The sequence below is a fragment of the Natrix helvetica genome (assembly GCF_964273705.1).
Source record: "Natrix helvetica genome assembly, chromosome: Z".
NCBI classification, from domain to species: Eukaryota; Metazoa; Chordata; class Lepidosauria; order Squamata; family Natricidae; genus Natrix; species Natrix helvetica.
Genome location: NC_138554.1, coordinates 7,780,765 through 7,852,639, shown reverse-complemented (window position 1 = coordinate 7,852,639; position 71,875 = coordinate 7,780,765). Strand labels below are relative to the sequence as shown.

At 41.4% G+C, this 71,875-nt stretch overlaps 9 protein-coding genes across 9 annotated transcripts in view; all 9 read left to right on the top strand.

Annotated features, from left to right (window-relative positions):
- Positions 1 to 4,528: 4,528 nt before the first annotated feature.
- On the top strand, positions 4,529 to 5,482 carry LOC309401235 (olfactory receptor 6C3-like; the record flags this gene model as incomplete). Its single annotated transcript, XM_081970304.1, has 1 exon — positions 4,529 to 5,482. The coding sequence occupies one exon, from the start codon at positions 4,529 to 4,531 to the stop codon at positions 5,480 to 5,482; it is 954 nt and encodes a 317-aa protein (XP_081826430.1).
- Positions 5,483 to 10,637: 5,155 nt separating this feature from the next.
- Positions 10,638 to 11,591, top strand: LOC309401234 (olfactory receptor 6C1-like; the record flags this gene model as incomplete). Its single annotated transcript, XM_081970303.1, has 1 exon — positions 10,638 to 11,591. The coding sequence occupies one exon, from the start codon at positions 10,638 to 10,640 to the stop codon at positions 11,589 to 11,591; it is 954 nt and encodes a 317-aa protein (XP_081826429.1).
- A 5,882-nt stretch (positions 11,592 to 17,473) lies between these two features.
- Positions 17,474 to 18,427, top strand: LOC309401233 (olfactory receptor 6C3-like; the record flags this gene model as incomplete). The annotated part of the gene is made up of 1 exon (XM_081970302.1): positions 17,474 to 18,427. The coding sequence occupies one exon, from the start codon at positions 17,474 to 17,476 to the stop codon at positions 18,425 to 18,427; it is 954 nt and encodes a 317-aa protein (XP_081826428.1).
- Positions 18,428 to 23,776: 5,349 nt separating this feature from the next.
- Positions 23,777 to 24,730, top strand: LOC309401232 (olfactory receptor 6C3-like; the record flags this gene model as incomplete). The annotated part of the gene is made up of 1 exon (XM_081970301.1): positions 23,777 to 24,730. One exon carries the CDS (start codon positions 23,777 to 23,779, stop codon positions 24,728 to 24,730), a length of 954 nt encoding a protein of 317 aa, XP_081826427.1.
- A 5,147-nt stretch (positions 24,731 to 29,877) lies between these two features.
- LOC309401231 (olfactory receptor 6C1-like) lies at positions 29,878 to 30,831 on the top strand (the record flags this gene model as incomplete). Its single annotated transcript, XM_081970300.1, has 1 exon — positions 29,878 to 30,831. One exon carries the CDS (start codon positions 29,878 to 29,880, stop codon positions 30,829 to 30,831), a length of 954 nt encoding a protein of 317 aa, XP_081826426.1.
- A 5,918-nt stretch (positions 30,832 to 36,749) lies between these two features.
- LOC309401230 (olfactory receptor 6C3-like) lies at positions 36,750 to 37,703 on the top strand (the record flags this gene model as incomplete). Its single annotated transcript, XM_081970299.1, has 1 exon — positions 36,750 to 37,703. The coding sequence occupies one exon, from the start codon at positions 36,750 to 36,752 to the stop codon at positions 37,701 to 37,703; it is 954 nt and encodes a 317-aa protein (XP_081826425.1).
- Positions 37,704 to 43,068: 5,365 nt separating this feature from the next.
- On the top strand, positions 43,069 to 44,022 carry LOC309401229 (olfactory receptor 6C3-like; the record flags this gene model as incomplete). The annotated part of the gene is made up of 1 exon (XM_081970298.1): positions 43,069 to 44,022. The coding sequence occupies one exon, from the start codon at positions 43,069 to 43,071 to the stop codon at positions 44,020 to 44,022; it is 954 nt and encodes a 317-aa protein (XP_081826424.1).
- Positions 44,023 to 49,185: 5,163 nt separating this feature from the next.
- Positions 49,186 to 50,139, top strand: LOC309401228 (olfactory receptor 6C3-like; the record flags this gene model as incomplete). The annotated part of the gene is made up of 1 exon (XM_081970297.1): positions 49,186 to 50,139. The coding sequence occupies one exon, from the start codon at positions 49,186 to 49,188 to the stop codon at positions 50,137 to 50,139; it is 954 nt and encodes a 317-aa protein (XP_081826423.1).
- Positions 50,140 to 71,451: 21,312 nt separating this feature from the next.
- LOC309401227 (olfactory receptor 6E1-like) overlaps positions 71,452 to 71,875 on the top strand; it is a gene marked incomplete at both ends in the record, with an annotated part of 939 nt that continues 515 nt past the window's right edge. The window contains one exon of the mRNA XM_081970296.1: positions 71,452 to 71,875. This exon is cut by the window's right edge and continues 515 nt beyond it. Coding sequence (XP_081826422.1) covers positions 71,452 to 71,875 — 424 coding nt within the window.

Here is a 71,875-nt window from a genome sequence, read left to right as displayed (position 1 = left end):
TCAAAGTTGGGTTTTCACCAGCTGGGCCAATACAACATCCCAACTAAATATATTCTTTGAGGAAACTCGAGGCCTCAGTGTTTTGATTGCTTTGGGGTTGTTACTTGGACCCCTGACACATGATCTGGATAACTGAGGATCTCCATAATAATAATAATAATAATAATAATAATAATAATAATAATAATAATAATAATAATAATAATAATAATAATAATAATAATAATAATAAGTTTGAATTTATTAGCCGCTCCCTTTCCAAGTAGGACTCGGGGCGGCGTACAATGGGGCATATAAAACACATAAAATATATAAAACACATAGGCGTACATACAGAACATACATACAGATACACAAACACGGACTCGGAGGAGGTAAACAATTTACATCATATAAACAGTTAAAAGACCCGCATTAAAATACCCCAATTATAAAAACCCAATATAGAATTAAAATTTAACGTTTAAAATACAATTTAAAAACAGTTAGGAGGAATAAGAATAATTACGATTGAGCCAGGCCAGATAATTGAAAGAGGTGGGTCTTCAGCTGTACACGGAAGGAGCGGAGATCGGAAGTAATCCTGATGTCACGGGGGAGGTCATTCCACAGGGCTGGGCCCACCACAGAGAAGGCTCTGCTCCTGGGTGTCGCCCCCCGGCACTGTTTGGCGGACGGCACCCGGAGAAGTCCCTCTCTGTGTGAGCGAATTGGTCGTAGGGATGTGTGGGGCAGGATGCGATCCTGCATATAACTAGGCCCTGTGCCATGAAGCGCTTTAAAGATCATAATCAAAACCTTGAAACGCACTCGGTAGACCACAGGAAGCCAGTGCAGCTCGCGCAGGAGAGGTGTTACAGGGGAGTACCTCGTCCTCCCCATAATCACCCGCGCGGCCGCGTTCTGGACCAACTGTAGTCTCCGAGTGCATCTCAAGGGAAGCCCCATTTAGAGAGTATTGCAGTAATCCAGGCGAGACGTCACTAGCGCATGGGTGACTGTGCGTAGGGCATCCCGGTCCAATAAGGGGCGCAATTGGCGCATCAGGCGGACCTGATGGAACGCCCCCCTTGCCACGGCTGTTACATGGTTATCCATGGACAGCCGGGCATCCAGGAGGACGCCCAAATTGCGCACCTGTTCCATGGGGGCTAGTTGGACGCCCCCAATGGCCAGAGATGGAAACACCTGGTTGAACCGGGAGGCCGGAAGCCACAGCCACTCCGTCTTGGAAGGGTTGAGTTTTAGTCGGTTGCCATCCATCCAGACCCGTACGGCCTCCAGACACCGGGACATTATTTCGACGGCCTCATTGGGGTGGTTCGGGGTGGAAATGTATAGCTGAGTATCATCAGCATACAGATGATATCCCACCCCAAAACCACGGATGATCTCGCCCAGCGGTTTCATATATGTGTTGAACAGGAGAGGCGAGAGTACCGATCCCTGTGGCACTCCACATGTGAGTGGCCTCCGGGTCGAACTCTGCTCCCCTGTCAACACACGTTGCGTCCGATCAGAGAGGTAGGAGCCAAACCACCGTAAGACGGTGCCCCTGACTCCCAGCCCCTCTAGCCGGTGCAACAGGATACCATGGTCGATGGTATCGAACGCCGCCGAGAGATCTAATAGGACCAGGATAGAGGAACAACCCCTATCTCTGGCCCTCCAGAGATCATCAACCAATGCGACCAAGGCCGTCTCTGTGCTGTGCCCGGGTCGGAAGCCGGACTGGCGTGGGTCTAGATAATCATTTTCCTCCAGGTGGCGTGGGAACTGCTGTGCTACCACACTCTCTACAACCTTCGCTAAAAAAGGAAGGTTGGAGACTGGACGATAATTGACTAGGTCCGTTGGGTCCAGGGAAGGCTTCTTGAGCAGGGGCCTCACCACCGCCTCTTTCAAGGCGGCCGGTAGAGAACCCTCACCCAACGAGGCGTTCACCAGGCCCAGGAGCCAGTCGCGCGTAACCTCCCAGGATGCCAGTACAAGCCAGGAGGGACACGGGTCCAATAAACATGTGGTAGGTCGCAGACGTCCACGCAACCTGTCCAAATCCTCGATGGCAACCGAGTCAAACTCCTCCCAAAGCGGTCCCTCAAGACTCGCAACGGGCGTCTCTACTGAATCACTGAAAGGGGTCCATCCCATCCGGATTTGAGCGACTTTGTCCTGTAGATAATTCCCAAACTCCTCTGCTCTGCCCTGTAGTGGGGCTTCCCGTGGTCTCTCAAACAAGAGGGAACGGGTCACCCGAAACAGGGCAGCAGGGCGGTTATCTGCAGACGCAATAAGAGTGGCACAATGTTGACGTTTGGCCGCTCTTAATGCCACAAGGTACGTCTTCAAATATGCTCGTACCTGTGCTCGGTCAAATTCGGAACGGGAGGATCTCCAACGACTCTCTAGGCGTCTCTTGTGGTGTTTCATCACCCTTAGCTCCTCGGTAAACCAAGGTGCCAGGGTGGTTCGTCGCCGCAGGAGAGGCCGCAAAGGCGCCACCCGGTCTAGGGCCGCGGTAGTCGCACTATTCCATGCGTCTACCAGGTCCTCCACTCGGGGGCGGGTCAGGTCCACAGTAGGTGGCCCAAGTTCCGTCTGGAACCTATCCGGTTCCATCAGGCGCTTGGGGCGGAACCATCTAATACCTTCCAGTTCCGCCTCCATAGACCTCTCTTGGGTTAGGTGAAAGGAGCCTTCAGGCAGGGGTGGGCTTCAAACATTTCACCAATGGATTCTCTGCCGGGTTGCTGGGTGGGCGTGGCCATGGTGTGTTTGGCCTAGTCATCCTCCTTCAGCAAGGTGGGGGGCATTTTGACTTTCTCCAGGCCCTGGAGGCTTTCCTTGAGTCTCTGGGAGGGTGAAAACTGTCTCCCCTGTGCCCCGGAGGCCCTCAAGAGGCTGGAATTGGGCCCATTTCCGGCCATCCAGAACTTCCAGGAGGTCCGTCTTGACCCCTCCCTGAGTTTCCGTGCGGGCACTGCACTTACCTCACATCCAAAATGGGTTGTGTGAGATTCCTGGGAGGGGCAGAGTGGGGTGGGAGGGGGCAGAGTGGGCGGGGCCAGCCAGGGGTGGGATTTGGAGGTTCTCCAAACCAGCCATAAAATCAGCTACGGGTGATCCCAAACCTGGGTGGTTATAGTAGTGGAGAAGTAACTCAAGAGACTGCTTCCCCCTTCCCTAAGAATGCCTAACAGAATCCATTAGGGACCTCAATGTAGCATTCTCTCCATTGCTTAAAGCAAATGCATCTTTTTCTCAGCTTCTCCTGGATGCCTTCTGCAGGTCTCAAGAAGAAAGCATTTCTTTGATGGAATCACACCTGCTGCCTTCATATCAACACACACATTCACATTTTCTTTTGTGCATGTCAACTGAACAACACTAGCATTTAGCAGTTGTTGTTTTTTTTAAATAAAGGTTTCAACTGATGTTTGGTGAAGAAAAACTTATGGACACCAGGATTCTAAAATCCACATCGTTCCATATTTCTCTATTTTAGTACTCCAAGACTGAAGAGATATAAAATGTGAGTATGTCTTCCAATATCCTAGAAGGGCAAAGATGTCTTAGCTTAGGAGGCCAATCAATTGCATGAACTCTTTTAGAAATAGGAATAGGAAAGTTCTTTATTGGCCAGGGGTAATTGGACACATTAGGAATTTGTCTCCGATGTGTAAGCTCTCAGTGTACATACCAGCAACGAAGTGGGAAGTCACAGGTCATAAATCATAAGATATAAACAACAAGTGATAAAGGATGAGATACCAATGCTAGAAGGTAGGAGGAAAGATGAAGAGATGAGAAAAAGGAGAAGATGATTAAACAGTCAGTTGTCTGAAATGGTGTAGGATCTCCTGCTTAAGCCTAGAGTTGGACGGAAGGAGCTTGAAAACAATGCAGCTCTACTACATAAGTAATAAAAATATGACTACATATGTAATTTTTTTAAAAAAACACATGTGTAATCTAGAAGTAAAAGTCCTAGATTCTCCTTTAAGTATATAAAGTCTTCCATAAGATTTTACTATAAGATTTGAAATATAACCATGCCCTTTCAGTGGTGCAGGATAAAAATCACATTTTGAAGGTGTTGGAAGCTGAAGTAGAAATAATTCCAAGTAACATTTTTTTTCTGGTGGATTTGTTTAATTTGATTCATATAACTCCATTTGAAATGTTGCAATTCATTATTGAAATGCACTTTTCTGAATTTTGTAAAGCTCTTAGGTGCATTTTAGGCCTTCTAAAATCATTAAGTGGTTTAATTATTATTATTATTATTTTTGCTATGCCATGTTATAGATTATTAGCTCCCCCAGAAAGGGAAGTTTTATTTTGTGGAACCAGAGATGGAAAAGTCATTTTCAGGACACTGTTAATCTAAATAAATTGCATCACATCCAACTTCTACACGTAGAGTAGCCTTTTCAAGGCAGGAGTGCAGTTATTCAGCTGAATATTCATACTTAGTGGAATCATTGTTTTCCTCTATTGAATTCCTGATCAGAGTTCTATCGTAACCATGAAAAGTAACGAATCGAGAATCAACGAGTTCATACTTCTTGGCTTCACAGATAGTCGGAGGCTACAGCTCCTGTTTTTTGTCATTCTTCTATTTGCCTACTTCTCCACAATTACTGGAAATGCTGTGATTATCGTTTTGGCTAATATAGACTACCGACTACAGACCCCGATGTATTTCTTCCTCTGGAATTTTTCCCTTTTGGAAATTGGATTTACCACTGCTGTCATTCCCCAAACTTTGTCCCATCTTTTGACGGGCCACAAAAACATTCCTTATGTTGGTTGCATGATACAGTCTTTCATGTATTTTCATCTGGGTACCACAGAGTTCTTCCTCTTGGCTGTCATGTCCTACGATCGATACCTGGCCATCTGTAACCCCTTACGCTACCCATCCATCATGCAAAAGAGTTTATGCACCTTGCTGGTTTTCTGTTGCTGGATTGGAAGCTTCCTCATCATCATCAGTCCTTTTGTGATCTTCCTACAGTTTCCAATGTGCGACTCAAACATCCTGGACCATTTCTTCTGTGACAACACACCATTGATCCAACTCCTATGTGGGGACACGGGATTTCTTCAACTCTTTGGATTCGTCACCGCTGTGATTTCTTTGCTGGGGACATTGAGCATTTCAACGGCTTCCTACATCAACATAATTAAAACCATCTTGACTATCCCATCTGCTACAGGGAGAAAGAAAGCTTTTTCCACCTGTGCTTCTCACTTCATTGTGGTGTCCATCACTTACGGGAGCTGCATCTTCCTTTATGTCAGCCCATCCCAGGCAAGCAAAGTGGAGTTTGGCAAAATCGTGGCCATTCTCAACACGATTGTTTCCCCTTTACTGAATCCTTTCATCTACAGCTTGAGAAACCAACCAGTTCAGGGAGCCTTTAAAGATCTGTTGAAACAGGTTGTAGTCTTTATTAAAGGTCCAAGGAAAACCTGAGCACACTGTTCCTTGTGGACTTGGTATATCTTGACCTCTTGTTCAAAGAGATGAAAAAATATACAGTTATTTGGTGCTTTGGAGTAGCATTTCCTATGGCCAGAACTCCATGGTTGACCCTGTTAATTTTGTGGAATATCACTTGAAGTTATACAGCACTGAGGGGTCTGAAAATATGAGGTCTTTCTGTTAAATTAGTATCATCTAATAAGCGTCATATGGTGGTTTTGTATCTCTTTCTTTTCCCCTAAATCCTAAGAGTAGAGAGAGATTTTTCAAAGTTGGGAGTAGAGGAAAGAGAATTTACTTGGGACACCAGAATCTTTTAGAATCGTGAGTTGTAGAGATAGAAGTGACTTTGGAGGTCTTTTAGTCCAACCCTCTGCTCAAGGCAAGTGATCTTATCCCATTCCAGTCAAAAGGTTGTCCAGTCTATTCATGAAAACCTCTACTGATGGAGCACCCAAAACTCAGAGAGCCAGTTTATTCCAAATGCCACTAGTTTTTACTGTCAGAAAACTTCACCTTATTTCTACGTTGGCCTTTTTGCTTTAACAAGCTTCCTCTTTTCCTTGGTCCATCCCATAAACGTCACATTGATAGTTCCAAATTTATTTTTCAAGAATGTTTCCACTCACGATGGCTCTCTCTATGTTGCCTTCCCATGCAGCTGTCGCAGAATCAATGCTCCTTGGCATTTAATTGCCCCACTATTACATTCACACCGATAACAACTTCCCAAAGATCTTGGGTTCCACGATTGAAGGTGGGAATTGGCCACCATTCCTAACCGCCATTGGGCTCAGCCCCGCATCCTCAGGGTGAGTGTATAAAAAAGGAATTGGTGAGTTTGTGAAATCAAGACTTGGATGGACACAGTCAAGTTTGCGTTGGGAAGAGGTGGGATGAAATGTTAATGAAGAGAACACGGTTGGACAAATCTGAACCCCTCAATAGCCATTCGGAAGGAGGCTAAATTTACTGAGATGTAAAAAAAAAAAGATGTTGAGACTCAAGAAAGAGTACAGTGAAGAGCAACAAATGGGATTAGGGAGGTCAAGAATGGGTGTTGCATTTGGGCATGTTTAGTTTCAGGAAAAGAAGGACCAGGAGTGACATGATAGCTGTCTTCCAATATCTCAGGGGCCCCTACCAAGAAGTGGGGGCTGACTTATTCTTCAAATCACCTGAAGGCCATACAAGAAGCAATGGATGGAAACGAATCAAGGAGACAACTCACCCACAAGTAAGGAAAAATTTCCATGACAGTTAGAACAATTAATCAGTGGAGCAACTTGCCTCCAGAAGTTGTGAACGTTCCAACACTGGAAGTTTTTAAGAAGAGATTGGACAACCATTTGTCTTAAATGGGGTAAGGTTTCCTGCCTGAGAAGGAGGTTGGACTAGAAGACCTCCAATCTCCCTTCCAACTCTTTTATTCTAGTATATGAGGAGATGGGTTCTCACCCAAGAATCCATCTTTGGAAGTTCTCTGAATAAGAAATTACATGTTCTATGTTTGACTTGCATCTGGCTGTCCATTAAATCCAAATGTATAAAATTGCCCTAATTTACATGAGGTGGCTATTGAGCTTATTATTTGACCCCATCTCCCTCTGTGCTTCCTGCTCCCCCTCTGCCTATCTTATTAATTCATATTACCATTCTTATATCTATTTTTTTAACATGTTGCTATTGTTATATCTCTAGCTACTTTTACTGTTATAAGCCACTTAGAGTAGCAGCATAGGCAACAAATAAATTTAACAAACAAATAGATACGTAATTCCACAAATGGTGTCCGTTAATGCAAACTTATAAACAATTCTTGTGCCTTGTTTCAGTAGCTGTATGTATATGCACAAGCAGACACATACACAGACAATAAAATAATCCTTCTATATAGTTGTCTTAAATCATTTCGTGATGGAATGGGTAAAAATGGAGCCTGGACTTCAGTCCTATAAATAGATATATGTGGGCTTATATAAAACTCTCCTTCTACGTAGGCTGGCTGGCTGGCTGGATAGATAGATAGATAGATAGATAGATAGATAGATAGATAGATAGATAGATAGATAGATAGATAGATAGATAGATAGATAGATGGATAGCTGGATGGATGGATGGATGGATGGATGGACAGATAGCTGGATGGATGGATGGATGGATGGACAGATAGCTGGATGGATGGATGGATGGATGGATGGATGGATGGATGGATAATAGAAAATAGATGAGGGATAGATAATTGGTGATGGGTAAATGGAAGATGGATAGTTGATCAGATGCTAGACGATAGAAAATAGAAAATAGATAAATGATAGATAATTGGTGCTAGATAGAAAATAGATAAAAAAAGATAATTGGTGATGGATGGATAGGTGATCGATAGTTGATCAGATACTAGATGATAGAAAATAGATAAATGATTGATAGAAGACAAATATTGAGAGAGAGAGAGAGAGAGAGAGAGAGAGAGAGAGAGAGAGAGAGAGAGAGAGAGTCAGACAGATAGTTAGAAAGAGAGACAGACAGACAGACCAGCTGGCAGACAAGAGATGTGGAGGGATAGATAATTAATTAAAAAAAACTTTGGTTTTTTTGCCAACTTTGGTGACAATTTTGTGTTCATTTCCCCATTTGGGTTTCACATTACTCAAATGCTTCATATCTGTCCGCTGATGAGATTTTTCTCCACTGATGGTGAAAATGGAAGGATTTACTATATATTCCTGGCAGTCATCTGGTTATTAGCTCTCTGTCTGAGAGTCCTTGAGGCCTCTTGGCTGTGCTAATGACCAGATGTCTCCAAAGGATATAAATGACCATTCTCCACCCTTCAGTCAGAACTGAAGAAGCTTCTTAGATGAAAAGTGAAACCTCTTCAAGTCAAACCAAGAAAAACCAGTTGCCCTTTGGAAAAAAGGACCCGGGAGACAACCATGATAGACCTGAAGCCATTTTGTCGACATCTTTAGGGCTTCCACAGTGAGGCCGGGTGGAGCTGTGGGAACATTAGTTGTGAGGTAGAGATAGCTGGGGGATGGGTAGCCAATATTCCATTCTTTCTCATGGGTGCCAAGGATGCTCGACCAGGTGTTGGAAGGGCATGGAACATTGCCAACTGGAGTTGGGACGGTGACCTGATTTGATGGACCTATGACCTGAAGGGCAGGGGCTTTGGACTTTGACTTGGCCATGGTGTGTGTGGCCTAGTCAACCTCCTTCACCAAGGTGGGGGGCATTTTGACTTTCTCCAGGTTCCAGAGGCTTTCCTCGAGCCTCTGGGAGGGTGAAAACTGTCTCCCCTAGGCCCCGGAGGCCCTCGAGAGGCTGGAATTGGGCCCATTTCTGGCCTTCCAGAACTTCCAGGAGGCCCGTCTTGCCCCCTCCCTGATTTTCCACGCAGGCGCTGCACTCACCTCACATCCAAAATGGGCTGCGTGAGATTCCTGGGAGGGGCAGAGTGGGGTGGGAGGGGCAGGGTGGGCGGGGCCAGCCAGTTGTGGAATTTGGAGGTTCTCAAAACTAGCCATAAAATTAGCTACGGGTGATCCCAAACCTGGGTGGACCTCTAGCAGTCCACCCCTGGTCTTTAGGAGAACTAAGGCAGAGCCTATGTTGTTTGATTTCAGGCTATTCCCCAATTTTGAAATTGTTCAATGAATAAGAATTACCACTCAAGAAGGGACATTAGGATTTGCTCATTATCTATAGGTGGAAGTTCTCAAAAAGTTTCTCTCTGGATTCTATAGCCTTGAGGTGATTATAGTAGTGGAGAAGTAACTCAAGAGACTGCTTCCCCCTTCCCTAAGAATGCCTAACAGAATCCATTAGGGACCTCAATGTAGCATTCTCTCCATTGCTTAAAGCAAATGCATCTTTTTCTCAGCTTCTCCTGGATGCCTTCTGCAGGTCTCAAGAAGAAAGCATTTCTTTGATGGAATCACACCTGCTGCCTTCATATCACCACACACATTCACCTTTTCTTTTGTGCATGTCAACTGAACAACACTAGCATTTTGCAGTTGTTGTTTTTTTAAATAAAGGTTTCAACTGATGTTTGGTGAAGAAAATCCCATGGACACCAGGATTCTAAAACCCCCATCATTCCATATCTCTCTATTTTAGTACTCCAAGACTGAAGAGATATAAAATGTGAGTATGTCTTCCAATTTCCTAGAAGGGCAAAGATGTCTTAGCTTAGGAGGCCAATCAATTGCGTGAACTCTTTTAGAAATAGGAATAGGAAAGTTCTTTATTGGCCAGGGGTAATTGGACACATTAGGAATTTGTCTCCGATGTGTAAGCTCTCGGTGTACATACCAGCAACGAAGTGGGAAGTCACAGGTCATAAATCATAAGATATAAACAACAAGTGATAAAGGATGAGATACCAATGCTAGAAGGTAGGAGGAAAGATGAAGAGATGAGAAAAAGGGGAAGATGATTAAACAGTCAGTTGTCTGAAATGGTGTAGGATCTCCTGCTTAAGCCTAGAGTTGGACGGAAGGATCTTGAAAACAATGCAGCTCTACTACATAAGTGATAAAAATATGACTACAAGTGTAAATTTAAAAAAAAAAACATATGTGTAATCTAGAAGTAAAAGTTCTAGATTCTCTTTAAAATATATAAAGTATTCCATAAGATTTTACTATAAGATTTGAAATATAACCATGCCCTTTCAGTAGTGCAGGATAAAAATTACATTTTGAAGGTGTTGGAAGCTGAAGTAGAAATAATTCCAATTAACATTTTTTTTCTGGTGGATTTGTTTAATTTGGTTCATATAACTCCATTTGAAATGTTGCATTTCATTATTGAAATGCACTTGTCTGAATTTTGTAAAGCTGTTAGGTGCATTTTACGGCTTCTAAAATCATTAAGTGTTTTAATTCTTATTATTATTTTTGCTATGCCATGTTATAGATTATTAGCTCCCCCAGAAAGGGAAGAATTACGTTGTGGAAGCAGAGATGGAAAAGTCATTTTCAGGACACTGTTAATCTAAATAAATTGCATCACATCCAACTTCTACACGTAGAGTAGCCTTTTCAAGGCAGGAGTGCAGTTATTCAGCTGAATATTCATACTAAGTGGAATCATTGTTTTTCTCTATTGAATTCCTGATCAGAGTTCTATCGTAACCATGAAAAGTAACGAATCGAGGATCAACGAGTTCATACTTCTTGGATTCACAGATAGTCGGAGGCTGCAGCTCCTAATTTTTGTCATTCTTCTATTTGCCTACTTTTCCACAATTACTGGAAATGCTGTGATTATCATCTTGGCTAATATAGACTACCGGCTACAGACCCCTATGTATTTCTTCCTCTGGAATTTTTCCGTTTTGGAAATTGGATTTACCACTGCTGTCATTCCCCAAACTTTGTCCCATCTTTTGACGGGCCACAAAAACATTCCTTATGTTGGTTGCATGATACAGTCTTTCATGTATTTTCATCTGGGTACCACAGAGTTCTTCCTCTTGGCTGTCATGTCCTACGATCGATACCTGGCCATCTGTAACTCCTTACGCTACCCATCCATCATGCAAAAGAATTTATGCACCTTGCTGATTTTCTGTTGCTGGATTGGAGGCTTCCTACTCATCATCGGTTTCTTTGTGATCCTCCTACAAATTCCAATGTGCGACTCAAACATCCTGGACCATTTCTTCTGTGACTACACACCATTGATCCCACTCCTATGTGGGGACATGGGATTTCTTCAACTTTTTGTGTTCGTCAGCGCTGTATTTTCTTTGCTGGGGACTTTGAGCATTTCAGTGGCTTCCTACATCAACATAATTAAAACCATCTTGACTATCCCATCTGCTACAGGGAGAAAGAAAGCTTTTTCCACCTGTGCCTCTCACTTCATTGTGGTGTCCATCACTTATGGGAGCTGCATCTTCCTTTATGTCAGCCCATCCCAGGCAAGCAAAGTGGAGTTTGGCAAAATCGTGGCCATTCTCAACACGATTGTTTCCCCTTTGCTCAATCCTTTCATCTACAGCTTGAGAAACCAACCAGTTCAGGCAGCCTTCAAAGATCTGATGAAACAGGTTGTAGTCTTTATTAAAGGTCCAAGGAATACCTGAACACAGGGTTCCTACTGGACTTGGTATATCTTGATCTCTTGTTCAAAGAGATGAAAAAATATACAGTTATTTGGTGCTTTGGAGTAGCATTTCCTACGGCCAAAGCTCTATGGTTGACCCTGTTAATTTTGTGGAATATCCATTGACGTTGTCCAGCACTGAGGGGTCTGAAAAAATGAGGTCTTTGTGTTAAATTAGTATCATCTAATAAGCGTCATATCGTGGTTTTGTATCTCTTTCTTTTCCCCTAAATCCTAAGAGTAGAGAGAGATTTTTCAAAGTTGGGAGTTGAGGAAAGAGAATTTACTTGGGACGCCAGAATGTTTTAGAATTGTGAGTTGTAGAGATAGAAGTGACTTTGGAGGTCTTTTAGTCCAACCCTCTGCTCAAGGCAAGAGATCTTATTCCATTCCAGTCAAAAGGTTGTCCAGTTTATTGATGGAAACCTCAACTGATGGAGCACCAAAACTCCGAGAGGCAGTTTATTCCAAATGCCACTAGTTTTTACTATCAGAAAACTTCACCTTATTTCTAGGTTGGCCTTTTTGTTTTAACAAGCTTCCTCTTTTCCATGGTCCATCCCATAAATGTCACATTGATAGGTCCAAATTTATTTTTCAAGAATGTTTCCACTCAAGATGGCTCTGTCTAGGTTGCCTTCCCATGCAGCTGTTGCAGAATCAATGCTCCTTGGCATTTAATCGCCCCACTATTACATTCACACCGATAACAACTTCCCAAAGATCTTGGGTTCCACGATTGAAGGTGGGAATTGGCCACCATTCCAAACCGCCGTTGGGCTCAGCCCTGCATCCTAAGGGTGAGTGTATAAAAAAGGAATTGGTGAGTTTGTGAAATCAAGACTAGGATGGACACAGTCATGTTTGCGTTGGGAAGAGGTGGGATGAAATGTTAATGAAGAGAACACGGTTGGACAAATCTGAACCCCTCAATAGCCATTCGGAAAAAGGCTAAATTTACTGAGATGTAAAAAAAAAAGGTGTTGAGACTCAAGAAAGAGTACAGTGAAGAGCAACAAATGGGATTAGGGAGGTCAAGAATGGGTGTTGCATTTGGGCATGTTTAGTTTCAGGAAAAGAAGGACCAGGAGTGACATGATAGCCGTCTTCCAATATCTCAGGGGCCCCTACCAAGAAGTGGGGGCTGACTTATTCTTCAAATCACCTGAAAGCCATACAAGAAGCAATGGATGGAAACGAATCAAGGAGACAACTAACCCAGAAGTAAGGAGAAATTTCCATGACAGTTAGAACAATTAATCAGTGGAACCACTTGCCTCCAGAAGTTGTGAATGCTCCAACACTGGAAGTTTTTAAGAACAGATTGGACAACCATTTGTCTGAAATGGTGTAAGGTTTCCTGTCTAAGAAGGAGGTTGGACTAGAACCTCGGCATCGCATCCTCCCACATACATCCCTGCGGCCAATTCGCTCGCACAGGGAGGGCCTTCTCCTAGTGCAGTCCACGAGGCAATGCCAACGGGCGACACCGAGGAGTAGGGCCTTCTCTGTGATGGGCCCAACCCTCTGGAATGACCTCCCCCCCGACATTAGAACCACTACTGACCTCCACTCCTTCCTCAGAAATTGAAGACACACCTGTTCCGACTGGCTGGTCTGGCATAATTTATAACGTCCACCTCCTGGCATACACATTCTTACTGGCTTTTAGAGGGATAGTTTTTAAATTTTTTGATATGACATTGGGATTTTAAATTTTGTACATTTCGATTTATTTATTTAGCTGTACAGTTTGGCATATTTTATCCTCCTCTTATATATGTATTTATATATGTATTTATGTAGTTATTACTATGTTTTAATTTGTTGTATCTGGATACGGACTGTACACCGCCCCGAGTCCCTTTCGGGAGAGGGGGCAGTATATAAACGCTAATAAATAAATAAATAATAATAAATAGAAAATCTCCAATCTCCCTTCCAACTCTGTTATTCTAGGATATTAGGAGATGGGTTCTCACCCAAGAATCCCTCTTTGGAAGTTCTCTGATTAAGAAATCACATGTTCTATGTTTGACTTGCATCTGGCTGTCCATTAAATCCAAATGTAGGAAATTGGCCTAATTTACTTGAGGTGGCTATTGAACTTATTATTTGACCCCATCTCCCCCTGTGCTTCCTGCTCCCCCTCTGCCTATCTCTTTAATTCATATCGCCGTTCTTATATTGTTATTGTTATTGTTTTGTCATGTTGCTATTGTTATATCTGTAGCTACGTTTACTGTTATAAGCCACTTAGAGTAGCAACATAGGCAACAAATAAATTTAACAAACAAATAAATACGTAATTCCACAAATGGTGTCCGTTAATGCAAACCTATAAACAATTCTTGTGCCTTGTTTCAGTAACTGTACGTACATGCACAAGCACACACATACACAGACAATAAAATAATCCTTCTATATAGTTGCCTTAAATCACTTTGTGATGGAATGGGTAAAAATGGAGCCTGGACTTCAGTCCTATAAATAGATATATGTGGGTTTATATAGAACTCTCCTTCTACGTAGGATAGCTAGGTTGGATGGATGGATGGATGGATAGATAGATAGATAGATGGATGGATGGATGGATGGATGGATGGATAGATAGATAGATAGCTGGATGGATGGATGGATGGATAATAGAAAATAGATGGGGGATAGATAATTGGTGATGGATGGATGGATGATGGATAGTTGATCAGATGCTAGATGATAGAAAATAGAAAATAGATAAATGATAGAAAATTGGTAATGGATGGGTGAATGGATGATCGATAGTTGATCAGATGCCAGATGATAGAAAATAGAAAGTAGATAAATGATAGAAAATTGGTGCTAGATAGAAAATAGATAAATATAGATAATTGGTGATGGATGGATAGATGATCGATAGTTGATCAGATGCTAGATGATAGAAAATAGATAAATGATTGATAGAAGACAAATATTGAGAGAGAGACAGAGAGAGAGACAGACAGACAGATAGATAGAAAGAGAGACAGACAGACAAGCTGGCAGACAAGAGATGTGGAGGGATAGATAATTAATTTTAAAAACTTTGGGTTTTTTACCAACTTTGTTGACAATTTTGTTTTCATTTCCCCATTTGGGTTTCATATTACCCAAATGCTTCATATCTGTCCGCTGATGAGATTTTTCTCCACTGGATGGTGAAAATCGAAGGATTTACTATATATTCCTTGCAGTCATCTGGTTATTAGCACTCTGTCTGAGAGTCCTTGAGGCCTCTTGGCTGTGCTAATGACCAGATGTCTCCAAAGGATATAAATGACCGTTCTCCACCCTTCAGTCAGAACTGAAGAAGCTTCTTTGAAGAAAAGTGAAACCTCTTCAAGTCAAACCAAGAAAATCCAGTTGCCCTTTGAAAAAGGGACCTGGGGGACAACCATGATAGACCTGAAGCCATTTTGTCAACATCTTTAGGGCTTCCACAGTGAGGCCGGGTGGAGTTGTGGGAACATTAGTTGTGAGGTAGAGAGAGCTGGGGGATGAGTAGCCAATATCCCATTCTTTCTCATGGGTGCCAAGGTTGCTCGACCAGGTGTTGGAAGGGCATCGAACATTGCCAACTGGAGTTAGGAGGGTGACCTGATTTGATGGACCTATGACCTGGAGGGCAGGGGCTTTGGACTTTGATTTGGGTGGGGGAAATCCTGCGTCCTTCAGAGTTGGATTTTCACCAGCTGGGTCAAGACGACATCCCAAATAAATATATTCTTTGAGGAAACTCGAGGCCTCAGTGTTTTGATTGCTTTGGGGTTGTTACTTGGACCCCTGACACATGATCTGGATAACTGAGGATCTCCATAGACCTGTCTTGGGTTAGGTGAAAGGAGTCTTCAGGCAGGGGTGGACTTCAAACATTTCAGCAATGGGTTCTCTGCCTGGTTGCTGGGTGGGAATGGCCATGGTGTGTGATGTCTAGTCATCCTCCTTCACCAAGGTGGGGGGGCATTTTGACTTTCTCCAAGCTCCAGAGGCTTCTGTATCCACTGGGACCCGGAGGCCCTCAAGAGTCAGGAATTGGGCCCATTTCCGGCCATCCAGAACTTCCAGGAGGTCCGTCTTGTCCCCTCCCTGAGCTTCCGCGCAGGCGCTGCACTTACCTCTCATCCAAAATGGATTGCGTGAGATTCCTGGGAGGGGCACAGTGGGGTGGGAGGGTCAGGGTGGGCGGGGCCAGCCAGGGGTGGGATTTGGAGGTTCTCCAAACCAGCCATAAAATTAACTACGGGTGATCCCAAACCTGGGTGGACCTCTAGCAGTCCACCCCTGGTCTTTAGTAGAACTGAGGCAGAGCCTATGTTGTTGGATTTCAGGCTATTCCCCAATTTTGAAATTGTTCAATGAAGAAGGATTACCACTCAAGAAGGGACATTAGGATTTGCTCATTATCTATAGGAGGAAGTTCTCAAAAAGTTTCTCTCTGGATTCTATAGCCTTGAGGTGATTATAATTGTGGAGAAGTATCTCAAGAGACTGCTTCCCCCTTCCCTAAGAATGCCTAACAGAATCCATTAGGGACCTCAATGTAACATTCTCTCCATTGCTTAAAGCAAATGCATCTTTTTCTCAGCTTCTCCTGGATGCCTTCTGCAGGTCTCAAGAAGAAAGCATTTCTTTGATGGAATCACACCTGCTGCCTTCATATCACCACACACATTCACCTTTTCTTTTGTGCATGTCAACTGAACAACACTAGCATTTAGCAGTTGTTGTTTTTTTTAAATAAAGGTTTCAACTGATGTTTGGTGAAGAAAAACCTATGGACACCAGGATTCTAAAAACCCCATCATTCCATATTTCTCTATTTTAGCACTCCAAGACTGAAGAGATATAAAACGTGAGTATGTCTTCCAATTTCCTAGAAGCACAAAGATGTCTTAGCTTAGGAGGCCAATGAATTGCGTGAACTCTTTTAGAAATAAGAATAGGAATGTTCTTTATTGGCCAGGGGTAATTGGACACACAAGGAATTTGTCTCTGATATGTAAGCTCTCGGTGTACATACCAGCAAGGAAATGGGAAGTCACAGGTCATAAATCATAAGATATAAACAACAAGGGATAAAGGATGAGATACCAATGCTAGAAGGTAGGAGGAAAGATGAGGAGATGATTAAAAGGAGAAGATGAGTAAACAGTCAGTTGTCTGAAATGGTGTAGGATATCCTGCTTAAGCAGAGAGTTGGACTGAAGTACCTTGAAAACAATGCAGCTCTACTACGTAAGTGATAAAAATATGACTACATGGGTAAATTAAAAAAAAAAAAAACATATGTGTAATCTAGAAGTAAAAGTCCTAGATTCTCATTTAAGTACATAAAGTCTTCCATAAGATTTTACTATAAGATTTGAAATATAACCATGCCCTTTCAGTGGTGCAGGATAAAAATCACATTTTGAAGGTATTGGAAGCTGAAGTAGAAATAATTCCAATTAACATTTTTCTGGTGGATTTGTTTAATTTAGTTCATATAACTCCATTTGAAATGTTGCATTTCATTATTGGCATTCCTTTTCTGAATTTTGTAAAGCTGTTAGGTGCATTTTACACCTTCTAAAACCATTAAGTGGTTTAATTATTATTATTCTTTTTGCTATGCCATGTTATAGATTATGAGGTCCCCCAGAAAGAGAAGAATTACGTTGTGGAACCAGAGATGGAAAAGTCATTTTCAGGACACTGTTAATCTAAATAAATTGCATCACATCCAACTTCTATACGTAGAGTAGCCTTTTCAAGGCAGGAGTGTAGTTATTCAGCTGAATATTCATACTAAGTGGAATCATTGTTTTCCTCTATTAAATTCCTGATCAGAGTTCTATCGTAACCATGAAAAGTAACGAATCGAGAATCAACGAGTTCATACTTATTGGCTTCACAGATAGTCGGAGGCTGCAGCTCCTGTTTTTTGTCATTCTTCTATTGGCCTACTTTTCCACAATAACTGGAAATGCTGTGATTATCGTCTTGGCTAATATAGACTACCGGCTACAGACCCCTATGTATTTCTTCCTCTGGAATTTTTCCGTTTTGGAAATTGGATTTACCACTGCTGTCATTCCCCAAACTTTGTCCCATCTTTTGACGGGCCACAAAAACATTCCTTATGTTGGTTGCATGATACAGTCTTTCATGTATTTTTATCTGGGGCACACAGAGTTCTTACTCTTGGCTGTCATGTCCTACGATCGATATCTGGCCATCTGTAACCCCTTACGCTACCCATCCATCATGCAAAAGAGTTTATGCACCTTGCTGGTTTTCTGTTGCTGGATTGGAGGCTTCCTACTCATCATCGGTCCTTCTGTGACCTTCCTACAGTTCCCAATGTGCAACTCAAACATCCTGGACCATTTCTTCTGTGACTACACACCATTGATCCAACTCCTATGTGGGGACACGGGATTTCTTCAACTTTTTATGTTCGTCACCATTGTATTTTCTGTGCTGGGGAGTTTGAGCATTTCAGTGGCTTCCTACATCAACATAATTAAAACCATCTGGACTATCCCATTTGCTTCAGGGAGAAAGAAAGCTTTTTCCACCTGTGCCTCTCACTTCATTGTGGTGTCCATCACTTACGGGAGCTGCATCTTCCTTTATATCAGCCCATCCCAGGCAAACAAAGTGGAGTTTGGCAAAAACGTGGCCATTCTCAACACGATTGTTTCCCCTTTGCTCAATCCTTTCATCTACAGCTTGAGAAACCAACCAGTTCAGGAAGCCTTCAAAGATCTGTTGAAACAGGTTGCAGTCTTTATGAAAGGTCCAAGGAAAACCTGAGCACACTGTTCCTTGTGGACTTGGTATAGCTTGATCTCTTGTTCAAAGAGATGAAAAAATATACAGTTATTTGGTGCTTTGGAATAGCATTTCCTATGGCCAAAGCTCTATGGTTGAACCTTCTAATTTTGTGGAATATCCATTGACGTTGTCCAGCACTGAGGGGTCTGAATAAATGAGGTCTTTCTGTTAAATTAGTATCATCTAATAAGCCTCATATGGCGGTTTTGTATCTCTTTCTTTTCCCCTAAATCCTAAGAGTAGAGAGAGATTTTTCAAAGTTGGGAGTAGAGGAAAGAGAATTTACTTGGGACACCAGAATCTTTTAGAATCGTGAGTTGTAGAGATAGAAGTGACTTTGGAGGTCTTTTAGTCCAACCCTCTGCTCAAGGCAAGTGATCTTATCCCATTCCAGTCAAAAGGTTGTCCAGTCTATTCATGAAAACCTCTACTGATGGAGCACCCAAAACTCAGAGAGCCAGTTTATTCCAAATGCCACTAGTTTTTACTGTCAGAAAACTTCACCTTATTTCTACGTTGGCCTTTTTGCTTTAACAAGCTTCCTCTTTTCCTTGGTCCATCCCATAAACGTCACATTGATAGTTCCAAATTTATTTTTCAAGAATGTTTCCACTCACGATGGCTCTGTCTATGTTGCCTTCCCATGCAGCTGTCGCAGAATCAATGCTCCTTGGCATTTAATTGCCCCACTATTACATTCACACGGATAACACCTTCCCGAAGATCTTGGGTTCCACGATTGAAGGTGGCAATTGGCCACCATTCCAAACCGCCATTGGGCTCAGCCCTGCATTCTAAGGGTGAGTGTATAAAAAAGGAATTGGTGTATTTGTGAAATCAAGACTAGGATGGACACAGTCATGTTTGCGTTGGGAAGAGGTGGGATGAAATGTTAATGAAGAGAACACGGTTGGACAAATCTGAACCCCTCAATAGCCATTCGGAAGGAGGCTAAATTTACTGAGATGTTAAAAAAAAAGATGTTGAGACTCAAGAAAGAGTACAGTGAAGAGCAACAAATGTGATTAGGGAGGTCAAGAATGGGTGTTGCATTTGGGCATGTTTAGTTTCAGGAAAAGAAGGACCAGGAGTGACATGATAGCCGTCTTCCAATATCTCAGGGGCCCCTACCAAGAAGTGGGGGCTGACTTATTATTCAAATTCCCTGAAGGCCATACAAGAAGCAATGGATGGAAACGAATCAAGGAGACAACTAACCCAGAAGTAAGGAGAAATTTCCATGACAGTTAGAACAATTAATCACTGGAACAACTTGCCTCCAGAAGTTGTGAATGCTCCAACACTGGAAGTTTTTAAGAAGAGATTGGACAATCATTTGTCTTAAATGGTGTAAGGTTTCCTGCCTGATAAGGAGGTTGGACTAGAAGACCTCCAATCTCCCTTCCAACTCTGTTATTCTATTATATGAGGAGATGGATTATCACCCAAGAATTCATCTTTGGAAGTTCTCTGATTAAGAAATCACATGTTCTATGTTTGACTTGAATCTGGTTGTCCATTAAATCCAAATGTATAAAATTGGCCTAACTTACTTGAGGTGGATATTGAACTTATTATTTGACCCCCATCTCCCCCTGTGCTTCCTGCCCCCCCTCTGCCTATCTCTTTAATTCATATCACCGTTCTTATATTTTTCTTGTTATTGCTTTATCATGTTGCTATTGTTACATCTGTAGCTACTTTTACTGTTATAAGCCAATTAGAGTAAGCCCGTGGCAACATATTCAACAAATAAATTTAACAAACAAATAAATACGTAATTCCACAAATGGTGTACATTAATGCAAACTTATAAACAATTATTGTGCGTTGTTTCAGTAACGGTACATACATGCACAAGCACACACGTACACAGACAATAAAATAATCCTTCTATATAGTTGTCTTAAATCACTTTGTGATGGAATGGGTAAAAATGGAGCCTGGACTTCAGTCCTATAAATAGATATATGTGGGTTTATATAAAACTCTCCTTCTACGTAGGATAGATAGATAGATAGATAGATAGATAGATAGATAGATAGATAGATAGATAGATAGATAGATAGATAGATAGATAGATAGATAGATAGATAGATGATATAGATAGATAGATAGATAGATAGATAGATAGATAGATAGATAGATAGATAGATAGATAGATAGGTAGGTAGGTAGGTAGGTAGGTAGGTAGGTAGGTAGGTAGGTAGGTAGGTAGGTAGGTAGGTAGATAGATAGATAGATAGATAGATAGATAGATAGATAGATAGATAGATAGATGATAGATAGATAGATAGATAGATAGATAGATAGCTGGATGGATGGATGGATGGATGGATAGCTGGATGGATAATAGAAAATAGATGAAGGATAGATAATTGGTGATGGATGGATGGATGGATGGATGGATGATGGATAGTTGATCAGATGCTAGACGATAGAAAATAGAAAATAGATAAATGATAGATAATTGTTGATCAGATGATAGATGATAGAAAATAGATGAATGATTGATAGAAGACAAATATTGAGAGAGAGAGAGAGAGAGAGAGAGAGAGAGAGAGAGAGAGAGAGAGAGAGAGAGAGAGAGAGAGAGAGAGTCAGACAGATATTTAGAAACAGAGACAGACAGACAGACAAGCTGCCAGACAAGAGATGTGGAGGGATAGATAATTAATTTAAAAAACTTTGGATTTTTTGCCAACTTTGGTGACAATTTTGTTTTCATTTCCCCATTTGGGTTTTATATAACCCAAATGCTTCATATGTGTTCGCTGATGAGATTTTTCTCCACTGGATGGTGAAAATGGAAGGATTTACTATATATTCCTTGTAGTCATCTGGTTATTAGCTCTCTGTCTGAGAGTCCTTGAGGCCTCTTGGCTGTGCTAATGACCAGATGTCTCCAAAGGATATAAATGACCGTTCTCCACCCTTCAGTCAGAACTGAAGAAGCTTCTTAGATGAAAAGTGAAACCTCTTCAAGTCAAACCAAGAAAAACCAGTTGCCCTTTGAAAAAAGGACCCGGGAGACAACCAGGGTAGCCCTGAAGCCATTTTGTCGACACCTTTAGGGCTTCCACAGAGAGGCTGGGTGGAGCTGTGGGAACATTAGTCGTGAGGTAGAGAGAGCTGAGGGATGGGTAGCCAATATTCCATTCTTTCTCATGGGTGCCAAGGATGCTCGACCAGGTGGTGGAAGGGCATGGAGCATTGCCAACTGGAGTTGGGGCGGTGACCTGATTGGACCATTTGAGGGACCTATGACCTGGAGGCCAGGGGCTTTGGACTTTCATTTGGGTGGGGGAAATCCTGGGTCCTTCAAAGTTGGGTTTTCACCAGCTGGGCCAATACAACATCCCAACTAAATATATTCTTTGAGGAAACTCGAGGCCTCAGTGTTTTGATTGCTTTGGGGTTGTTACTTGGACCCCTGACACATGATCTGGATAACTGAGGATCTCCATAGTCCTCTCTTGGGTTAGGTGAAAGGAGCCTTCAGGCAGGGGTGGGCTTCAAACATTTCACCAATGGATTCTCTGCCGGGTTGCTGGGTGGGCGTGGCCATGGTGTGTTTGGCCTAGTCATCCTACTTCAGCAAGGTGGGGGGCATTTTGACTTTCTCCAGGCCCTGGAGGCTTTCCTTGAGTCTCTGGGAGGGTGAAAACTGTCTCCCCTGTGCCCCGGAGGCCCTCAAGAGGCTGGAATTGGGCCCATTTCCGGCCATCCAGAACTTCCAGGAGGTCCGTCTTGACCCCTCCCTGAGTTTCCGTGCGGGCACTGCACTTACCTCACATCCAAAATGGGTTGTGTGAGATTCCTGGGAGGGGCAGAGTGGGGTGGGAGGGGGCAGAGTGGGCGGGGCCAGCCAGGGGTGGGATTTGGAGGTTCTCCAAACCAGCCATAAAATCAGCTACGGGTGATCCCAAACCTGGGTGGTTATAGTAGTGGAGAAGTAACTCAAGAGACTGCTTCCCCCTTCCCTAAGAATGCCTAACAGAATCCATTAGGGACCTCAATGTAGCATTCTCTCCATTGCTTAAAGCAAATGCATCTTTTTCTCAGCTTCTCCTGGATGCCTTCTGCAGGTCTCAAGAAGAAAGCATTTCTTTCATGGAATCACACCTGCTGCCTTCATATCACCACACACATTCACCTTTTCTTTTGTGCATGTCAACTGAACAACACTAGCATTTAGCAGTTGTTGTTTTTTTTAAATAAAGGTTTCAACTGATGTTTGGTGAAGAAAAACTTATGGACACCAGGATTCTAAAATCCACATCGTTCCATATTTCTCTATTTTAGTACTCCAAGACTGAAGAGATATAAAATGTGAGTATGTCTTCCAATATCCTAGAAGGGCAAAGATGTCTTAGCTTAGGAGGCCAATCAATTGCATGAACTCTTTTAGAAATAGGAATAGGAAAGTTCTTTATTGGCCAGGGGTAATTGGACACATTAGGAATTTGTCTCCGATGTGTAAGCTCTCGGTGTACATACCAGCAACGAAGTGGGAAGTCACAGGTCATAAATCATAAGATATAAACAACAAGTGATAAAGGATGAGATACCAATGCTAGAAGGTAGGAGGAAAGATGAAGAGATGAGAAAAAGGGGAAGATGATTAAACAGTCAGTTGTCTGAAATGGTGTAGGATCTCCTGCTTAAGCCTAGAGTTGGACGGAAGGAGCTTGAAAACAATGCAGCTCTACTACATAAGTAATAAAAATATGACTACATATGTAATTTTTTTAAAAAAACACATGTGTAATCTAGAAGTAAAAGTCCTAGATTCTCCTTTAAGTATATAAAGTCTTCCATAAGATTTTACTATAAGATTTGAAATATAACCATGCCCTTTCAGTGGTGCAGGATAAAAATCACATTTTGAAGGTGTTGGAAGCTGAAGTAGAAATAATTCCAAGTAACATTTTTTTTCTGGTGGATTTGTTTAATTTGATTCATATAACTCCATTTGAAATGTTGCAATTCATTATTGAAATGCACTTTTCTGAATTTTGTAAAGCTCTTAGGTGCATTTTAGGCCTTCTAAAATCATTAAGTGGTTTAATTATTATTATTATTATTTTTGCTATGCCATGTTATAGATTATTAGCTCCCCCAGAAAGGGAAGTTTTATTTTGTGGAACCAGAGATGGAAAAGTCATTTTCAGGACACTGTTAATCTAAATAAATTGCATCACATCCAACTTCTACACGTAGAGTAGCCTTTTCAAGGCAGGAGTGCAGTTATTCAGCTGAATATTCATACTTAGTGGAATCATTGTTTTCCTCTATTGAATTCCTGATCAGAGTTCTATCGTAACCATGAAAAGTAACGAATCGAGAATCAACGAGTTCATACTTCTTGGCTTCACAGATAGTCGGAGGCTACAGCTCCTGTTTTTTGTCATTCTTCTATTTGCCTACTTCTCCACAATTACTGGAAATGCTGTGATTATCGTTTTGGCTAATATAGACTACCGACTACAGACCCCGATGTATTTCTTCCTCTGGAATTTTTCCCTTTTGGAAATTGGATTTACCACTGCTGTCATTCCCCAAACTTTGTCCCATCTTTTGACGGGCCACAAAAACATTCCTTATGTTGGTTGCATGATACAGTCTTTCATGTATTTTCATCTGGGTACCACAGAGTTCTTCCTCTTGGCTGTCATGTCCTACGATCGATACCTGGCCATCTGTAACCCCTTACGCTACCCATCCATCATGCAAAAGAGTTTATGCACCTTGCTGGTTTTCTGTTGCTGGATTGGAAGCTTCCTCATCATCATCAGTCCTTTTGTGATCTTCCTACAGTTTCCAATGTGCGACTCAAACATCCTGGACCATTTCTTCTGTGACAACACACCATTGATCCAACTCCTATGTGGGGACACGGGATTTCTTCAACTCTTTGGATTCGTCACCGCTGTGATTTCTTTGCTGGGGACATTGAGCATTTCAACGGCTTCCTACATCAACATAATTAAAACCATCTTGACTATCCCATCTGCTACAGGGAGAAAGAAAGCTTTTTCCACCTGTGCTTCTCACTTCATTGTGGTGTCCATCACTTACGGGAGCTGCATCTTCCTTTATGTCAGCCCATCCCAGGCAAGCAAAGTGGAGTTTGGCAAAATCGTGGCCATTCTCAACACGATTGTTTCCCCTTTACTGAATCCTTTCATCTACAGCTTGAGAAACCAACCAGTTCAGGGAGCCTTTAAAGATCTGTTGAAACAGGTTGTAGTCTTTATTAAAGGTCCAAGGAAAACCTGAGCACACTGTTCCTTGTGGACTTGGTATATCTTGACCTCTTGTTCAAAGAGATGAAAAAATATACAGTTATTTGGTGCTTTGGAGTAGCATTTCCTATGGCCAGAACTCCATGGTTGACCCTGTTAATTTTGTGGAATATCACTTGAAGTTATACAGCACTGAGGGGTCTGAAAATATGAGGTCTTTCTGTTAAATTAGTATCATCTAATAAGCGTCATATGGTGGTTTTGTATCTCTTTCTTTTCCCCTAAATCCTAAGAGTAGAGAGAGATTTTTCAAAGTTGGGAGTAGAGGAAAGAGAATTTACTTGGGACACCAGAATCTTTTAGAATCGTGAGTTGTAGAGATAGAAGTGACTTTGGAGGTCTTTTAGTCCAACCCTCTGCTCAAGGCAAGTGATCTTATCCCATTCCAGTCAAAAGGTTGTCCAGTCTATTCATGAAAACCTCTACTGATGGAGCACCCAAAACTCAGAGAGCCAGTTTATTCCAAATGCCACTAGTTTTTACTGTCAGAAAACTTCACCTTATTTCTACGTTGGCCTTTTTGCTTTAACAAGCTTCCTCTTTTCCTTGGTCCATCCCATAAACGTCACATTGATAGTTCCAAATTTATTTTTCAAGAATGTTTCCACTCACGATGGCTCTCTCTATGTTGCCTTCCCATGCAGCTGTCGCAGAATCAATGCTCCTTGGCATTTAATTGCCCCACTATTACATTCACACCGATAACAACTTCCCAAAGATCTTGGGTTCCACGATTGAAGGTGGGAATTGGCCACCATTCCTAACCGCCATTGGGCTCAGCCCCGCATCCTCAGGGTGAGTGTATAAAAAAGGAATTGGTGAGTTTGTGAAATCAAGACTTGGATGGACACAGTCAAGTTTGCGTTGGGAAGAGGTGGGATGAAATGTTAATGAAGAGAACACGGTTGGACAAATCTGAACCCCTCAATAGCCATTCGGAAGGAGGCTAAATTTACTGAGATGTAAAAAAAAAAGATGTTGAGACTCAAGAAAGAGTACAGTGAAGAGCAACAAATGGGATTAGGGAGGTCAAGAATGGGTGTTGCATTTGGGCATGTTTAGTTTCAGGAAAAGAAGGACCAGGAGTGACATGATAGCTGTCTTCCAATATCTCAGGGGCCCCTACCAAGAAGTGGGGGCTGACTTATTCTTCAAATCACCTGAAGGCCATACAAGAAGCAATGGATGGAAACGAATCAAGGAGACAACTCACCCACAAGTAAGGAAAAATTTCCATGACAGTTAGAACAATTAATCAGTGGAGCAACTTGCCTCCAGAAGTTGTGAACGTTCCAACACTGGAAGTTTTTAAGAAGAGATTGGACAACCATTTGTCTTAAATGGGGTAAGGTTTCCTGCCTGAGAAGGAGGTTGGACTAGAAGACCTCCAATCTCCCTTCCAACTCTTTTATTCTAGTATATGAGGAGATGGGTTCTCACCCAAGAATCCATCTTTGGAAGTTCTCTGAATAAGAAATTACATGTTCTATGTTTGACTTGCATCTGGCTGTCCATTAAATCCAAATGTATAAAATTGCCCTAATTTACATGAGGTGGCTATTGAGCTTATTATTTGACCCCATCTCCCTCTGTGCTTCCTGCTCCCCCTCTGCCTATCTTATTAATTCATATTACCATTCTTATATCTATTTTTTTAACATGTTGCTATTGTTATATCTCTAGCTACTTTTACTGTTATAAGCCACTTAGAGTAGCAGCATAGGCAACAAATAAATTTAACAAACAAATAGATACGTAATTCCACAAATGGTGTCCGTTAATGCAAACTTATAAACAATTCTTGTGCCTTGTTTCAGTAGCTGTATGTATATGCACAAGCAGACACATACACAGACAATAAAATAATCCTTCTATATAGTTGTCTTAAATCATTTCGTGATGGAATGGGTAAAAATGGAGCCTGGACTTCAGTCCTATAAATAGATATATGTGGGCTTATATAAAACTCTCCTTCTACGTAGGCTGGCTGGCTGGCTGGATAGATAGATAGATAGATAGATAGATAGATAGATAGATAGATAGATAGATAGATAGATAGATAGATGGATAGCTGGATGGATGGATGGATGGATGGATGGACAGATAGCTGGATGGATGGATGGATGGATGGACAGATAGCTGGATGGATGGATGGATGGATGGATGGATGGATGGATAATAGAAAATAGATGAGGGATAGATAATTGGTGATGGGTAAATGGAAGATGGATAGTTGATCAGATGCTAGACGATAGAAAATAGAAAATAGATAAATGATAGATAATTGGTGCTAGATAGAAAATAGATAAAAAAAGATAATTGGTGATGGATGGATAGGTGATCGATAGTTGATCAGATACTAGATGATAGAAAATAGATAAATGATTGATAGAAGACAAATATTGAGAGAGAGAGAGAGAGAGAGAGAGAGAGAGAGAGAGAGAGAGAGAGAGAGAGAGAGAGAGAGACAGACAGTCAGACAGATAGTTAGAAAGAGAGACAGACAGACAGACAAGCTGGCAGACAAGAGATGTGGAGGGATAGATAATTAATTAAAAAAAACTTTGGTTTTTTTGCCAACTTTGGTGACAATTTTGTGTTCATTTCCCCATTTGGGTTTCACATTACTCAAATGCTTCATATCTGTCCGCTGATGAGATTTTTCTCCACTGATGGTGAAAATGGAAGGATTTACTATATATTCCTGGCAGTCATCTGGTTATTAGCTCTCTGTCTGAGAGTCCTTGAGGCCTCTTGGCTGTGCTAATGACCAGATGTCTCCAAAGGATATAAATGACCATTCTCCACCCTTCAGTCAGAACTGAAGAAGCTTCTTAGATGAAAAGTGAAACCTCTTCAAGTCAAACCAAGAAAAACCAGTTGCCCTTTGGAAAAAAGGACCCGGGAGACAACCATGATAGACCTGAAGCCATTTTGTCGACATCTTTAGGGCTTCCACAGTGAGGCCGGGTGGAGCTGTGGGAACATTAGTTGTGAGGTAGAGATAGCTGGGGGATGGGTAGCCAATATTCCATTCTTTCTCATGGGTGCCAAGGATGCTCGACCAGGTGTTGGAAGGGCATGGAACATTGCCAACTGGAGTTGGGACGGTGACCTGATTTGATGGACCTATGACCTGAAGGGCAGGGGCTTTGGACTTTGACTTGGCCATGGTGTGTGTGGCCTAGTCAACCTCCTTCACCAAGGTGGGGGGCATTTTGACTTTCTCCAGGTTCCAGAGGCTTTCCTCGAGCCTCTGGGAGGGTGAAAACTGTCTCCCCTAGGCCCCGGAGGCCCTCGAGAGGCTGGAATTGGGCCCATTTCCGGCCTTCCAGAACTTCCAGGAGGCCCGTCTTGCCCCCTCCCTGATTTTCCACGCAGGCGTTGCACTCACCTCACATCCAAAATGGGCTGCGTGAGATTCCTGGGAGGGGCAGAGTGGGGTGGGAGGGGCAGGGTGGGCGGGGCCAGCCAGTTGTGGAATTTGGAGGTTCTCAAAACTAGCCATAAAATTAGCTACGGGTGATCCCAAACCTGGGTGGACCTCTAGCAGTCCACCCCTGGTCTTTAGGAGAACTAAGGCAGAGCCTATGTTGTTTGATTTCAGGCTATTCCCCAATTTTGAAATTGTTCAATGAATAAGAATTACCACTCAAGAAGGGACATTAGGATTTGCTCATTATCTATAGGTGGAAGTTCTCAAAAAGTTTCTCTCTGGATTCTATAGCCTTGAGGTGATTATAGTAGTGGAGAAGTAACTCAAGAGACTGCTTCCCCCTTCCCTAAGAATGCCTAACAGAATCCATTAGGGACCTCAATGTAGCATTCTCTCCATTGCTTAAAGCAAATGCATCTTTTTCTCAGCTTCTCCTGGATGCCTTCTGCAGGTCTCAAGAAGAAAGCATTTCTTTGATGGAATCACACCTGCTGCCTTCATATCACCACACACATTCACCTTTTCTTTTGTGCATGTCAACTGAACAACACTAGCATTTTGCAGTTGTTGTTTTTTTAAATAAAGGTTTCAACTGATGTTTGGTGAAGAAAATCCCATGGACACCAGGATTCTAAAACCCCCATCATTCCATATCTCTCTATTTTAGTACTCCAAGACTGAAGAGATATGAAAAGTGAGTATGTCTTCCAATTTCCTAGAAGGGCAAAGATGTCTTAGCTTAGGAGGCCAATCAATTGCGTGAACTCTTTTAGAAATAGGAATAGGAAAGTTCTTTATTGGCCAGGGGTAATTGGACACATAAGGAATTTGTCTCCGATGTGTAAGCTCTCGGTGTACATACCAGCAACGAAGTGGGAAGTCACAGGTCATAAATCATAAGATATAAACAACAAGTGATAAAGGATGAGATACCAATGCTAGAAGGTAGGAGGAAAGATGAAGAGATGAGAAAAAGGGGAAGATGATTAAACAGTCAGTTGTCTGAAATGGTGTAGGATCTCCTGCTTAAGCCTAGAGTTGGACGGAAGGATCTTGAAAACAATGCAGCTCTACTACATAAGTGATAAAAATATGACTACAAGTGTAAATTAAAAAAAAAACATATGTGTAATCTAGAAGTAAAAGTTCTAGATTCTCTTTAAAATATATAAAGTATTCCATAAGATTTTACTATAAGATTTGAAATATAACCATGCCCTTTCAGTAGTGCAGGATAAAAATTACATTTTGAAGGTGTTGGAAGCTGAAGTAGAAATAATTCCAATTAACATTTTTTTTCTGGTGGATTTGTTTAATTTGGTTCATATAACTCCATTTGAAATGTTGCCTTTCATTATTGGCATTCCTTTTCTGAATTTTGTAAAGCTGTTAGGTGCATTTTACGCCTTCTAAAATCCTTAAGTGGTTTATTTCTTATTATTATTTTTGCTATGCCATGTTATAGATTATTAGCTCCCCCAGAAAGGGAAGTTTTATTTTGTGGAAGCAGAGATGGAAAAGTCATTTTCAGGACACTGTTAATCTAAATAAATTGCATCACATCCAACTTCTACACGTAGAGTAGCCTTTTCAAGGCAGGAGTACAGTTATTCAGCTGAATATTCATACTAAGTGGAATCATTGTTTTTCTCTATTGAATTCCTGATCAGAGTTCTATCGTAACCATGAAAAGTAACGAATCGAGGATCAACGAGTTCATACTTCTTGGATTCACAGATAGTCGGAGGCTGCAGCTCCTAATTTTTGTCATTCTTCTATTTGCCTACTTTTCCACAATTACTGGAAATGCTGTGATTATCATCTTGGCTAATATAGACTACCGGCTACAGACCCCTATGTATTTCTTCCTCTGGAATTTTTCCGTTTTGGAAATTGGATTTACCACTGCTGTCATTCCCCAAACTTTGTCCCATCTTTTGACGGGCCACAAAAACATTCCTTATGTTGGTTGCATGATACAGTCTTTCATGTATTTTCATCTGGGTACCACAGAGTTCTTCCTCTTGGCTGTCATGTCCTACGATCGATACCTGGCCATCTGTAACTCCTTACGCTACCCATCCATCATGCAAAAGAATTTATGCACCTTGCTGATTTTCTGTTGCTGGATTGGAGGCTTCCTACTCATCATCGGTTTCTTTGTGATCCTCCTACAAATTCCAATGTGCGACTCAAACATCCTGGACCATTTCTTCTGTGACTACACACCATTGATCCAACTCCTATGTGGGGACACGGGATTTCTTCAACTTTTTGTGTTCGTCAGCGCTGTATTTTCTTTGCTGGGGACTTTGAGCATTTCAGTGGCTTCCTACATCAACATAATTAAAACCATCTTGACTATCCCATCTGCTACAGGGAGAAAGAAAGCTTTTTCCACCTGTGCCTCTCACTTCATTGTGGTGTCCATCACTTATGGGAGCTGCATCTTCCTTTATGTCAGCCCATCCCAGGCAAGCAAAGTGGAGTTTGGCAAAATCGTGGCCATTCTCAACACGATTGTTTCCCCTTTGCTCAATCCTTTCATCTACAGCTTGAGAAACCAACCAGTTCAGGCAGCCTTCAAAGATCTGATGAAACAGGTTGTAGTCTTTATTAAAGGTCCAAGGAATACCTGAACACAGGGTTCCTACTGGACTTGGTATATCTTGATCTCTTGTTCAAAGAGATGAAAAAATATACAGTTATTTGGTGCTTTGGAGTAGCATTTCCTACGGCCAAAGCTCTATGGTTGACCCTGTTAATTTTGTGGAATATCCATTGACGTTGTCCAGCACTGAGGGGTCTGAAAAAATGAGGTCTTTGTGTTAAATTAGTATCATCTAATAAGCGTCATATCGTGGTTTTGTATCTCTTTCTTTTCCCCTAAATCCTAAGAGTAGAGAGATATTTTTCAAAGTTGGGAGTTGAGGAAAGAGAATTTACTTGGGACGCCAGAATGTTTTAGAATTGTGAGTTGTAGAGATAGAAGTGACTTTGGAGGTCTTTTAGTCCAACCCTCTGCTCAAGGCAAGAGATCTTATTCCATTCCAGTCAAAAGGTTGTCCAGTTTATTGATGGAAACCTCAACTGATGGAGCACCAAAACTCCGAGAGGCAGTTTATTCCAAATGCCACTAGTTTTTACTATCAGAAAACTTCACCTTATTTCTAGGTTGGCCTTTTTGTTTTAACAAGCTTCCTCTTTTCCATGGTCCATCCCATAAATGTCACATTGATAGGTCCAAATTTATTTTTCAAGAATGTTTCCACTCAAGATGGCTCTGTCTAGGTTGCCTTCCCATGCAGCTGTTGCAGAATCAATGCTCCTTGGCATTTAATCGCCCCACTATTACATTCACACCGATAACAACTTCCCAAAGATCTTGGGTTCCACGATTGAAGGTGGGAATTGGCCACCATTCCAAACCGCCGTTGGGCTCAGCCCTGCATCCTAAGGGTGAGTGTATAAAAAAGGAATTGGTGAGTTTGTGAAATCAAGACTAGGATGGACACAGTCATGTTTGCGTTGGGAAGAGGTGGGATGAAATGTTAATGAAGAGAACACGGTTGGACAAATCTGAACCCCTCAATAGCCATTCGGAAAAAGGCTAAATTTACTGAGATGTAAAAAAAAAAGGTGTTGAGACTCAAGAAAGAGTACAGTGAAGAGCAACAAATGGGCTTAGGGAGGTCAAGAATGGGTGTTGCATTTGGGCATGTTTAGTTTCAGGAAAAGAAGGACCAGGAGTGACATGATAGCCGTCTTCCAATATCTCAGGGGCCCCTACCAAGAAGTGGGGGCTGACTTATTCTTCAAATCACCTGAAAGCCATACAAGAAGCAATGGATGGAAACGAATCAAGGAGACAACTAACCCAGAAGTAAGGAGAAATTTCCATGACAGTTAGAACAATTAATCAGTGGAACCACTTGCCTCCAGAAGTTGTGAATGCTCCAACACTGGAAGTTTTTAAGAACAGATTGGACAACCATTTGTCTGAAATGGTGTAAGGTTTCCTGTCTAAGAAGGAGGTTGGACTAGAACCTCGGCATCGCATCCTCCCACATACATCCCTGCGGCCAATTCGCTCGCACAGGGAGGGCCTTCTCCTAGTGCAGTCCACGAGGCAATGCCAACGGGCGACACCGAGGAGTAGGGCCTTCTCTGTGATGGGCCCAAACCTCTGGAATGACCTCCCCCCCGACATTAGAACCACTACTGACCTCCACTCCTTCCTCAGAAATTGAAGACACACCTGTTCCGACTGGCTGGTCTGGCATAATTTATAACGTCCACCTCCTGGCATACACATTCTTACTGGCTTTTAGAGGGATAGTTTTTAAATTTTTTGATATGACATTGGGATTTTAAATTTTGTACATTTCGATTTATTTATTTAGCTGTACAGTTTGGCATATTTTATCCTCCTCTTATATATGTATTTATATATGTATTTATGTAGTTATTACTATGTTTTAATTTGTTGTATCTGGATACGGACTGTACACCGCCCCGAGTCCCTTTCGGGAGAGGGGGCAGTATATAAACGCTAATAAATAAATAAATAATAATAAATAGAAAATCTCCAATCTCCCTTCCAACTCTGTTATTCTAGGATATTAGGAGATGGGTTCTCACCCAAGAATCCCTCTTTGGAAGTTCTCTGATTAAGAAATCACATGTTCTATGTTTGACTTGCATCTGGCTGTCCATTAAATCCAAATGTATGAAATTGGCCTAATTTACTTGAGGTGGCTATTGAACTTATTATTTGACCCCATCTCCCCCTGTGCTTCCTGCTCCCCCTCTGCCTATCTCTTTAATTCATATCGCCGTTCTTATATTGTTATTGTTATTGTTTTGTCATGTTGCTATTGTTATATCTGTAGCTACGTTTACTGTTATAAGCCACTTAGAGTAGCAACATAGGCAACAAATAAATTTAACAAACAAATAAATACGTAATTCCACAAATGGTGTCCGTTAATGCAAACCTATAAACAATTCTTGTGCCTTGTTTCAGTAACCGTACGTACATGCACAAGCACACACATACACAGAAAATAAAATAATCCTTCTATATAGTTGCCTTAAATCACTTTGTGATGGAATGGGTAAAAATGGAGCCTGGACTTCAGTCCTATAAATAGATATATGTGGGTTTATATAGAACTCTCCTTCTACGTAGGATAGCTAGGTTGGATGGATGGATGGATGGATGGATGGATGGATAGATAGATAGATAGATAGATAGATAGATGGATGGATGGATGGATGGATGGATGGATGGATAGATAGATAGATAGATAGCTGGATGGATGGATGGATGGATGGATAATAGAAAATAGATGGGGGATAGATAATTGGTGATGGATGGATGGATGATGGATAGTTGATCAGATGCTAGATGATAGAAAATAGAAAATAGATAAATGATAGAAAATTGGTAATGGATGGGTGAATGGATGATCGATAGTTGATCAGATGCCAGATGATAGAAAATAGAAAGTAGATAAATGATAGAAAATTGGTGCTAGATAGAAAATAGATAAATATAGATAATTGGTGATGGATGGATAGATGATCGATAGTTGATCAGATGCTAGATGATAGAAAATAGATAAATGATTGATAGAAGACAAATATTGAGAGAGAGACAGAGAGAGAGACAGACAGACAGATAGATAGAAAGAGAGACAGACAGACAAGCTGGCAGACAAGAGATGTGGAGGGATAGATAATTAATTTTAAAAACTTTGGGTTTTTTACCAACTTTGTTGACAATTTTGTTTTCATTTCCCCATTTGGGTTTCATATTACCCAAATGCTTCATATCTGTCCGCTGATGAGATTTTTCTCCACTGGATGGTGAAAATCGAAGGATTTACTATATATTCCTTGCAGTCATCTGGTTATTAGCACTCTGTCTGAGAGTCCTTGAGGCCTCTTGGCTGTGCTAATGACCAGATGTCTCCAAAGGATATAAATGACCGTTCTCCACCCTTCAGTCAGAACTGAAGAAGCTTCTTTGAAGAAAAGTGAAACCTCTTCAAGTCAAACCAAGAAAATCCAGTTGCCCTTTGAAAAAGGGACCTGGGGGACAACCATGATAGACCTGAAGCCATTTTGTCAACATCTTTAGGGCTTCCACAGTGAGGCCGGGTGGAGTTGTGGGAACATTAGTTGTGAGGTAGAGAGAGCTGGGGGATGAGTAGCCAATATCCCATTCTTTCTCATGGGTGCCAAGGTTGCTCGACCAGGTGTTGGAAGGGCATCGAACATTGCCAACTGGAGTTAGGAGGGTGACCTGATTTGATGGACCTATGACCTGGAGGGCAGGGGCTTTGGACTTTGATTTGGGTGGGGGAAATCCTGCGTCCTTCAGAGTTGGATTTTCACCAGCTGGGTCAAGACGACATCCCAAATAAATATATTCTTTGAGGAAACTCGAGGCCTCAGTGTTTTGATTGCTTTGGGGTTGATACTTGGACCCCTGACACATGATCTGGATAACTGAGGATCTCCATAGACCTGTCTTGGGTTAGGTGAAAGGAGTCTTCAGGCAGGGGTGGACTTCAAACATTTCAGCAATGGGTTCTCTGCCTGGTTGCTGGGTGGGAATGGCCATGGTGTGTGATGTCTAGTCATCCTCCTTCACCAAGGTGGGGGGGCATTTTGACTTTCTCCAAGCTCCAGAGGCTTCTGTATCCACTGGGACCCGGAGGCCCTCAAGAGTCAGGAATTGGGCCCATTTCCGGCCATCCAGAACTTCCAGGAGGTCCGTCTTGTCCCCTCCCTGAGCTTCCGCGCAGGCGCTGCACTTACCTCTCATCCAAAATGGATTGCGTGAGATTCCTGGGAGGGGCACAGTGGGGTGGGAGGGTCAGGGTGGGCGGGGCCAGCCAGGGGTGGGATTTGGAGGTTCTCCAAACCAGCCATAAAATTAACTACGGGTGATCCCAAACCTGGGTGGACCTCTAGCAGTCCACCCCTGGTCTTTAGTAGAACTGAGGCAGAGCCTATGTTGTTGGATTTCAGGCTATTCCCCAATTTTGAAATTGTTCAATGAAGAAGGATTACCACTCAAGAAGGGACATTAGGATTTGCTCATTATCTATAGGAGGAAGTTCTCAAAAAGTTTCTCTCTGGATTCTATAGCCTTGAGGTGATTATAATTGTGGAGAAGTATCTCAAGAGACTGCTTCCCCCTTCCCTAAGAATGCCTAACAGAATCCATTAGGGACCTCAATGTAACATTCTCTCCATTGCTTAAAGCAAATGCATCTTTTTCTCAGCTTCTCCTGGATGCCTTCTGCAGGTCTCAAGAAGAAAGCATTTCTTTGATGGAATCACACCTGCTGCCTTCATATCACCACACACATTCACCTTTTCTTTTGTGCATGTCAACTGAACAACACTAGCATTTAGCAGTTGTTGTTTTTTTTAAATAAAGGTTTCAACTGATGTTTGGTGAAGAAAAACCTATGGACACCAGGATTCTAAAAACCCCATCATTCCATATTTCTCTATTTTAGCACTCCAAGACTGAAGAGATATAAAACGTGAGTATGTCTTCCAATTTCCTAGAAGCACAAAGATGTCTTAGCTTAGGAGGCCAATGAATTGCGTGAACTCTTTTAGAAATAAGAATAGGAATGTTCTTTATTGGCCAGGGGTAATTGGACACACAAGGAATTTGTCTCTGATATGTAAGCTCTCGGTGTACATACCAGCAAGGAAATGGGAAGTCACAGGTCATAAATCATAAGATATAAACAACAAGGGATAAAGGATGAGATACCAATGCTAGAAGGTAGGAGGAAAGATGAGGAGATGATTAAAAGGAGAAGATGAGTAAACAGTCAGTTGTCTGAAATGGTGTAGGATATCCTGCTTAAGCAGAGAGTTGGACTGAAGTACCTTGAAAACAATGCAGCTCTACTACGTAAGTGATAAAAATATGACTACATGGGTAAATTAAAAAAAAAAAAAACATATGTGTAATCTAGAAGTAAAAGTCCTAGATTCTCATTTAAGTACATAAAGTCTTCCATAAGATTTTACTATAAGATTTGAAATATAACCATGCCCTTTCAGTGGTGCAGGATAAAAATCACATTTTGAAGGTATTGGAAGCTGAAGTAGAAATAATTCCAATTAACATTTTTCTGGTGGATTTGTTTAATTTAGTTCATATAACTCCATTTGAAATGTTGCATTTCATTATTGGCATTCCTTTTCTGAATTTTGTAAAGCTGTTAGGTGCATTTTACACCTTCTAAAACCATTAAGTGGTTTAATTATTATTATTCTTTTTGCTATGCCATGTTATAGATTATGAGGTCCCCCAGAAAGAGAAGAATTACGTTGTGGAACCAGAGATGGAAAAGTCATTTTCAGGACACTGTTAATCTAAATAAATTGCATCACATCCAACTTCTATACGTAGAGTAGCCTTTTCAAGGCAGGAGTGTAGTTATTCAGCTGAATATTCATACTAAGTGGAATCATTGTTTTCCTCTATTAAATTCCTGATCAGAGTTCTATCGTAACCATGAAAAGTAACGAATCGAGAATCAACGAGTTCATACTTATTGGCTTCACAGATAGTCGGAGGCTGCAGCTCCTGTTTTTTGTCATTCTTCTATTGGCCTACTTTTCCACAATAACTGGAAATGCTGTGATTATCGTCTTGGCTAATATAGACTACCGGCTACAGACCCCTATGTATTTCTTCCTCTGGAATTTTTCCGTTTTGGAAATTGGATTTACCACTGCTGTCATTCCCCAAACTTTGTCCCATCTTTTGACGGGCCACAAAAACATTCCTTATGTTGGTTGCATGATACAGTCTTTCATGTATTTTTATCTGGGGCACACAGAGTTCTTACTCTTGGCTGTCATGTCCTACGATCGATATCTGGCCATCTGTAACCCCTTACGCTACCCATCCATCATGCAAAAGAGTTTATGCACCTTGCTGGTTTTCTGTTGCTGGATTGGAGGCTTCCTACTCATCATCGGTCCTTCTGTGACCTTCCTACAGTTCCCAATGTGCAACTCAAACATCCTGGACCATTTCTTCTGTGACTACACACCATTGATCCAACTCCTATGTGGGGACACGGGATTTCTTCAACTTTTTATGTTCGTCACCATTGTATTTTCTGTGCTGGGGAGTTTGAGCATTTCAGTGGCTTCCTACATCAACATAATTAAAACCATCTGGACTATCCCATTTGCTTCAGGGAGAAAGAAAGCTTTTTCCACCTGTGCCTCTCACTTCATTGTGGTGTCCATCACTTACGGGAGCTGCATCTTCCTTTATATCAGCCCATCCCAGGCAAACAAAGTGGAGTTTGGCAAAAACGTGGCCATTCTCAACACGATTGTTTCCCCTTTGCTCAATCCTTTCATCTACAGCTTGAGAAACCAACCAGTTCAGGAAGCCTTCAAAGATCTGTTGAAACAGGTTGCAGTCTTTATGAAAGGTCCAAGGAAAACCTGAGCACACTGTTCCTTGTGGACTTGGTATAGCTTGATCTCTTGTTCAAAGAGATGAAAAAATATACAGTTATTTGGTGCTTTGGAATAGCATTTCCTATGGCCAAAGCTCTATGGTTGAACCTTCTAATTTTGTGGAATATCCATTGACGTTGTCCAGCACTGAGGGGTCTGAATAAATGAGGTCTTTCTGTTAAATTAGTATCATCTAATAAGCCTCATATGGCGGTTTTGTATCTCTTTCTTTTCCCCTAAATCCTAAGAGTAGAGAGAGATTTTTCAAAGTTGGGAGTAGAGGAAAGAGAATTTACTTGGGACACCAGAATCTTTTAGAATCGTGAGTTGTAGAGATAGAAGTGACTTTGGAGGTCTTTTAGTCCAACCCTCTGCTCAAGGCAAGTGATCTTATCCCATTCCAGTCAAAAGGTTGTCCAGTCTATTCATGAAAACCTCTACTGATGGAGCACCCAAAACTCAGAGAGCCAGTTTATTCCAAATGCCACTAGTTTTTACTGTCAGAAAACTTCACCTTATTTCTACGTTGGCCTTTTTGCTTTAACAAGCTTCCTCTTTTCCTTGGTCCATCCCATAAACGTCACATTGATAGTTCCAAATTTATTTTTCAAGAATGTTTCCACTCACGATGGCTCTGTCTATGTTGCCTTCCCATGCAGCTGTCGCAGAATCAATGCTCCTTGGCATTTAATTGCCCCACTATTACATTCACACGGATAACACCTTCCCGAAGATCTTGGGTTCCACGATTGAAGGTGGCAATTGGCCACCATTCCAAACCGCCATTGGGCTCAGCCCTGCATTCTAAGGGTGAGTGTATAAAAAAGGAATTGGTGTATTTGTGAAATCAAGACTAGGATGGACACAGTCATGTTTGCGTTGGGAAGAGGTGGGATGAAATGTTAATGAAGAGAACACGGTTGGACAAATCTGAACCCCTCAATAGCCATTCGGAAGGAGGCTAAATTTACTGAGATGTTAAAAAAAAAGATGTTGAGACTCAAGAAAGAGTACAGTGAAGAGCAACAAATGTGATTAGGGAGGTCAAGAATGGGTGTTGCATTTGGGCATGTTTAGTTTCAGGAAAAGAAGGACCAGGAGTGACATGATAGCCGTCTTCCAATATCTCAGGGGCCCCTACCAAGAAGTGGGGGCTGACTTATTATTCAAATTCCCTGAAGGCCATACAAGAAGCAATGGATGGAAACGAATCAAGGAGACAACTAACCCAGAAGTAAGGAGAAATTTCCATGACAGTTAGAACAATTAATCACTGGAACAACTTGCCTCCAGAAGTTGTGAATGCTCCAACACTGGAAGTTTTTAAGAAGAGATTGGACAATCATTTGTCTTAAATGGTGTAAGGTTTCCTGCCTGATAAGGAGGTTGGACTAGAAGACCTCCAATCTCCCTTCCAACTCTGTTATTCTATTATATGAGGAGATGGATTATCACCCAAGAATTCATCTTTGGAAGTTCTCTGATTAAGAAATCACATGTTCTATGTTTGACTTGAATCTGGTTGTCCATTAAATCCAAATGTATAAAATTGGCCTAACTTACTTGAGGTGGATATTGAACTTATTATTTGACCCCCATCTCCCCCTGTGCTTCCTGCCCCCCCTCTGCCTATCTCTTTAATTCATATCACCGTTCTTATATTTTTCTTGTTATTGCTTTATCATGTTGCTATTGTTACATCTGTAGCTACTTTTACTGTTATAAGCCAATTAGAGTAAGCCCGTGGCAACATATTCAACAAATAAATTTAACAAACAAATAAATACGTAATTCCACAAATGGTGTACATTAATGCAAACTTATAAACAATTATTGTGCGTTGTTTCAGTAACGGTACATACATGCACAAGCACACACGTACACAGACAATAAAATAATCCTTCTATATAGTTGTCTTAAATCACTTTGTGATGGAATGGGTAAAAATGGAGCCTGGACTTCAGTCCTATAAATAGATATATGTGGGTTTATATAAAACTCTCCTTCTACGTAGGATAGATAGATAGATAGATAGATAGATAGATAGATAGATAGATAGATAGATAGATAGATAGATAGATAGATAGATAGATGATATAGATAGATAGATAGATAGATAGATAGATAGATAGATAGATAGATAGATAGATAGATAGATAGATAGATAGATAGATAGGTAGGTAGGTAGGTAGGTAGGTAGGTAGGTAGGTAGGTAGGTAGGTAGGTAGGTAGGTAGGTAGGTAGATAGATAGATAGATAGATAGATAGATAGATAGATAGATAGATAGATAGATAGATGATAGATAGATAGATAGATAGATAGATAGATAGCTGGATGGATGGATGGATGGATGGATAGCTGGATGGATAATAGAAAATAGATGAAGGATAGATAATTGGTGATGGATGGATGGATGGATGGATGGATGATGGATAGTTGATCAGATGCTAGACGATAGAAAATAGAAAATAGATAAATGATAGATAATTGTTGATCAGATGATAGATGATAGAAAATAGATGAATGATTGATAGAAGACAAATATTGAGAGAGAGAGAGAGAGAGAGAGAGAGAGAGAGAGAGAGAGAGAGAGAGAGAGAGAGAGAGAGAGAGAGAGAGAGAGAGTCAGACAGATATTTAGAAACAGAGACAGACAGACAGACAAGCTGCCAGACAAGAGATGTGGAGGGATAGATAATTAATTTAAAAAACTTTGGATTTTTTGCCAACTTTGGTGACAATTTTGTTTTCATTTCCCCATTTGGGTTTTATATAACCCAAATGCTTCATATGTGTTCGCTGATGAGATTTTTCTCCACTGGATGGTGAAAATGGAAGGATTTACTATATATTCCTTGTAGTCATCTGGTTATTAGCTCTCTGTCTGAGAGTCCTTGAGGCCTCTTGGCTGTGCTAATGACCAGATGTCTCCAAAGGATATAAATGACCGTTCTCCACCCTTCAGTCAGAACTGAAGAAGCTTCTTAGATGAAAAGTGAAACCTCTTCAAGTCAAACCAAGAAAAACCAGTTGCCCTTTGAAAAAAGGACCCGGGAGACAACCAGGGTAGCCCTGAAGCCATTTTGTCGACACCTTTAGGGCTTCCACAGAGAGGCTGGGTGGAGCTGTGGGAACATTAGTCGTGAGGTAGAGAGAGCTGAGGGATGGGTAGCCAATATTCCATTCTTTCTCATGGGTGCCAAGGATGCTCGACCAGGTGGTGGAAGGGCATGGAGCATTGCCAACTGGAGTTGGGGCGGTGACCTGATTGGACCATTTGAGGGACCTATGACCTGGAGGCCAGGGGCTTTGGACTTTCATTTGGGTGGGGGAAATCCTGGGTCCTTCAAAGTTGGGTTTTCACCAGCTGGGCCAATACAACATCCCAACTAAATATATTCTTTGAGGAAACTCGAGGCCTCAGTGTTTTGATTGCTTTGGGGTTGTTACTTGGACCCCTGACACATGATCTGGATAACTGAGGATCTCCATAGTCCTCTCTTGGGTTAGGTGAAAGGAGCCTTCAGGCAGGGGTGGGCTTCAAACATTTCACCAATGGATTCTCTGCCGGGTTGCTGGGTGGGCGTGGCCATGGTGTGTTTGGCCTAGTCATCCTACTTCAGCAAGGTGGGGGGCATTTTGACTTTCTCCAGGCCCTGGAGGCTTTCCTTGAGTCTCTGGGAGGGTGAAAACTGTCTCCCCTGTGCCCCGGAGGCCCTCAAGAGGCTGGAATTGGGCCCATTTCCGGCCATCCAGAACTTCCAGGAGGTCCGTCTTGACCCCTCCCTGAGTTTCCGTGCGGGCACTGCACTTACCTCACATCCAAAATGGGTTGTGTGAGATTCCTGGGAGGGGCAGAGTGGGGTGGGAGGGGGCAGAGTGGGCGGGGCCAGCCAGGGGTGGGATTTGGAGGTTCTCCAAACCAGCCATAAAATCAGCTACGGGTGATCCCAAACCTGGGTGGTTATAGTAGTGGAGAAGTAACTCAAGAGACTGCTTCCCCCTTCCCTAAGAATGCCTAACAGAATCCATTAGGGACCTCAATGTAGCATTCTCTCCATTGCTTAAAGCAAATGCATCTTTTTCTCAGCTTCTCCTGGATGCCTTCTGCAGGTCTCAAGAAGAAAGCATTTCTTTGATGGAATCACACCTGCTGCCTTCATATCACCACACACATTCACCTTTTCTTTTGTGCATGTCAACTGAACAACACTAGCATTTAGCAGTTGTTGTTTTTTTTAAATAAAGGTTTCAACTGATGTTTGGTGAAGAAAAACTTATGGACACCAGGATTCTAAAATCCACATCGTTCCATATTTCTCTATTTTAGTACTCCAAGACTGAAGAGATATAAAATGTGAGTATGTCTTCCAATATCCTAGAAGGGCAAAGATGTCTTAGCTTAGGAGGCCAATCAATTGCATGAACTCTTTTAGAAATAGGAATAGGAAAGTTCTTTATTGGCCAGGGGTAATTGGACACATTAGGAATTTGTCTCCGATGTGTAAGCTCTCGGTGTACATACCAGCAACGAAGTGGGAAGTCACAGGTCATAAATCATAAGATATAAACAACAAGTGATAAAGGATGAGATACCAATGCTAGAAGGTAGGAGGAAAGATGAAGAGATGAGAAAAAGGGGAAGATGATTAAACAGTCAGTTGTCTGAAATGGTGTAGGATCTCCTGCTTAAGCCTAGAGTTGGACGGAAGGAGCTTGAAAACAATGCAGCTCTACTACATAAGTAATAAAAATATGACTACATATGTAATTTTTTTAAAAAAACACATGTGTAATCTAGAAGTAAAAGTCCTAGATTCTCCTTTAAGTATATAAAGTCTTCCATAAGATTTTACTATAAGATTTGAAATATAACCATGCCCTTTCAGTGGTGCAGGATAAAAATCACATTTTGAAGGTGTTGGAAGCTGAAGTAGAAATAATTCCAAGTAACATTTTTTTTCTGGTGGATTTGTTTAATTTGATTCATATAACTCCATTTGAAATGTTGCAATTCATTATTGAAATGCACTTTTCTGAATTTTGTAAAGCTCTTAGGTGCATTTTAGGCCTTCTAAAATCATTAAGTGGTTTAATTATTATTATTATTATTTTTGCTATGCCATGTTATAGATTATTAGCTCCCCCAGAAAGGGAAGTTTTATTTTGTGGAACCAGAGATGGAAAAGTCATTTTCAGGACACTGTTAATCTAAATAAATTGCATCACATCCAACTTCTACACGTAGAGTAGCCTTTTCAAGGCAGGAGTGCAGTTATTCAGCTGAATATTCATACTTAGTGGAATCATTGTTTTCCTCTATTGAATTCCTGATCAGAGTTCTATCGTAACCATGAAAAGTAACGAATCGAGAATCAACGAGTTCATACTTCTTGGCTTCACAGATAGTCGGAGGCTACAGCTCCTGTTTTTTGTCATTCTTCTATTTGCCTACTTCTCCACAATTACTGGAAATGCTGTGATTATCGTTTTGGCTAATATAGACTACCGACTACAGACCCCGATGTATTTCTTCCTCTGGAATTTTTCCCTTTTGGAAATTGGATTTACCACTGCTGTCATTCCCCAAACTTTGTCCCATCTTTTGACGGGCCACAAAAACATTCCTTATGTTGGTTGCATGATACAGTCTTTCATGTATTTTCATCTGGGTACCACAGAGTTCTTCCTCTTGGCTGTCATGTCCTACGATCGATACCTGGCCATCTGTAACCCCTTACGCTACCCATCCATCATGCAAAAGAGTTTATGCACCTTGCTGGTTTTCTGTTGCTGGATTGGAAGCTTCCTCATCATCATCAGTCCTTTTGTGATCTTCCTACAGTTTCCAATGTGCGACTCAAACATCCTGGACCATTTCTTCTGTGACAACACACCATTGATCCAACTCCTATGTGGGGACACGGGATTTCTTCAACTCTTTGGATTCGTCACCGCTGTGATTTCTTTGCTGGGGACATTGAGCATTTCAACGGCTTCCTACATCAACATAATTAAAACCATCTTGACTATCCCATCTGCTACAGGGAGAAAGAAAGCTTTTTCCACCTGTGCTTCTCACTTCATTGTGGTGTCCATCACTTACGGGAGCTGCATCTTCCTTTATGTCAGCCCATCCCAGGCAAGCAAAGTGGAGTTTGGCAAAATCGTGGCCATTCTCAACACGATTGTTTCCCCTTTACTGAATCCTTTCATCTACAGCTTGAGAAACCAACCAGTTCAGGGAGCCTTTAAAGATCTGTTGAAACAGGTTGTAGTCTTTATTAAAGGTCCAAGGAAAACCTGAGCACACTGTTCCTTGTGGACTTGGTATATCTTGACCTCTTGTTCAAAGAGATGAAAAAATATACAGTTATTTGGTGCTTTGGAGTAGCATTTCCTATGGCCAGAACTCCATGGTTGACCCTGTTAATTTTGTGGAATATCACTTGAAGTTATACAGCACTGAGGGGTCTGAAAATATGAGGTCTTTCTGTTAAATTAGTATCATCTAATAAGCGTCATATGGTGGTTTTGTATCTCTTTCTTTTCCCCTAAATCCTAAGAGTAGAGAGAGATTTTTCAAAGTTGGGAGTAGAGGAAAGAGAATTTACTTGGGACACCAGAATCTTTTAGAATCGTGAGTTGTAGAGATAGAAGTGACTTTGGAGGTCTTTTAGTCCAACCCTCTGCTCAAGGCAAGTGATCTTATCCCATTCCAGTCAAAAGGTTGTCCAGTCTATTCATGAAAACCTCTACTGATGGAGCACCCAAAACTCAGAGAGCCAGTTTATTCCAAATGCCACTAGTTTTTACTGTCAGAAAACTTCACCTTATTTCTACGTTGGCCTTTTTGCTTTAACAAGCTTCCTCTTTTCCTTGGTCCATCCCATAAACGTCACATTGATAGTTCCAAATTTATTTTTCAAGAATGTTTCCACTCACGATGGCTCTCTCTATGTTGCCTTCCCATGCAGCTGTCGCAGAATCAATGCTCCTTGGCATTTAATTGCCCCACTATTACATTCACACCGATAACAACTTCCCAAAGATCTTGGGTTCCACGATTGAAGGTGGGAATTGGCCACCATTCCTAACCGCCATTGGGCTCAGCCCCGCATCCTCAGGGTGAGTGTATAAAAAAGGAATTGGTGAGTTTGTGAAATCAAGACTTGGATGGACACAGTCAAGTTTGCGTTGGGAAGAGGTGGGATGAAATGTTAATGAAGAGAACACGGTTGGACAAATCTGAACCCCTCAATAGCCATTCGGAAGGAGGCTAAATTTACTGAGATGTAAAAAAAAAAGATGTTGAGACTCAAGAAAGAGTACAGTGAAGAGCAACAAATGGGATTAGGGAGGTCAAGAATGGGTGTTGCATTTGGGCATGTTTAGTTTCAGGAAAAGAAGGACCAGGAGTGACATGATAGCTGTCTTCCAATATCTCAGGGGCCCCTACCAAGAAGTGGGGGCTGACTTATTCTTCAAATCACCTGAAGGCCATACAAGAAGCAATGGATGGAAACGAATCAAGGAGACAACTCACCCACAAGTAAGGAAAAATTTCCATGACAGTTAGAACAATTAATCAGTGGAGCAACTTGCCTCCAGAAGTTGTGAACGTTCCAACACTGGAAGTTTTTAAGAAGAGATTGGACAACCATTTGTCTTAAATGGGGTAAGGTTTCCTGCCTGAGAAGGAGGTTGGACTAGAAGACCTCCAATCTCCCTTCCAACTCTTTTATTCTAGTATATGAGGAGATGGGTTCTCACCCAAGAATCCATCTTTGGAAGTTCTCTGAATAAGAAATTACATGTTCTATGTTTGACTTGCATCTGGCTGTCCATTAAATCCAAATGTATAAAATTGCCCTAATTTACATGAGGTGGCTATTGAGCTTATTATTTGACCCCATCTCCCTCTGTGCTTCCTGCTCCCCCTCTGCCTATCTTATTAATTCATATTACCATTCTTATATCTATTTTTTTAACATGTTGCTATTGTTATATCTCTAGCTACTTTTACTGTTATAAGCCACTTAGAGTAGCAGCATAGGCAACAAATAAATTTAACAAACAAATAGATACGTAATTCCACAAATGGTGTCCGTTAATGCAAACTTATAAACAATTCTTGTGCCTTGTTTCAGTAGCTGTATGTATATGCACAAGCAGACACATACACAGACAATAAAATAATCCTTCTATATAGTTGTCTTAAATCATTTCGTGATGGAATGGGTAAAAATGGAGCCTGGACTTCAGTCCTATAAATAGATATATGTGGGCTTATATAAAACTCTCCTTCTACGTAGGCTGGCTGGCTGGCTGGATAGATAGATAGATAGATAGATAGATAGATAGATAGATAGATAGATAGATAGATAGATAGATAGATAGATAGATAGATGGATAGCTGGATGGATGGATGGATGGATGGATGGACAGATAGCTGGATGGATGGATGGATGGATGGACAGATAGCTGGATGGATGGATGGATGGATGGATGGATGGATGGATAATAGAAAATAGATGAGGGATAGATAATTGGTGATGGGTAAATGGAAGATGGATAGTTGATCAGATGCTAGACGATAGAAAATAGAAAATAGATAAATGATAGATAATTGGTGCTAGATAGAAAATAGATAAAAAAAGATAATTGGTGATGGATGGATAGGTGATCGATAGTTGATCAGATACTAGATGATAGAAAATAGATAAATGATTGATAGAAGACAAATATTGAGAGAGAGAGAGAGAGAGAGAGAGAGAGAGAGAGAGAGAGAGAGAGAGAGAGAGAGAGAGAGAGACAGACAGTCAGACAGATAGTTAGAAAGAGAGACAGACAGACAGACAAGCTGGCAGACAAGAGATGTGGAGGGATAGATAATTAATTAAAAAAAACTTTGGTTTTTTTGCCAACTTTGGTGACAATTTTGTGTTCATTTCCCCATTTGGGTTTCACATTACTCAAATGCTTCATATCTGTCCGCTGATGAGATTTTTCTCCACTGATGGTGAAAATGGAAGGATTTACTATATATTCCTGGCAGTCATCTGGTTATTAGCTCTCTGTCTGAGAGTCCTTGAGGCCTCTTGGCTGTGCTAATGACCAGATGTCTCCAAAGGATATAAATGACCATTCTCCACCCTTCAGTCAGAACTGAAGAAGCTTCTTAGATGAAAAGTGAAACCTCTTCAAGTCAAACCAAGAAAAACCAGTTGCCCTTTGGAAAAAAGGACCCGGGAGACAACCATGATAGACCTGAAGCCATTTTGTCGACATCTTTAGGGCTTCCACAGTGAGGCCGGGTGGAGCTGTGGGAACATTAGTTGTGAGGTAGAGATAGCTGGGGGATGGGTAGCCAATATTCCATTCTTTCTCATGGGTGCCAAGGATGCTCGACCAGGTGTTGGAAGGGCATGGAACATTGCCAACTGGAGTTGGGACGGTGACCTGATTTGATGGACCTATGACCTGAAGGGCAGGGGCTTTGGACTTTGACTTGGCCATGGTGTGTGTGGCCTAGTCAACCTCCTTCACCAAGGTGGGGGGCATTTTGACTTTCTCCAGGTTCCAGAGGCTTTCCTCGAGCCTCTGGGAGGGTGAAAACTGTCTCCCCTAGGCCCCGGAGGCCCTCGAGAGGCTGGAATTGGGCCCATTTCCGGCCTTCCAGAACTTCCAGGAGGCCCGTCTTGCCCCCTCCCTGATTTTCCACGCAGGCGTTGCACTCACCTCACATCCAAAATGGGCTGCGTGAGATTCCTGGGAGGGGCAGAGTGGGGTGGGAGGGGCAGGGTGGGCGGGGCCAGCCAGTTGTGGAATTTGGAGGTTCTCAAAACTAGCCATAAAATTAGCTACGGGTGATCCCAAACCTGGGTGGACCTCTAGCAGTCCACCCCTGGTCTTTAGGAGAACTAAGGCAGAGCCTATGTTGTTTGATTTCAGGCTATTCCCCAATTTTGAAATTGTTCAATGAATAAGAATTACCACTCAAGAAGGGACATTAGGATTTGCTCATTATCTATAGGTGGAAGTTCTCAAAAAGTTTCTCTCTGGATTCTATAGCCTTGAGGTGATTATAGTAGTGGAGAAGTAACTCAAGAGACTGCTTCCCCCTTCCCTAAGAATGCCTAACAGAATCCATTAGGGACCTCAATGTAGCATTCTCTCCATTGCTTAAAGCAAATGCATCTTTTTCTCAGCTTCTCCTGGATGCCTTCTGCAGGTCTCAAGAAGAAAGCATTTCTTTGATGGAATCACACCTGCTGCCTTCATATCACCACACACATTCACCTTTTCTTTTGTGCATGTCAACTGAACAACACTAGCATTTTGCAGTTGTTGTTTTTTTAAATAAAGGTTTCAACTGATGTTTGGTGAAGAAAATCCCATGGACACCAGGATTCTAAAACCCCCATCATTCCATATCTCTCTATTTTAGTACTCCAAGACTGAAGAGATATGAAAAGTGAGTATGTCTTCCAATTTCCTAGAAGGGCAAAGATGTCTTAGCTTAGGAGGCCAATCAATTGCGTGAACTCTTTTAGAAATAGGAATAGGAAAGTTCTTTATTGGCCAGGGGTAATTGGACACATAAGGAATTTGTCTCCGATGTGTAAGCTCTCGGTGTACATACCAGCAACGAAGTGGGAAGTCACAGGTCATAAATCATAAGATATAAACAACAAGTGATAAAGGATGAGATACCAATGCTAGAAGGTAGAAGGAAAGATGAAGAGATGAGAAAAAGGGGAAGATGATTAAACAGTCAGTTGTCCGAAATGGTGTAGGATCTCCTGCTTAAGCCTAGAGTTGGACGGAAGGATCTTGAAAACAATGCAGCTCTACTACATAAGTGATAAAAATATGACTACAAGTGTAAATTAAAAAAAAAAAACATATGTGTAATCTAGAAGTAAAAGTTCTAGATTCTCTTTAAAATATATAAAGTATTCCATAAGATTTTACTATAAGATTTGAAATATAACCATGCCCTTTCAGTAGTGCAGGATAAAAATTACATTTTGAAGGTGTTGGAAGCTGAAGTAGAAATAATTCCAATTAACATTTTTTTTCTGGTGGATTTGTTTAATTTGGTTCATATAACTCCATTTGAAATGTTGCATTTCATTATTGGCATTCCTTTTCTGAATTTTGTAAAGCTGTTAGGTGCATTTTACGCCTTCTAAAATCCTTAAGTGGTTTATTTCTTATTATTATTTTTGCTATGCCATGTTATAGATTATTAGCTCCCCCAGAAAGGGAAGTTTTATTTTGTGGAACCAGAGATGGAAAAGTCATCTTCAGGACACCGTTAATCTAAATAAATTGCATCACATCCAACTTTTATACGTAGAGTAGCCTTTTCAAGGCAGGAGTGCAGTTATTCAGCTGAATATTCACACTAAGTGGAATCATTGTTTTCCTCTATTGAATTCCTGATCAGAGTTCTATCGTAACCATGAAAAGTAACGAATCGAGAATCAACGAGTTCATACTTCTCGGCTTCACAGATAGTCGGAGGCTGCAGCTCCTGTTTTTTGTCATTCTTCTATTTGCCTACTTTTCCACAATTACTGCAAATACTGTGATTATCGTCTTGGCTAATATAGACTACCGACTACAGACCCCTATGTATTTCTTCCTCTGGAATTTTTCCCTTTTGGAAATTGGATTTACAACTGCTGTCATTCCCCAAACTTTGTCCCATCTTTTGACGGGCCACAAAAAGATTCCTTATGTTGGTTGCATGATACAGTCTTTCATGTATTTTCATCTGGGGCACACAGAGTTCTGCCTCTTGGCTGTCATGTCCTACGATCGATACCTGGCCATCTGTAACCCTTTACACTACCCGTCCATCATGCAAAAGAGTTTATGCACCTTGCTGGTTTTCTGTTGCTGGATTGGAGGCTTCCTACTCATCATCGGTTCCTTTGTGATCCTCCTACAAATTCCAATGTGCGACTCAAACATCCTGGACCATTTCTTCTGTGACTACACACCATTGATCCAACTCCTATGTGGGGACACGGGATTTCTTCAACTTTCTATGTTCGTCACCGCTGTGATTTCTTTGCTGGGGACATTGAGCATTTCAACGGCTTCCTACATCAACATAATTAAAACCATCTTGACTATCCCATCTGCTACAGGGAGAAAGAAAGCTTTTTCCACCTGCGCCTCTCACTTCATTGTGATGTCTATCACCTACGGGAGCTGCATCTTCCTTTACATCAGTCCATTCCAGGCAAGCAAAGTGGAGTTTGGCAAAATAGTGGCCATTCTCAACACGATTGTTTCCCCTTTGCTCAATCCTTTCATCTACAGCTTGAGAAACCAACCAGTTCAAGAAGCCTTCAAAGATCTGTTGAAACAGGTTGTAGTCTTTATTAAAGGTCCAAGGAAAACCTGAGCACACTGTTCCTTGTGGACTTGGTATATCTTGATTTCTTGTTCAAAGGGATGAAAAAATATACTGTTATTTTGTACTTTGGAGTAGCATTTCCTATGGCCAAAGCTCTATGGTTAAACCTTCTAATTTTGTGGAATAACCATTGAAGTTGTCCAGCACTGAGAGGTCTGAAAAATGGGGTCTTCATGTTAAATTAGATTCATCTAAGAAGGGTCATCTTTTTAAAATCTCTTTCTTTTCCCCTAAATCTCAAGAGTAGAGAGAGATTTTTCAAAGTTGGGAGTTGAGGAAAGAGAATTTACTTGGGACACCTGGAAGCTTTAGATCATAGAGTTGTTGAGATCTGCTTATACATATGCCTAGTCAAAAGCTGTTCACAAATTAAAATATTGATCTGATTTTGAAGCCCTGTGTGATAAAGTTATTAAGAATAATAGACCTTCTCGAGCGTTGGTGATAATTTCTGCATAATTTGCCTTTACTTTGATTTGAGTCCATTGGGTCCTTCTTGGGTATTGTCACCCCATCCAGGGTGTCCAGGCACTGGGGCAGGACATTTATGGTATTAGGTCACCTGGGATGAAGATTCAAAGCTGGATAACATCAGCATCATGCCAAACTATCAGATTGCTTAATCCAATGGGCTCATGAAGATGTTAAACAAGAAGAGTGAACCTTGTGGCACCTCATAAAGTAGCAATTTTAAGCTGGATCTCTCCTCCCATCAACATCAAATATTGCCATGAAGTTGAACAAGACCTTTCAATTTATTAAAAACAACAACAACATGGGGCTGGTTGTAGATGGAGAGAGAGGGGGGGGAGAGGAAGAGAAAGAGAGAGGGGGTGGATCTGTACCTAAACCTCCTAGTGTATTTGAACTATGAATGAGATTTTGAACTCAAAGCTTCCCGTGAGGTCTCTCTTGGATGACTCCTCAGGAGCTTCCTTGGAGATTGGCTCAAGGGAGGATGAGCTCATTTCTGGCACATTAGGAACTGGGTTAATTAATGACTCTCAATATTCACCCAAAATAGATTTACTGGGGGGGGGGGGGGGGCAGCTTGCAGGGGCAGATGGTCAATGGAGGAGGAGTTGCCCTCTGTGGTGAATCCGAGAGCAAGCAAGGTAGAGAAAAGACAAGAGCAATGGAGATCTGCCAGATTATTCATGAGAAAGTCCCTCCTGCAGTGGGGGAATCAATTTTTTTTACTACTGGTTCTGTGGGTGTGGCTTGGTGGGCATGCCAGGGGAAGGATACTGTAAAATCTCCATTCCCTCTCCTCTCCAGGGGAAGGTTGCTGCAAAATCCCCATTTCCTCCCAATCAGCTGAGACTTGGGAGGCAAAGAACAGATGGGGGCAGAGCCAGTCAGAGGTAGTATTTACCAGTTCTTCGAACTACTCAAAATTTCCTCTACCGGTTCACTAGAACTGGTCAGAACCTGCTGAATACCACTTCTGCCTGCCTGTCTTGATGGGCTGCATTGGGAAGTTATTTATCATGGCAGGCAGAGCGGGGCAGTGCTGGGAACAATGTGTTCGGTTTCTGGCTGTGTGGGTTTTTTCCTCGTGCTTCCTGCTGAGCGTTGGAGACTCTGAATGTCTTTTGCCAAGTGACCCCATGTGGGGGTATCTCAGTTTGGCCTGGTGGCTTAAGTTTGTTTGGTGGACTTATTTGTTGGAGCAACTTTCCATTTTTAATGGACTATTAGCCATCGCCTTGTGGACTAACTTGGCCTGCTTGTAGCTATATTTATTTGGGACAGTTCTGAGGCTGGGTGAAGGGAATTGCTGGAGAAAATCAATAATCTCTCTCTGTGTGTAAGTGAGTGAGTAGGGCTGTTCTGACCTAGGCTTCCGCAGCAGCATGAAGCCAAGTCATCTTCCTGATAAACCCCTTTTATTTATTTTACAGTGAATTCCTCTCCAGCAAAGTCCAGGTCCATATAAGTTCCCAATTACTGACCTTTATCAGGCTTGGAGAGCGGCCAGGCCAATATCTTTCAGATGCCGCAAAACTTGGCAAGAATGTAGGAATGAACGAATTGCCTCCTGCAAACTCCACTCCCCTTTCGCTCCTCTTTTATTCCCCATGGGAGGGGACATTCCTCATCCACCTGTGGCCACACTCTCAAGTTGACCTTTGTTTCTTAGCTGTTCCCTTCATCTGCCAACTCTGTGCATGCTCACACTGGGAACAGGCTCCAGCTGTTCATCTGCCTCACTGATTTCTGACTCTGAAGACAGCTGACAACTGTCAGATAACCTTGGCCCCATCTCTGCCTCCGACACAGAGCCCTCATCAGAGCCTACCCCAGACTCCAGGACTGGCCCATGTTCCTCCAAATTTGCTGCCAGCTCTGCTGGCTTCTGTCAGGCTACAACAGCAAGTTGGACCACAGTAAGTCATTGATGAGCACTAAAGTTGAAAGAAGAATTCCAAGAGGTTGTAAGTGGGGGGAGGGAATTGACACACCACAGCACAAAACTACAATTTAATGCCAACTTTCAAGGATGCTTCAGCTGAGGTTTGGATGGGAGAACTAAGGGCTCCTGAAGGCTCTTTGTGCAAACCTAGAGAAGAGTATTCCCTGTTTTATTACTTCAAGCCAGAATCAATAGATAATGTGAGTATATGGTAAAAAAAAATTCCCAGAAAGCAAAGATATCTTTACTTAAAAGAACCAGTGAAGTAACTTAACTAAATCCAAATAATGTAGTACAGACCACAGGGAGATACTACTGTGTTTTCCCCAAAATAAGACAGGGTCTTATTTTCTTTTGACCTCTGAAATAAGCACTTGGTCTTATTTTCGGGGAAGTCTTATTATTTTTGAGGTGCAGGAAGCAGTGAGCGTGGTCACCTCATGGCTGCTGCTGTGTTGCAATATTTTCAGGGAAGGCTTATTTTGGGGGGGAGCTTATTTTAGCACATGCACTCAAAAGCCCAATTGGGCTTATTATCCAGGGAGGTCTTATTTTGGGGGAAAACAGGGTAGATTGTGAAGAAATGGATAGAGTGACATTGAAAATCAAACAGAAAGAAGACATAGAATATTATCAAACATTCATTTTGAATTTATTTTACCAATGTTTGCAAAAAAGGGTGTGGACATTAAGAATATAAATTTGTATTGTTAAGCAAATTAAATACCCAAATAACAAAATGTTTATTAAGCACTAAGAGATGTATTTAATAGAAAATCAATTAAAAAAGAAAGAAAGAAAGAAAGAAAGAAAGAAAGAAAGAAAGAAAGAAAGAAAGAAAGAATAGAATAGAATAGAATAGAATAGAATAGAATAGAATAGAATAGAATAGAATAGAATAGAATTTAGACCTGATCCCCTTTAATTGTTTGAATAAAGATTTTTTAAAGGTCTGTCTACAATTTTCCAAAATGTCCATATTCATTTAAAAGAACCAAAAAGAATAGGAGATTTTTAGAAAGTATTTAAGGGCTGGGTCAGAAAAAGCTCTGGTCCACATTTTATTGTTTATTTACATAAAGTTTTATTAATGTTATCCTTCACTATGCAATCTTGTGGGTTTTTTTCTTAAAATTTAGACTATGTGTTGACTAAGGAAGGCTTGTAAATCTGTAACAATCTGGGACTTTTTTGGAGCTAGGGATGCAGTGGCTCAGTGGCTAAGATGCTGAGCTTGTCGATCAGAAAGGTCAGCAGTTCGGCAGTTCGAAACCCTATGCCTGTAATGGAGCAAGCTCCCATGTCCCAGCTTCTGCCAACCTAGCAGTTTGAAAGCATGGAAAAATGCAATTAGAAAAATAGGGACCACCTTTGGTGGGAAGGGAACAGCGTTCCGTGCACCTTCAGCATTTAGTCATGCCAGCCACATGACCACGGAGACCTCTTTGGACAGCGCTGGCTCTTCAGCTTTGAAACGGAGATGAGCACCGCCCCCTAGAGTCGGGAACGACTAGCACATATGTGGGAGGGGAACCTTTACCTTTAACAATTTGGGAAAAGTGCAGACAGAAAATCTTTTCCACTTGAAAGTAGAATTCTTCCCGTTGTATAAATAGGAAAAAAACATCCTTTTAAAACAGAGATGCGGGGGTGATTTTCAGGCATTTGAATGACCACAAAATTTGGTTGCAGCAACATTTTCAAAGCAGACGTACTCAGCTCAGTATTCATGTTAAGAAAAATAATTTTCTTCTTCATCAGTTTCCCGATCCCAGTTCTATGGTAGCCATGAAAAGTCATGAAACGAGAATCAGCGAATTCGTACTGCTTGGTTTGACAGATGTTCGAAAACTGCGGTTCCTATTCTTTCTCATCCTTTTCTTTTCCTACTTACTGACAATTAGAGGAAATTGCATGATTATACAATACAATAATACAATAATACAACAGTAGAGTTGGAAGGGACCTTGGAGGTCTTCTAGTCCAACCCCCTGCCTAGGCAGGAAACCCTATACCATTTCAGACAAATAGCTATCCAACATCTTCTTAAAGACTTCCAGTGTTGGGGCATTCACAACTTCTGGAGGCAACTTCTGTTCCATTGATTAATTGTTCTAACTGTCAGGAAATTTCTCCTCAGTTCTAAGTTGCTTCTCTCCTTGATTAGTTTCCACCCATTGCTTCTTGTTCTACCCTCAGGTGCCTTGGAGAATAGTTTGACTCCCTCTTCTTTGTGGCAACCCCTGAGATATTGGAACAATGCTATCATGTCTCCCCTAGTCCTTCTTTCTCTTAAGCTAAACATACCCAGTTCCTGCAACCGTTCTTCATATGTTTTAGACTCCAGTCCACTAATCACCTTTGTTGCTCTTCTCTGCACTCTTTCTAGAGTCTCCACATCTTTTTTACATCGTGGCGACCAGAACTGAATGCCATATTCCAAGTGTGGCCTTACCAAGGCATTATAAAGTGGTATTAACACTTCACGTGATCTTGATTCTCTCCCTCTGTTGATGCAGCCTAGGACTGTGTTGGCTTTTTTGGCAGCTGCTGCACACTGCTGGCTCATATTTAAATGGTTGTCCACTAGGACTCCAAGATCTCTTCCATTATCATCCTGGCTAACGTAGACTGCAGGCTACACATCCCAATGTACTTCTTCCTCTGGAATTTCTCCATTATGGAAATTGGTTACACGCTATTATTACCCCTCAAACCTTGTCCCATTTCCTATGTTGGTTGCAATGTACAGTGCTTCAAATATTTATCTCTGGGCACCACAGAAATCTTCTTCTTCGTGGTCATGTCCTATGATCGATACCTTGCCATCTGTAATCCTTTGCGCTACCCATCCATCATGCACAAGTGTTTATGCGCCTTGCTTGTTTTCTGTTGTTGGTTTGGAAGCTTCCTCGGTCCATTTGCGGTCTTCCTGCAGTTTCCCATGTGCGACTCAAACATCCTGGACCATTTCTCCTCCGACAGTGCACCCTTGTTGCACCTCCTGTGTGGGGACACCAGACTTCTTGAATTTTTTTGTATCCTTGATTGCTGTTGTTTTACTGTTCGGGACTTTGTTCCTTTCCGTGGTTTCGTACATCAACATGTTTTATCGTTGGCATCTACCACCAACAAGACTGGCCAAAATGTACCCAAATGTGAAAACCACCTGCTAGAAATGTAAAAAAGAACAAGGGACCTTCTATCATATATGGTGGACCTGCCCGGAAACACAAAAAATATTTGACAAAAATCTGGAAATGTGTGCAAGAAATTACAGGAGAACAAATAAAATACAAACCCGAAACCTTTCTGCTGGGAATAATCAAAGGGAAATATACAAAGAAAATTAAATATTGAGTTCCGGTTCCGGCGGCGGCGGCGACGGGCAGCTCTTTGCCTGCTCCGGCTCCCCGGTGGGCTTCCCCACTCATTGGGGGGCACAGGACAACCCGCCGAGGGGTCCTGCCAGAGGGGCGGCATCGCGGAGGACTCCTGCAGCGGCGGCGGCCAGCGGGAGGTCTCTCGCACGCCCAAGGCACCGGGGAGCAAGCTCGGAGGGCGCTTCACGTTTCTGCGCCTCGCGCCTCGCTATAAGCCGACTGGAGAATGCAACAATAGAAGGAAGCGGCTGCAGTGCGGTGAGGTTGCTTCTCTCTTCATTCCCTACTTTGCATGAAGAACTATTCAGCTTTTTTAAAAAGATTTTTACTTTCGGAGCATTTTGGAGGCGCGGCTGGAGGGAGGGGGGTTTCCCCCCCACTTGGACAAGCGGCGAGGAACAATTCTGCTCTCAGCCCCCGGGGAAGGAGGAGGGGGGAGAGCCAACGAATGAAGCCTCACCCAGGCTGAGATGATTTTCTCTTCAACTTATTTCTACATATTACTGTGATTTGAGGACTTTTGGAACTTTTTAAAACTTTGTTATGCCTCTGTACCCAAAACTGGCAGGGCAAGATGGCACACTTCCGTTGTCTTTATGAACTGTGAAACCTGACTCCACCTTTAAAATTCAGGCTTCCGGTCCTTGTCTCCGTGTCTCCCAGAGGAATCTCTTATGGATTGGTATTTTTTAAACTTCCTAGGGGAAATTTTCTATCTACTGCCAGATTTATTAGAGAGACTCTCTTCTGCCTGGCTCTTCTGCTCCTGAGACTCACCTGGCTACCCTTCTTTTCTAACTGTCTATCTTATATATGGACTGAACTTCTAACGTTATAAAGGATGACATCTAAAAGACCACCTCCTGGAAAACCTGGCTTTGCCACTTCTGCTCCAACATCCGCAACATCCAGTCCAGCCACACAGTCAAAGATATCAGAATTGATGCAACCTAAGACTACAGAGATGGACTTTCAACAAATGCTTCAACAAATTCTACAGGGCCAGGAGGAAATTAAGAAACAGCTAAGGGAAATGAAAGATGAAATTAAAGAAAACCAAGCCCAAATATATAAGAACTCACAAAGACTGAATCTTGTGGAAGGGGGGGTGGAGGAGGTGAGGGGGGGGGGTAGAAGCTGTGCAGAAAGGGAACAAAGATCTTGACATCCAACAGATGAAAATAGAATTTGAGAGAATGTCCTATTACCTTAGATTTCAAAATGTTATAGAAGAAGATGGGGAAAACATAAAGGACATCATGACAAACATCCTGGCTGACTACACACACAAAGAAAAACAACAGATGGGGTGGGATATAGACCTGGTTTATAGAGTGAACTCAGCTTATGCTAGAACACACAATGTACCTAGGGAGGTTCACATTAAATTTCTTAGAAAAAGCACAAGAGATGAAATTCTGGGTGTACAAAGGGGGCAAGCATTGACATACCATGATATGGAGATAACCATTCTGAAGCAGATCCCTAAGAAGATTAGAGAAAAAAGGAAGAATTATTCGCAATTAGCAAATAAATTATACCAGAAAGGGGTGTGGTTTAGATGGTTAATGCCTGAAGGTATGCTGATATTCTGGGAGGAGATAAGAATCAGAATCAATTCACCCATAGAGGCGCAGGCCTTTATGGGAAAAAACAAAACACTCCTAGAAAAAACACAAGACACTACAACGGACACACAGGACACGGGAGGGGCCAGAGCTCTGCCAGTGGAGGAGATGGGGCAATAGCAAGAAGACTCAGATCACAAAAATAAACAAGAAAATCATATTATTATAAACTGACCGAAAGTGATAATGGAATTATATCTGGATTTTATACTGTAATGTCTAATCTGATTGAATTTAGTAATAGAACTAATATGCTGATTGTAGTCAATTATATACCAATGCATTATATATAAATGTATACTATGAGTATGGAGGGAGGGACGCCTGCCACATTTTGCAACTGCCAAAATTTGTATACCTGTCCATTTACCCTTTTCCCTATAAATGTTGAAAAACCAATAAAAAATTTTTATTAAAAAAAAAAGAAAATTAAATATTTATTAACACATCTTTCAACTATAGCTAGAATAGCATTGGCCCAATACTGGAAACAAAATAATACCCCCTCGGACGAATTAGTGATAAAAAAACTTTGGACTGCGCAAAGATGGATAAATTAACACTGAAATTAAAGGATAAAGAAGAATCGGAATGTTATGAAATTTGGAACAATTGGTATAAATGGCTGCAAAACAAGAAAAATAATTAAGCCGAAAAACAATGTATATAAATATTTATAGAACTGTGTATAAAAGTATGTAAAAATAGAAGCGGAATGTTATATATATGTACAGATATGATGATATAACAATGTAAACAATGTTGATATAATGATTGTAATGTGTGGTAGAAGGAGAAAAATAATAAAAAATCTACTGTTAAAAAAAACCACGAACTATCTTCAACATCCCAACTGCTACAGGGAGGAAGAAGGCGTTTTCCATTTGTGCTTCTCATGTCATGGTTGTGTCCATCGCCTACGGTAGCTCGCTCTTCCTTTATATCAACCCAACCCAGACGAGTAAAATGGGGTATGCCAAGAGACTGGCCATTCTCAACACAATCATTTCTCCCTTACTGACTCCTTTCACTTACACCTTGAGAAACCAACAAGTCCGGGAAGCCTTCAAAGATCTGTTATACAATACAATAGTAGAGTTGGAAGGGACCTTGGAGGCCTTCTAGTCCAACCCCCTTCCTAGGCAGGAAACCCTATACCATTTCAGACACATGGCTATCCAACATCTTCTTTTTTTTTTTTTCAAAAAATTTTTTATTGGTTTTTTTAAAACATTTACTAGGAAAAGGGTATGTGGAATAGTATACAAATTTTGGCAGTTGCAAGTATGGCAGACGCCCCCTCCCTCCAAACTCAGTATACATCTAGGTATAAAACATTAATACATAATCATGTAAAATCAGCATATAGGAATAAAAGTTTTCAATCAACTTATATATTATAACATATTTTCTAAATATAATTTCACTATTACTTTCGGTATATTTATAGCAATGTGGTTTTCTTATTCATTTTTGTGATCTGAGCTTTCTTGTTATTGCCCCTCCCCCCCCCCCCCCGCTGGCAGAGCTCCGGCCCCTCCCGTGTCTTGCATATCCGTTGTAAGATCTTCTGTTTTTTCTAGGTTTGCTTTATTTTTTTCCATAAAGGCCTGAGCCTCTATGGGTGTATTAATTCTAATTCTTGTCTCCTCCCAGAATATCAGCATCCCTTCAGGCATCAACCATCTAAACCGCACCCCTTTCTGGTATAATTTATTCGCCAATTGCGAATAACTTTTCCTTTTCTGGACTGGACAGCTTATCCAACATCTTCTTAAAGACTTCCAGTGTTGGGGCATTCACAACTTCTGGAGGCAACTTCTGTTCCACTGATTAATTGTTCTCACTGTCAGGAAATTTCTCCTCAGTTGCTTCTCTCCTTGATTAGTTTCCACCCATTGCTTCTTGTTCTACCCTCAGGTGCCTTGGAGAATAATTTGACTCCCTCTTCTTTGTGGCAACCCCTGAGATATTGGAACACTGCTATCATGTCTCCCCTAGTCCTTCTTTCTATTAAACTACATACCCAGTTCCTGCAACCGTTCCTCATATGTTTTAGTCTCCAGTCCCCTAATCATCTTTGTTGCTCTTCTCTGCACTCTTTCTAGAGTCTCCACATCTTTTCTACATCGTGGCGACCAAAACTGAATGCAGTATTTCAAGTGTGGCCTTACCAAGGCCTTATAAAGTGGTATTAACACTTCACGTGATCTTGATTCTATCCCTCTGTTGATGCAGCCTAGGACTGTGTTGGCTTTTTTGGCAGCTGCTGCACACGGCTGGCTCCTATTTAAATGGTTGTCCACTAGGACTCCAAGATCCCTTTCACAGTTACTACTACTGAGCAAGGTATCACCTATACTGTACCTGTGCATTCCGTTTTTGTTGCCTAAATGTAGAACCTTACTCTTTTCACCATTGAATTTCCTAATTGTTGAAATTGTTGAAACAGGTTGTGGGTATCATTAAAGGTCCAAGGAAAATTTGACAACACAGTTCCTTGTAGATGGCAGCGTGGAAGCTTTCAGTGTAAATGTGGCTTCCAAAGCTGACCAGAAGCACTGGAAGCTTCCACGGTGCTACATTCTTGTGCTTGGGAAATTAGGGCATGGGGTTTAGTAGAGGGAATGTAGTTAGACATAATAGCATTCTTCTTTTTTGGTCAAGGTGATGGTATTCCTGCACCTAGGGGGAGGAGTGGTTGAAGCGGTGTCTCAAGATGTGACGGATGGTGATTGGACCATGTGATAGACTGATGGATACAGGGGATGGGCTTTTGATTTACTGAGGGGAAAACCTGTAACTCTCAGATTCAGATTTTCCCAGATGTGCCAGTATAAATACTCTAATAAAAGGAAACTTTGAGCAAATGCCTCTCTTGGAGTTTTTAATTGGAGTTGGGTTCTTCTGGAACGCTAATAGTAGACTTGGTGTATCTGGTTTCTTGTTTGAAGGGTTGACAAAGTTATTTGGGAGTTCGAAGTAGCATTTCCTATTGTCAAAGCCCTGTAGTTGAACCTACTAATTTCATTGAATATCCATGGATGTTCTCAGGCAGTGAAGGGCCTACAAAGTAGATTCGTTATGTTTAGGTACATATAAGTGTCATATTTGATCTGTTTCTTTCCCCCCTAAATCTTAAGAGTAGAGAGAGATTTTTCAAAGGTGAGAGTTGAGGAAAAAGAATTTCCTTGAAACACGTGAGTTTTTTTTAAATGGACAAGGGCATGTTGGAGCTGGAAAGAGTTGGAATTGTTCTGAAGGATTAACTAGCTGGACATCCAAAAGAATTCCCCAATATCCCATCCGAAGAAGGGCAAACATTGCTGAGTTATGTTGAGATGAGGTCTCACCCAGCAATTCACCTTGTGTTTAAGAAATCTCATGTTCACCTCTATGTTTGAACTCGCATACTAACAAACAAAAAAACTTGTGCGTAACAAACAACGGTGTAGTAGATGCTCAGTTTAACAAGTCAAGAGGGGAGGAGTAGATATCCATTGCATCAGGGCCAGAGATAGGTTTCACTTAATTTTACCCCCCCCCCAGTTTGCCATACACCACTTTGTGAGCATGCATGCCTTCTGTGCATGCATGTGGCTTTCCCTGCATGCACTTTGCTCATGCGTGCAACTTCACACCTGCACTTGGCTTAGAAAATGTGGCTGAATGGGATGACACAGAGCCGGGGTGGGTGGTCAGCAGTGGTGCGATATGACTGGTACCGGTGCCTGCTGGGAGCACCATGTACTGTTCCAGTACGGTGCTCCAGAGGGCCCACCTGCCTGCACTCCTTACCTTATTTGAGCTGTTCGGGGCTTCCGCGCATGTGCACGGAGCATATGGCGTCTGCGTGATGCTCCGCCGAGCAGCTGGAGTGTCACAGGCAGTAAGTACGCATGGGCGTGCTGCGCGCATGTGCACATGTGCTGCAGGCGTTCATGTGGTGGACACCCAGCCCTGTTGCTCCATGCCAGTTGCAATGTGATCTGGAACCCACCACTGGTGCAAGGCATGTGACTGGAGGGGGCATGGCCAATGTGTAAAATGTGGTGAAACCCACTTAAAAACGCTCTTGCTTAGCAACCAAAATGTTGGCTCAGAAACTCTGGCATTTGAAGCACGCAAGTCTTAAAGCTGTCAAGTTACAAGACCCTTGCACCCCTAAACCTTTCGGAAAAAACCCCAGGGGTGTTCAAACTTGACAGCTTTAAGACTTGTGGACTTCAACTCCCAGAATTCCTCCTCCAGTCATTGGCTCAGGAATTCTGGCATTGAAGCACGCAAGTATTAAAGCTGTCAAGGTACAAGACCCTTGCACCCCTAACCCTTTAGAAAAAAACACCCCAGGGGTGTTCAAACTTGACAGCTTTAAGACTTGTGGACTTCAACTCCCAGAATTCCTCCTCTCGCTCTTCATCTTGATGATGTGTGGATGAGCGGGGGGAGGGAGCTGGAACCGGTTCTAAATGGCACTGTAGATTTGTGGAACCTCTTCTATAGAAGAGCTTAGAACTGGCAGGAACCCACCCCTGCTATACGTACATGCACAAACACAGACATACACGATAAAAAAATTCAACTTATGCAACTGGGTTGGGCAGATGTGGGATGGAATAGTTAAAACTGGAGACTTCAATCCTACATACATTCTCTTTATTGATTAGACCTTTATTGATTAGACCTTCAGCCAAGGGCAAATAAATAAAATAAATCATTACTAAAATTTGATGAAAGCAATACAAAATGGAATTGGAATAAAACACAATTTAGAATGGAATTGGAATAAAATGCAGTCTAAAATGAAATTGGAAACAGTATACAATAATTTACAATATAGATAAAATACGATAAAATTATATTTTGGTGCCACCCCTGCAATCTACCCCCATTCTGTCCCACATATACAGAGCTCAACGGAACCATTTTGCTTGAATTGAATTTGAATTTATTGAATTTATAGACCGCCCCCTCTCCCCGAAGGGACTCGGGGCGGTGTACAGACAACAAGATAAAAACCATATACAAAATAGATAATCTTAAATACCCCTAAAATCAGATTAAATGTTAGGCTGTACAGTGATAAAAATTAAAAACAACCTAAAAACCTACCCCTAAAATTTAAAATACAGGCTAGAAAGATTAAAACTACGGTTAGGTCAGGCCAGCTGAGTTGAACAGGTGGGTCTTAAGTTTCTTGCGGAAGGAGCGGAGATCGGTGGTCATTCTGTTGTCGGGGGGGGGGGAGGTCATTCCAGAGGGCTGGGCCCATCACAGAGAAGGCCCTGCTCCTGGGCGTCGCCCGCTGGCACTGCCTAGTGGACGGCACCCGGAGGAGTCCCTCTCTGTGAGAGCGAATCGGCCGCAGGGATGTATGGGGTAGGATGCGATCCTGCTTAAGTACTTTGTTGTGCTAAATGCTATTTTGAGATACTGGGCGCACATAAGGTAAGTTGTTTTGATCTGGGGATCCCAATGGATCATGAGTTGCTCATCCACTGCTCACGTGAGTATTTATAGGCACACTCACCAGCCATTTCTGTAGCCTGGTTGCAATCCCTTCACAGCCCACTAGTGGGCCACGGCCCACAGGTTGCATGCCCCTGCTGTATTATACTCTGGTTTTGTATCATCATTTGGGTATAAAATATTCCGGAAATAAAGAGAACACAGATGAAGGAACAGTGTTCAGTCACATCATATGGGGATACAGACAACCTCTAATGAGTAGCTAATATCATCCAATAGCTTGGCATAGATAGATACTAAGTAAATAAGGAGTCCCAGAGGTTTTTACTCTGCTAGTCATTGTCGACTGTAGGGGCCGATGCACATCTTCATTTCAAAGCTAGCACTATCCAAAGACATTTCGGTGGTCATGTGGGCAGTATGATATCACGAAGTGCTGCTACCTTCCCACCAAAGTGGTACCCATTTGTCTATTCACATTTGCATGTTTTCGAATTGCTTGGTTGGGAGGAGTTGGGATGAGGATGGGAGCTCATCCCGTCACATGGTGTTTGGATCTCCAAACTGGGCAAACTGCCCAGCTTTCCAGCCAAAAAGGCCAGCACCTTAATGCTCAGCCACCGCACCAAGTGAGGTACTAATACTACTCTATAAAGCCTTAGTAAGACCACACCTAGAATATTGCATTCAGTTTTAGTCATCACACTATAAAAAAAGATGCGGAGACTCTAGAAAAAAGTGAAGAGAAAAGTAACCAGGGTGATTAGGGGACTGGAGACTAAAACATATGAAGAACGGTTGCAGGAACTGGGCACGGCTAGTCTAGTGAAGAGAAGGAGCCAGGGGAGACATGATAGCAGTCTTCCAATATTTGAAGGGCTCCCCAGAGAGGAAGGGGTCAAACTGTTTTCCAAGGCACCTGAAGGCCAGTTGAGGAATAATGGATTAAAACTGACCAAGGAGAGATTTAACCTAGAAATAAGGATAAATTTTCTGACAGTGAGAACAATTAGTTGCCTTCAGAAGTTGTGGGAGCTTCATCACTGGAGGCTTTCGGGGAAAAAATGGACTGCCATTTGCCAGAAATGGTGTAGGGTCTCCTGCTTGGGTGGGACGTTGGACTAGATGACCTACAAGGTCCCTTCCAACTCTGTTAATTTAATCTAATCTAATCCCGCCCCTTATAGATAGAAGTTGACCCAAGGGATAAGCATATTCACAACTATATATCTGAAATTGTTTGCTCTGGAATGACACCTGCATGCATCCCACCAAAGTAAATAACTTTTAAGGTAAGCTCTGGAAGGGCAAGATGACCCAAAGTTCATTAGTGGAACGTATCTTGGTCCATCAAAACATATTTCTGTTTAAGTGAAAGGAATTTTAAAAAAAATAAGTCTATACTGTTTGAGTTCAGGAAGAACTATTCCCCAATGTTGAACTTGTTAAACGAAGAGGAAGGATTTACACACGAGAAAGGATATGTGGATCTGCTTAATATCTATGAGAAGATGTTCTCAAAAATTTCTATCTGGAGTCTACAGCCTTTAACTGATTGTAGTGGTGGAGAAATAACTTGAAGGACCTTCAATTTTTCTGTAGCTAAGAACTTCAAACAGTATCCCTTAGGGTCATCAGTATGGTATCTCTCGGCTATTTGTAGCAAAAAAAAATTTTCTCAGCTTCTCCTGGCTGTCAACTGCAGGTCCTACAGAAAGAAGCATTTCTCTGAAGGACTCAGAAAGAGCTGCTAACTTCATATCACCATATGCTTACAATCGCCATTCAATCCTTGCTTCTGAATCACCGTACAATTAAACTAGCGTTTGATATCAAAAGAGTCTTCAACCAAGATTGGGTCAAGAGAAATCCATGGACACATGGATTTTGAGGTGCCTAGATTATTCATTCCATACCAAGATCATTCCTTTTCTTTAGTACTGTTGTTAACTCTAAGAAGGGCAAAGATTTGTTTGCTTTTAGGGAGTCAATAAAGTGAAGGAAATATTAAAAAAAAGACAAAGGTGTAATCTACTATTATTTATTTATTTGCTTTTTTTAAAAAAAACCCATCTTTATTACTTTATAAGTAGCTCAAAGCAAAGTCTTCTTTAAACGTACACAGAACTTTCTAAGTTTTTTTTTCCCCCTATAATATTTGAAATGTATCCATATCCTTTCAGTGTCTGTAAGATTTTGATCTCCTTTTTTTGGGAAGCTGAGGGAGAAATCACTCTGATTCCCATTTTCTAGGTGGATTTATTGAATTTACCATAATGGAAAATATGTAGGAGAAGGAGTAGCAGAACCTAGGTGTTGTGGCATTGAAAGAGGGATCAGTCTAGAATTTAATTCATAGCCATAAGGGAGCTAAGTCCAATCTTTCTTGAGTGCCATTGACCCTTATCTAACTGTAGGCAGGTTCTGACTGTTGGTTGAGAAGATTTCTTTTTTTTTACATGTATAAATGTTTTTATTGTACATTTTCCATTTACTCTACATCACAATTTCAATTTTGTAACAATGGTATACTGGTTGTATCAAGTCCTTTGTAAATATATATGTGGTGTTATACACCCTAATACAATACAATAATACAATAGCAGAGTTGGAAGGGACATTGGAGGTCTTCTAGTCCAACCCCCTGCCTAGGCAGGAAACCCTATACCGTTTCAGACAAACGGCTATCCAACATCTTCTTAAAGACTTCCAGTGTTGGGGCATTCACAACTTCTGGAGGCAACTTCTGTTCCACTGATTAATTGTTCTAACTGTCAGGAAGTTTCTCCTCAGTTCTAAGTTGCTTCTCTCCTGGATTAGTTTCCACCCATTGCTTCTTGTTCTACCCTCGGGTGCCTTGGAGAATAGTTATAATACGATAATACAATAGTAGAGTTGGAAGGGACCTTGGAGGTCTTCTAGTCCAACCCCCTGCCTAGGCAGGAAACCCTATACCGTTTCAGACAGATGGCTATCCAACATCTTCTTAAAGACTTCCAGTGTTGGGGGCATTCACAACTTCTGGAAGCAACTTCTGTTCCACTGATTAATTGTTCTAACTAATCGCAACCTTTATTCTCTTAATCATATAGTATGATCTCTTTTTAAATGCATGGTATTGTACAACATAATTATGTCTATGATTTCCATAGTTGTGCCATCCTCTATACCTTTATCACTCTATACATTTTAATATATCGTCGCATATAGTCTGATAATGCTGTTTCTTACAACATATATTCTTATGTATATTTTTATACCTGTATTTGTTTCTAATGTATTAATCTTCTTTCAAGTTGAGAAGATTTCTGTGCATAGATTCTTAGCATTAAATGCTAAGCCTTACAGGGCCAGTGAAGTGTGTAACATGTTCACACTGGTGTAATGGGACTGGGTGTTTCTTACATGTGATTTATTGGGTTAGGCATTTTTTTTTCTTTGTCTTTGTTGTGAGTGGTATTGTGTTGGGGTGTGTGTGTGTGTGTGTCTGTGTGCACAGAGGGAGCTCAACCAATCTCATTGTATGTATGTTGTGCACTGACAATAAAGAATTATTATTATTATTATTATTATTATTATTATTATTATTATTATTATTATTATTATTATTATTATTATTATTATTATTATTATTATTATTATATCAGTTTACAAGGACCTTCACTTGAGGACCTGGTCTTTTACACCAGACAAAATTACATTTCAGTAATTGCATTTCTTTTCTGGATTTGATAAAACTGTGTTTTATAGTTTACAAGGAATGCTTAAAATTCTATAGCAATTGCGGAAAAAATGCTACAGTTAGTTAAGTGTAATAGGAAGTCTTGCATGCCTTCCAATAATTGAACAAATGATTATAAATGGATCCCAAACCCTGGCTTGAAAGCTGCATCATAGGAAGGGGAATGAAAGGATGTTATGGAGCAGATGGACTGTATTTTTATAGTATAGTACAGTCAGCATCAAATGATAATCTGGTTTTTTTTCCTGCGCTTTGTTTTACTGTCATCATAATCCAATATTTCAGATATAGATCTGAGTTTGAGAGCTGATCTGTCATTCTTCCATACCCAAGAAAATAATTTGTTTAAATGATTGTCTAAGTAATTGCTATATTTTACTTTTTTTAAAAAAAAGTCACATTCATGTCTGTAAAAGGCAAAAATATTGGAGGACTTAATTTAGAAAAAGGACACACATGAACATATGAGAGCAGCTTATACAAATGTCGAACTGAGAAAGATTCCTGTGCCCACATTCCTAACCCTTACAATACCCCCCCCCCCAAAAAAAAACAGCCAAAGAGTGAGGAGAGAAAATATCACATAAATGAATTAATATTCATCATTTTTTGCGAGGAGACATTAGGCTGAAGAGGGATTGCATGGTCATCTGATTTTTTTTAAAAAAAACAAGAGTTAGTATTTAGACTCATGAACCAGTAGTTGAGTAGAAGTCAATCAACTAATAGCAAGAGTCAATATCTACATTCATGAATCAGTAGTTGGGTAGAAGTCAAACAATTAACAGCAAGAGTCAATATCTACACTCATAAACCAATAGTTAGGCAGAAGTCAATCAACTAATAGCAAGCATCAGTATCCACACGAATTAACCAATAGTTGGGCAGAAGCCAATCAATTAATAGCAAGAGTCAATATCTACATTCATAAACCAATAGTTAGGCAGAAGTCAATCAACTAATAGCAAGCATCAGTATCCACACGAATTAACCAATAGTTGGGCAGAAGCCAATCAATTAATAGCAAGAGTCAATATCTACACTCATGAATCAGTAGTTGGGTAGAAGTCAAACAATTAACAGCAAGAGTCAATATCTACACTCATAAACCAATAGTTAGGCAGAAGTCAATCAACTAATAGCAAGCATCAGTATCCACACGAATTAACCAATAGTTGGGCAGAAGCCAATCAATTAATAGCAAGAGTCAATATCTACATTCATGAATCAGTAGTTGGGTAGAAGTCAAACAATTAACAGCAAGAGTCAATATCTACACTCATAAACCAATAGTTAGGCAGAAGTCAATCCACTAATAGCAAGTGTCAATATCTACACTCATTAACCAATAGTTGGGTAGAGGTCAATCAATTAAAAGCAAGAGTCAATATCTACACTCATGAATCAGTAGTTGGGTAGAAGTCAATCAATTAACAGCAAGAGTCAATATCTACACTCATAAACCAGTAGTTGGGCAGAAGTCAATCCACTAATAGCAAGTGTCAATATCTACACTCATTAACCAATAGTTGGGTAGAGGTCAATCAATTGAAAGCAAGAGACAATATCTACAGGCATGAACTAGTGGTTGGGCAGAAGACAATCAATTAACAAGGAATAAAGTCAAAGTTATAATGTCTTCCTTTGCAGGTCAGTGTTAGAAGAATAACTCTGGGCCAATCCAAGCTGGGTTTACACAAGGATGACGCTGCTTGAAAAGGACAATGCTTATTCAAGAACATAAAAGACAGCGCTCAAAGGTGAGCTGCAGTTTGAAGTCTTGAGGTTGGGGGGTATTTATAGGAAAAATAGCACTTTGTGTTTTGAAGTGTTGATCTTTGGCAAATTCCTCCAATGTATACTTTACCTGTCCTCTTTGGGTGTGTTCCTAAAAGCCTAAAATGTAGTGTATAGGGGAAGTGGTGACCCAGTGGTGGGTTTTGAAATTTTTTAGAACCTCTTTGGTAGGTGTGGCCTGCTTTGTGGGAGTGGCTTGGCAGTCATGTGACTGGGTGGGCATGGCCAACTTGTAAAATGTGGTGAAACTCATTTAACAACACTCTTTCTTAGCAACCAAAATGTTGGCTCAGAAACTCTGGCATTTGAAGCATGCAAGTCTTAAAGCTGTCAAGTTACAAGACCCTTGTACCCCTAACCCTTTAGAAGAAAAAACCCCAGGGGTGTTCAAACTTGACAGCTTTAGGACATGTGGACTTCAACTCCCAGAATTCCTCCTCCAGTCATGTTGGCTCAGGAACTCTGGCATTGAAGTGTGCAAGTCTTAAAGCTGTCAAGTTACAAGACCCTTGCACCCCTAACCCTTTAGAAAAAAACCCCAATGGTGTTCAAACTTAACCGCTTTAAGACTTGTGGACTTCAACTCCCAGAATTCCTTCTTCCGTCATGTTGGCTCAGGAACTCTGGCGTTGAAGTGTGCCAGTCTTAAAGCTGTCAAGTTACAAGACCCTTGCACCCCTAACCCTTTAGAAAGTTCAAACTTGACAGCTTTAAGACTTGTGGACTTCAACTCCCAGAATTCCTCCTCTCGCTCTTCATCTTGATGATGTGCAGACGGGCAGGGGGAGGGAGCTGGAACCAGTTCTAAACGGCACTGTAGATTTGTGGAACCTCTTCTATAGAAGAGGTTAGAACTGGCAGGAACCCACCCCTGGGGTGACCCTTTGAGAGCTATAGGCAAGTAAATTTCATTTTAATGTATGTTGATTAGTGTACATTTAATGTGATAATAAAGTTATTCTAAGTCTAAGCCATTTACCCTAAAGGATTTTTCTGGTTATCTATTCTTTCAAATTAAGGTTTGGTTTGGTTTGGTTTGGATTGGATTGAATTAGTTTAGTTTAGTTTAGTTTAGTTTAGCTTAGCTTAGCTTAGCTTAGCTTAGCTTAGCTTAGCTTAGCTTAGCTTAGCTTAGCTTAGCTTAGCTTAGCTTAGCTTAGTTTAGTTTAGTTTAGTTTACTATGTTTTCCCCAAAATAAGACAGTGTCTTATTTTTTTGACCTCCAAAATAAGCGCTTGGCCTTATTTTTGGGGAGGTCTTATTGCTTTTGAGGTGCAGGAGGTGGCGAGCGTGGTCACCTCATGGCTGCTGCTGTGTTGCAATATTTTCGGAGAGGGCTTATTTTGGGGGGAGGGCTTATATTAGCGCATGCGCTCAAAAGCCCGATTGGGCTTAGTAACTGGGGAGATCTTATTTTGGGGGAAACAGGGTGGTTTATTGTCATTGCACCTTGTACAACAAAATTAAATGTTATTTTCAGTGTACATTATAACTATAAAAAATAAAACACAAAGACACACATTTCACATTCTATACAATTGGATTGAAAACCTGACATTGCATTAATATTGCACTAATTCATATGGTCTGTGGAGATTCTCAGTTTTCCAGGTCATGGTTGTCCCAAAGGTGCTTTTCAAGAGGCAACTCGACTTTCTGGAGCAGAAAGTCCAGTTGCCTCTTGAAAAAGCACCTTTGGGACTTTGAAATGAATGCAATTTCAACCTGATAATTCTGACCCAACTGACAGTTAATGTCAACTCCTCGTGTTGTCATGGTAGAAAGGAGGGGGAGTATATTCCGCGCATACTATCGGCTGAAGTCAGATCTCAGATTACTGCAGCCGGCTTGGGAGGGGTGCATCTTACAGGGGAATGTGATCTATGACACAGACTGAGGGGAGGGAAGGAACAGTGGTAATGTTCAGAAGAAAATCAAACAAAGCACAGGCTTGACTGCGAACAGATATTGCCTAATGGAGCACCTAATAAATCACTGGTTTTGTATTCAAAACGTGACTCGATAATTATGAATTAATTAAGGCATTGTTAGGAAATTTGACAGATAAGCAATTTTTTGCTAGATTGTATTTATCTCTGTCATTTCATCTATTGACAGATTCTGTTGTTGATTCAAGGAGCATTCGTGGGGAATGCTTGAAAAAACTGATTTCTAAATTTATTTTCTTCCCACCTCAGCTTTCCAATTAATATCCTAAATTGCTGGTTGTACGATTCGGGATATTTGCCTAGTTTCAGATTCTTAAACAATAAAAACTCATTTAATTCACCAAAAAGTTTGTTAAAATATTCATGACCGGGAGAGACATGGGAACAAGGTCAGCCAAGGAATAGGCATAGCAACTAAGTCAGCCAATGGGAGCTTAAACAGATCTGAGTCTGTGCAAAGCAGAAGTAGGTTGCTCCCGGTTCGACCCAGATCGGGTGAACTGGTAGTGGCAGTGGCAAGAGGCTCCACCCACCTGCCCAGATGCTTCTGCACATGTGGGAGTGTACACTAGCATGAGTGAACTGGTAGCGCCGGGATTTGCAACCCACCTCTGGTGCAGAGAATTGAAATAGAAACTTAAGAAGAAAATAGTCTGCTGCTCTGTGAAGTAAACTAGCACTCTGTCTGGGCTTCTCTGCTGAAATGAAGCTAACTTCTGGCGCTTGCCTATAACTCTCCTACCTTGTGTTTACTTGGAACGACCACCTGTTGGTATTGTACATTTATTCATCTATTCTTATGTATATGAAGAAGTTAATGAATCCAGCTGGATCAGTTATCTCTTTGTGCTTCTGGATTTGAATTTATGCAACAAACTCTGTTTATGTCTGCAGATTGCTTACAACTAAGATAACATGGAGAACCAAACCAAGACTGGGGAGATCTTACTGCTAGGATTTATGGAAAGTCACCACTCTGAGATGCTTCTATTTGCCCTTTTCTTGGTCATGTACCTGATGGCCGTAGCTGGAAATGTTCTGATCATTATTATCACCCTGGTGGATCTCCACCTCAGGACCCCAATGTATTATTTCCTCAGGAATTACGCCGTTTTGGAAATCGGATACACTTCTGCGGTCATTCCCAAAGCTTTGATCAATTTGGCGTCGGGGAAGAGAACCATCTCTTATGCGGGGTGCATCAGCCAATTGTTTTTCTATTTCTTTTTGGGCACTACCGATTTTTTCCTGCTGACGGTTATGTCCTTTGACCGCTATGTGGCCATCTGCAACCCTTTAAGATACGCCACCATCATGAGCCAAGGTGTTTGCACTTGGA